This window comes from Leuciscus leuciscus (assembly GCF_965113295.1).
Source record: "Leuciscus leuciscus genome assembly, chromosome: 2".
NCBI classification, from domain to species: domain Eukaryota; kingdom Metazoa; phylum Chordata; class Actinopteri; order Cypriniformes; family Leuciscidae; genus Leuciscus; species Leuciscus leuciscus.
In genome coordinates, this window is record NC_138726.1 from 3506424 (window position 1) to 3578512 (window position 72089).

Sequence of the window (72089 nt, forward strand, 5' to 3'; positions counted from 1 at the left end):
AGTTCTCCCCCTTTATTCCTTATTTATCAACTATTTGATAAATCCAATATAATATAATATAAAAGCATAATAGATTGAGGTGCAAAATGCACACAATTCAACAGTAATCTTTGCTTTATATCATTCATAATGACATTTTATATTTTTATATATATATTTAAGAGGAATTGTTAGCCTACCATGTGCACAGCACTGACTGCTAACGTTTACTGTTACTGAGAAAGTATTAACCACCGTCACGTCAAAATAAACCATAAACTACTGCTCAATATCTAAAGAAAGAAAGTAACAGCTAGCTGGCGTCAGTTATTTGTAAAATAGGTAATGTTTAACAGTAAAATCTCAATTTAGCTTGCACCGAAGTTATAAGTTATAATAATAACATAGTTTGCTAACATTAACGTCAGCAAGTTCGAGGCGCATTACGATTAGCAGCAGCACATGCAGCACATTTCCCGTATTTAAGAATGATTAAACATGGACTTACCTGCAAGTGATGCACGGGCATCATCTCGCAGTTTCTTTTTCTTTCTTTTCTCAGATCCTGACTCCTGCTGTCTTTTCGGGGCCATTTCCAAAAAAGTTGCCTACTGTCTGTCTGTCAAACTTCGTCAGGCGCCCGCGCGAACAACCGGCACGGACCATCCAACGGGGGGCGAGGGGGCGGTACTTTCTAGACTAGAGCAATTAAATTATCTTGTTCCCCCTTTTTTGTTACGTGCGTTGCCAAAGTTTATGCCTAATAATATTTCTATACTGAAATAATATCGGCATTATAATTATTTATTTTTTTTATTAATTTTTGGTGCCCCCTCAGCACTTGGTGCCCTACGCACTGCGCGTGATGCGCGTGGTGGGAGCGGCGGCGCTGTTTACTAGTAAGAATTCAATTAGAGAGCTCTACAATTCAATTCTTACTAGTAGCAATTACAATTAGAGAGCTCTACAATTCAATTATTACTAGTAGCAATTACAATTAGAGAGCTCTACAATTCAATTATTACTAGTAAGAATTACAATTACAGAGCTCTCTAATTCAGTTCTTACTAGTAACAATTCCAATTAGAGAGCTCAACAAATGAATTTTTACAAGTCATATGTCTCCATTGACTTCCATTCATTTTTAATTACGGAGCTCTACAATTGAATTGTTACTTGTAAGAATGTAATTGCAGAGCTCTTTAATTCAATTACAGAGCTCTGCAATTATACATATCTTTAATTCATATTTTTACTAGTAAAAATTCAATTAGAGAGCTCTGTAATTGCATTCTTACTAGTAAGAATTTAATTAGAGAGCTCTCTAATTGTAATTGTTAATAGTAATAATTGAATTAGAGAGCTCTCTAATTGTAATTCTTACTAGTAACAATTCAATTGTAGAGCTCCGTAATTAAAAATGAATGGAAGTCAATGGAGACATACGACTAGTAAAAATTCATTTGTAGAGCTCTCTAATTGTAATTGTTACTAGTAATAATTGAATTAGAGAGCTCTGTAATTGTAATTCTTACTAGTAATAATTGAATTAGAGAGCTCTATAATTGTAATTCTTACTAGTAATAATTGAATTGGAGAGCTCTCTAATTGTAATTGCTACTAGTAAGAATTGAATTGTAGAGCTCTCTAATTGAATTCTTACTAGTAAAAATGCAATTACGACGAGTAACGCTGGGTACAATTTAAGCTAAAACGGCTTGCCATAGTGAGCCTTCAGTGACAAGTTTTTAAATGTTGTTGCCCAGGGCACATGAAATTGTTAATCTGGCCCTGGATCGGAGGTGTAAGCGCTCACTCCACAGACCAAGTAGGAGAAAATATCAGGGAAACTGAGGCTTGGTAAGCTTTCATAATTATTACTCCATACTTTGTTCATAGGGATTGATTCCGCCTATAATCACAAAAAATGTAAGTAGCGTTGTTTGGCTTCCTTAAGTTTGTCAGTATACGGTAGGGCTGGGACGGTTACCGCAATACCGCGGTCACGTGACGCCTACCGCGGGTCTGAGCTCATCACCGCAAAAAAATAAATAAAAATAAACACTGGCCTTCACATGTGTTCACGTTGTGTCTAATGACATGGATTCATTGATTATAATGACATGGATTGTGTCTAATAACATTGTGTCTTACGTCTCTCCGCGCCGCTTCGCTAAATATAGGTGCCTATAGTCTAGGGGGTTGAGGTTTAAAGCGGTTTACTGCTATACCGCGGTAATTTCTTGCTTTTCAACCGCGGTAAGAAAAAATCCATACCATCCCAGCCCTAGTATACTTTTTTTTGTCACGGTCCATAACTCTTTCTTTCTCGGTGCCGGTGGAGACCGGCCGGCTATGCTATTACCTTATTCCAAACCGGCTTTTGCGTTGCCTCTAAAATGGCCGCTGTTACCCACAATGCACCTTTCCATAACATCTACGCCCGAACTCTATCTGACGAACTGACGACAAACTACAAACAAACTTAAAGGAACACTCCACTGTTTTTTCATATTAAACTGTTATTCCCTTAACTAAGACGAGTTGATACATACCTCTCTCGTCTCAGTGTGAGCACTCAATCGCTCTGGCGCACGGCGACACTTTGATAGCACTTAGCTTAGCCCAGTTCATTCATTAGGGACCAAACAGAGATGAAGTTAGAAGCGACCAAAACACCTCCACGTTTTCCCTATTTAAATACAGTTACACGAGTAGTTACACGACCAAGTATGGTGACACAAAATAAAACGAGTCCCAAGTGCTATTCCGCCATACATTATAGTTATCCTTTTTACCCGCTTAGAAAGGCGCCACGTTTTATTTTGTGTAGCGGCTTGTCAATAGAGGGCGCTGGGGCGCCGCCCCCCTCAAAAGTCCAGAAATATACATGTATACAAAAATGATATAAAAATGAAATAAAAATAAAAAATAAAATAGTTTACTCATACAATGTAAGTAGTAAGAGCCTCAGCATTTAATAAAAACTGGCTTTAATCGGTCAAATATTTTCTTTATGTTTTTCAATAAGTTTCATGCGGTTTCATGTGAGAGGGACGCCGGACAAATGGATGTCTATGGAGTCTTTAAATTTTCGGGCAGCATGTGACCTGAAGCTGGTCTCTAATTGGTTTCTTAAAGATTCTCCTCCGGACGCAGGTCGCTGCGTCCCTGGCGAATCAGAATTGGATACATGTTATTTTATCCAATCTGATTGGTTCTCGTCACCTGCCATTCAACTCAACGCTCTTTGCCACTACTGCGAGTGCAAGTGCGCGCGGGCGACACCGTCTCTCCGACTACGTCAAAACATCGCTAGGCTGATCATTTTCGTAGAGAGAATGGCAGAAGTTAAACCAAATTCTGTCATTGATTTACAAATAAAAACCTTTCACAAGTCCTTTAAGAAATAAAGGATGTCCGACCGGACCAACCCGATTTACAGGCCAGTGACAGGACGAAGCTAACGCTACACCCGGAGCTTCACCCGCGCTTGTTATGAGAAACGGAGGTGGCTTTATTTGCTTATTTGTTAACTTATGCTGTTCAATTCATTGCATTTTAATGTTCATGTCATGTATTTGTACTCAATATATAATCTAACTGTACATATCTGTTCTGTTACAGTTAGTAACTGAAGTGTAGATCACATTTGTACTAATTATATGAAAAAAAGATGATTGAAATAAATGATAAACTCTAAAATTTCTACTTTTATCCTTTTCAGGTTTGATTCTAATCATAATGTAACATTATTTGAAAAAAACTAAATTTCAGTACAAAAAAACAAACATTTTTATTGTTAGAATTGTGATTTCATAATATTTAGATATGAATCCAACTGGAAAATCTTGTGAAAAGATATCTTTCAGTTAGTCAAATAGCATATTGTGGAGCTCTATAGCCATCTAGTAGCTAAAATGATAATTTTTTACTTTTAAAACTACATTTTACAAAATATGGGCAAGAAGTTTACACTAAACCATGTAAAATTATCCATGTTATCCCCATGAATGAAAGTTAGAAATATGGGTCTTTTATAAAGTGAATTTTACATAAAATGCTGTTTTTTGTAAAAAGCCTATTTAAATAAATATTTATTTATTTAAAGAAATTTTAAATATATCATAAATCTTCCAAAAACTGCACAAATGTTGAGTAAAAACATTAATAAACAGTGTAAAATTACATAAAAAAAAAAATAAAAAAAATAAAAACTACTATTCTGTTACAAAATTAAATGTTATTGTCTGGGGACCCCAAAGATAACTAGTGTCGTCCCAAATGAAGATAATCAGAGGGTTAAATATGAAATGTGTCGTTATCTTTTAGTGTTGAGTGACGTAATATCCCTTTCAAGTGGACGCGTGGAAGCAACGTGAGATTGAATGCATTGAAAAGCCTTTTCAACCTCATAGTACCATTATTTCTGTGACACAATAGTTCAAATGATCATAGTACTGGGATAAAAGTGCAAAGTTCAAATATAAACACTGATGTCTACGATAGCGATCAAAATAGAGTAAATCAGCATATCAGCATATAGAGTAACGCATTTATCGATTACATTGTTTCGCCACTAAGGGGCTGTTTACACCTTACCCGAAAGTGTTTGTAGTTAGTTACTTTCCACCTCTGTTAAATTATTATGAATATTAAAAATGAAGTTCCTAAATGTAATTTATGGAAGCATTAAGCCATGGAAGGTCATGTGTACTAGTGACTTAACCCTTTGTTTTAATACTGTTTATTTACAGTGTATTTTATTCTGCTTACCTGACTCGTACAGAACTCCTGTCCATTTTGGCTGTGGTGCCTCCATCAGCGACTGGTCTTTGTATGGAGCCACCGTGAGAGGCCATCATTTTGCTATAGATCTTGTCTCTCATCTCACAAACTTCACTATCAGGTACTTTATTATTTTTTTAATCTACAGATTAAAGAATCTTGCAGTTCAAAAACGCTTCTGCTACGTCATACATGGATGTGCTTTTGTTGGTTTCAACCATGTAAGCATTAAGGTGATAATTTAATTATGATCCAACACTAGCCTTGAGTACCTTACTGCTTTTATAAAACAGTTACTACACAATACATTTATTAAAGCCGAAAAATATGTATCTGTGCAACTTTCATGAAGTAAAATCACTAAAAGCCTTCCTTCTGCTGGAAATAATAGTCCCTGACCACAAACAGCAACAGAAGTTACATACATTATTTCAGCAAAAAACTATCTTTTATGAGTGAGTCAGTCAGTAAAGAAAACTTAAACATTGAAATAGGGCTGGGCGATATGGCTGAAAACTGTATCACAATATAAGGGTTTCATATCGGTCGATATCGATAATTATTGATATTTTTTTATGATCTATTTAAAATAAGGACCAGGAGACAAATATATTACATTGAAACATTTTTTTATTTTAAACTTAACCTTCCTCTGATTATAATCCCCTCAGTTATAAAGGCAGAAATGTCAACACAACCATGGAAAACACTCAAATAATTAATGTAAACATAAGTTTAAAATCACAATGAACACTTAACAATTATCTCTTAACATTAAGGTGCAAAATTAAAGAATGCGTAAGAAATGCTTAAAGTGTAATAAAATAGTGCAAAGTGTTAAATATAAACATAGAGAAACCGACAACGGTCTTGCATAATTTGCAGACGACATTGGTCTGACTACTATGGAAGCTTGTTTCCGCCACAGAATAAAACATTTTAAAAGATAATTGCGACTTTTTATCTCACAATTGCGAGTTTACATCTCGCAATTCTGACTTTATTTCTCAGAATTGCGAGATATAAAGTCAGAATTGCGTGAAATAAAGTCGCAATTGCGTGTTATAAAGTCAGAATTGCGAGATATAAAGTCAGAATTGTGTGAAATAAAGTCGCAGTTGCGTATTATAAAGTCAGAATTGCGAGATATAAAGTCAGAATTGCGAGATATAAAGTCGCAATTGCGTCTTAAGTCAGAATTCTGACTTTTTTTCTCGCAATTGCGACTTTATATCACGCAATTGCGACTTTATATCACGCAATTCTGACTTTATAATACGCAATTGGGAGATATAAAGTCAGAATTGCGTGATATAAAGTCAGAATTGCGAGATATAAAGTCGCAATTGCGTGTTATAAAGTCAGACTTGTGAGATATAAACTATTCTGAGGTAAAAAAAAAAAAAAAAATCCATCTTTTTTTCCCCCTTAGAATTGGACTTTATATTTTCACAATTAGAAAAAAAGTCAGAATTCTGACTTAAGACGCAATTGCGACTTTATATCTCGCAATTCTGACTTTATAACACGCAATTGTGACTTTATTTCACACAATTCTGACTTTATATCTCGCAATTCTGACTTTATAACACGCAATTGCGACTTTATTTCACGCAATTCTGACTTTATATCTCGCAATTCTGACTTTATATCTCGCAATTCTGAGAAATAAAGTCAGAATTGCGAGATGTAAACTCGCAATTGTGAGATAAAAAGTCGCAATTATCTTTTAAAATGTTTTATTCTGTGGCGGAAACAAGCTTCCATAGTAGTCAGACCAATGTCGTCTGCAAATTATGCAAGACCGTTGTCGGTTTCTCTATGTTTATATTTAACACTTTGCACTATTTTATTACACTTTAAGCATTTCTTACGTATTCTTTAATTTTGCACCTTAATGTTAAGAGATAATTGTTAAGTGTTCATTGTGATTTTAAACTTATGTTTACATTAATTATTTGAGTGTTTTCCATGGTTGTGTTGACATTTCTGCCTTTATAACTGAGGGGATTATAATCAGAGGAAGGTTAAGTTTAAAATAAAAAAATGTTTCAATGTAAAATTTTCTCACAAAAACGACTCTAGAAGCCTTAATAGCGTTTAAGTATATATTTATATTTAAATCTAGTTCCTACATTATTTTTCTATACCTTGACTCACTGGGTAGTCTAACCTGCAAGATGCCCTTTAAGAGGAAATCATTTGTGACTCGATTGGTCGTGGCGGAGGTGTTGCAACCATTTATAGAGATATTCTAAATGTTACTCAGAAAACGGGTTATAAGTTTATTTCATTTGAAGTACTTGTACTAAATGTTACGCTCTTAGATGTTAGAAAAACATCCCTATTATCTCTAGCTTTGGCTACCGTATATAGACCGCCAGGGCCTTACGCTGATTTCCTAAAAGAGTTTGCAGATTTTCTCTCAGACCTATTAGTCAATGTCGATAAAGCATTAATTGTTGGAGATTTTAACATACACGTAGATAATCCAAATGATGCGTTAGGAGCTGCGTTTACAGATTTATTAAATTCATTTGGGGTCAAGCAAAACGTCACCCGACCAACACATCGTCTTAATCATACACTCGATTTAATTATATCACATGGAACCGATCCAACCGATATAGATATCATTCCACAAAGTGATGAAGTCACTGATCACTACATGGTAACTTGCATATTACGTACTGCTGTAATATGTCATGCGGCGTCGCGTTATCAACCAGGCAGAACAATCCTCCCATCCACCATAGATAATTTCTCAAATTGCTTATCTAATCTGTCTCAGCTGCCGCCTGAACACAAACAAACAGATGAACTAGAAGAACTAACTAGCACTATGAGCACCATTCTCTCTAGAACATTGGATGTGGTTGCACCTATTAAATTAAAAAAGGTCAGAGAGAAAAATAAAGCACCATGGTACAACAATACTACGCATGTTCTAAAGAGAGAAACCCGTATTTTAGAGCGTAAATGGAAACAAACTAATTTAGAGGTCTTTAGAATCGCGTGGAAAGACAGTATGTCACGTTATAAAAAGGCCCTAAAAGCGGCCAGGGCTGAGAACCTCACCAACAATCCAAGGTTTTTATTTAACACCGTGGCTAAACTAACAAATAAACAGACGTCACCCGAACAAAATATCCCGTTACAGTTCAGTAGTAATGATTTCATGAACTTCTTCACTGAGAAAATAGAAAGCATCAGAACCACAATTGTAAACGTTCAATCTTCAATCGCGCCTTATAATTCAGCTTCAACTATCACCCCGCAAGAACAATTACAGTGCTTTACAACTATAGAACAAAAAGAGTTAAATAAACGTATCACTTCATCTAAAACAACAACATGTTTATTAGATCCTATACCAACTAAACTACTGAAAGAAGTGTTACCTGTAGTGGAAGAGCCTCTCCTCAATATTATTAACTCGTCTTTATCTCTAGGTCATGTTCCAAGAACATTTAAACTGGCAGTTATAAAACCTCTCATTAAGAAACCACAATTAGATCATAATAATCTAGCAAATTATAGACCCATTTCAAATCTTCCATTTATGTCTAAAATATTAGAAAAAGTGGTGTCCGCACAACTGGGCTCTTTCTTGCAACAAAATGATATCTATGAAAAGTTTCAGTCTGGATTCAGACCGCATCATAGCACTGAAACTGCGCTCGTTAAAATCACAAATGATTTACTTTTAGCTTCTGACCAAGGCTGTATCTCAATACTAGTTTTACTTGATCTTAGTGCTGCGTTCAATACTATAGATCATACATTACTCTTAGATCGACTACAAAATTATACTGGTGTTCAAGGACAAGCACTAGGCTGGTTCAAATCATACCTATCTGACCGCTACCATTTTGTCTATTTAAATGGAGAAAAATCGATCATAACTCCAGTAAACTATGGAGTGCCGCTGGGATCTGTATTAGGCCCTCTGTTATTTTCAATATATATGATGCCACTTGGAAATATTATAAGGAAACATGGAATTAGTTTCCATTGTTATGCTGATGACACTCAAATATATATTTCATCAAGGCCGGATGAAAACGCAAAATTTTCCAAATTGACAGAGTGTGTTAAAGATATAAAAGATTGGATGAGGCGTAATTTTCTTTTATTAAATCCAGACAAGACAGAGGTAATACTTATCGGTTCAAAAAAACCGCCCACAAAACCTCGCACAATACAACTTTAACATCATAGGATGTCCTGTTACTTTATCCTCTACAGTAAAAGACCTGGGTGTTATACTCGATTGCAACCTGTCTTTTGAAAATCATATTTCATATGTTACAAAAACAGCCTTTTTCCACCTTAGAAACATTGCTAAGCTACGTAATATGCTATCAGTTTCTGATGCAGAAAAGTTAGTTCATGCATTCATGACCTCGAGACTGGATTACTGTAATACTTTATTAGCTGGTTGTCCTGCATCCTCAATAAACAAGCTATAGCAGGGAACGGCAACTGGCGGCCCGCGGGCCAAAACTGGCCCGCCAGCAATATTTTCTGGCCCGCCGGATTATTTTGGTAGTCCTAAATGCTGCACAAAACTCTTCCACTACTTGAGAAAAGCCGTAGTCGCGCGGCGATTTCACCGCCGCATACTGTGTGAAACGCCCATAGGGAATCATGCGGCGCGGGATTACAATTTAAAGTATAACTGTGCGTTCACACCGGACGCGAATAGCGCGTCAAATTCGCGCCTGCCGCGTCTAGTTATACGCTTGACCACTTTGTGTCCATTCGCGCGTCAAAAGACGTTAGCGGTCAGAACTCTGGTGTACTTTGGACGGAGCGGGCGGTCTGACTGACAATAGCCCACTCGCACTCCCGACATCTTTTGACAGCGCGTATCCGCACTTAATTCTGACCACCTGTACATCTAGCTCTGAGGAGCTGTTTGGTACTGAAACCATTGTCAGTCAACAACATTCTTTTTTTGCAAGGATGTTTGAAATAGTTCGGCAGAAAATAGCCTACTTCATTTCGTCAGTAGGGCAATATGATTTTCGTTTATGTTGCTTAGAAATTTGAGTGATAGGCTTTGTCCTATTTAATTTATGTTATTTATATTTCTTTTTTTTTTTTTTTGTGGCATTTTTTTTCTCTGCTGACAGTACAATGTTAAAATAGCCTACTATTTATATTGACACGAACACAATTTTTGTATAGCATTTATAATTATTATAGGCTACTTCATCTCCTTCTTTCCGTTAGAGACATTTGAATGTGAGATTATGGAAACGAGATCTAAATTTTGTGGACCCGTCAGGTCGGGAAATAAAGCGGGTGAACACCGAGTATATTTTAAGCGGTTGCTGAATAGAACCTTGTGGGAGCGGGATGAAAAAAAAAAAACAGTCCCGCGCAGACCTCCTTAAACCTTAGGTGTGTATGTGTGTGTCCCCGAATAAATAATAATAAAAAAAAAGGAATAAAGTTCAAAAGTCGGACTGTACGGAATGAGGCATGATTGCTATTCACACCTTTATTAAAATGGCTGTAATCTGTTACCACAATAGTACTTGATCTGTTTAAAATGATTTCCTTGATATATGCATAAGGTGTTAAATTAAAATTTAAAAATCAAAATTAAAATTAGTCTAATCCAGTAATTCATTTTTTCTATTTTTGATCTGAGCACAATCAGAAAACCCATCCTTATTCGTTTTTTTCATTTCAGTTCAGGAAATAAATAATGGAAAAACAAGTCGTTTTTCATCTTTTTATTTTTGGTTTTAATTTGAAAAAAAAAAAAAAAGATTGAATGAATGATCCACGGATGGTGATGGACACATCATATTCCACAATTATAGGCCTATATAAGAGTATTTAATTTGTATCCATAGGCCTACTCCGTGTAGCTGGCCCGCCATCTACTGGCTAAAAACAATATTGGCCCGCGGCCAAAGTTACTTGCCGACCCCTGAGCTATAGTTAGTCCAAAATGCCGCCGCTAGAGTTCTTACGAGATCAAGAAAATATGATCATATAACACCGATTTTATCATCACTGCATTGGTTACCTATAAAGTTCCGTATTAATTACAAGGTATTGCTACTGACTTATAAAGCCCTAAACGGCTTAGCTCCAGTCTATTTAACGGATCTTCTATCGCCCTATAATCCATCGCGCTCTTTAAGATCACTAAATTCAAGGCTTTTGGTCATACCTAGGATATCCAGAACCACCAGAGGAGGGAGAGCATTTTCACATTTGGCTCCAAAACTCTGGAATAGTCTTCCTGATACTGTTCGTTGCTCAGACTCGCTCTCCCAGTTTAAAACTAGATTAAAGTCGCATCTCTTCGGCCAGGCATTCATATAATCCTACAGTTCAAACTACAATCCGGCCTCTAGCTCATAAATGCCAGAGGAGAACTGGCCCCCGACTGAGCCTGGGTTCTCCCAAGGTTTTTTTTTCTCCATTAGGTCACCTGATGGAGTTTTAGGACACCATTAGGTCACTTGATGGAGTTTTTCGGTTCCTTGCCACTGTTGCCTTTGGCTTGCTCAGTTGGGGATATTTTGGGGATATTTTATTTTATTTTATCAATCAATAAATTCCTCTTGAAACAAACTTTGTTGTATTATTTTAATTTAATACTGTGAAGCTGCTTTGATACAATCTGTATTGTGAAAAGCGCTATACAAATAAACTTGACTTGACTTGACTTGACTTGAAGTATATATTTATATTTAAATCTAGTTCCTACATTATTTTTCTATACCTTGACTCACTGGGTAGTCTAACCTGCAAGATGCCCTTTAAAGGAGAACTTGGTAATTTTTTTAACTTAATAAAACTGTCTAGAATTCATTTGGATGGTTAAACAACCTGTTCTGGTGATATTGGTGACTTTCCCCGCTCCCCCCAGCGTTCCCAGGCGGAAAACCAACCTTGCAACTTGGGGACTACCGTCCCGGCAAGATAGAAATTGGAAGTCTCGTGAGAAGCGAGAACGAGAACGAGAACGAGCGCGAAACACGAATTGCTTTACGGCAATTCGACATAAACACACACGCATGTATGATGTATTACCAGATTACTCACCTCGGTAGACATAGTTCCACACGATACAGTTGGCTTGCTCCGATCAAAACAAACGCACATGAGCAGCGGTAGAGAGGGGGAGGAGGCCGCCGCAAGTGAGTTTTTTACGACCGTGTTGTGAAATATACGCCCCCCCACAGCTGTAGGGGGAGCTCGTGGGGAAAACATGCGACAACAAAAGGAAAAATCAGCGAAGAAGTGACTAGAGTTCGCTAGAGTTGCCGAGTTCTCCTTTAAGAGCAAATCATTTGTGACTCTAATGAGAGCTGTCTCAGTACTATGGTACGGTCTAAATCCTGACTGAAAATCCTCGCAGATATCATTTCTTTCTAAAAAGGAACATAGTTGTGAAGATACTGCCTTTTCTAGTATCTTTGACAGAAAAGGTAGATTCGAGATCAGCCTGTAATTGACTAATTTTGTAGGATCAAGTTGTGTTTTTTTTAACAAGCGGTTTAATCATAGCCAGCTTAAAGGTTTTTGGTACGTATCCTAGAGACAAAGATTAATTAATGATAGTAAGAAGAGAATCTATGACCTCTGGAAGCATCTCTTTCATTAGCTTAGTCGGTATAGGGTCTAACATACATGTCGGTTTAGATGATTTAATGAGTTTAGCGAATTCTTCCTCTCCTATAGCAATAAATGAATCAAATTTTTCCTTAGGGAGACTAAAATGCACTCCCTGATGCGATACTGTAGTCGACGGTTGCATAATTATAATTTTGTCCCTGATATTATCAATCTTATAAGTGAAGAAGTACATGAAGTCATTACTGCTGTGTTACTTGGACATTTCTGGGCTTGAAGCTTTCTTTTTCGTTAGTTTAGCCACTGTATAAAAAAAAATACCTATGGTTTTGTTTATTTTCTTCTAATAGGATTGAAAAATAAGCAGATCTAGCAGCTTTTAAGGCCTCTCTGTATGCAATCGTGCTCTCTTTCCATGAAATGCTGAAATTTTCTTCCAGTTGCACTCCATTTTTCTGGCTGCTCTCTTAAGGGCTGTAGGGGTCAAATCTTTGCGCGGCAGGGGGAGCTGCCACTCGACCAGTCACGAATATATGCGCCGGCCACTCGACCAGTCACGGATATATGCGCCGGCCACTCGACCAGTCACGGATATATGCGCCGGCCACTCGAACTTACACAATATGTAAGGTTTAAAAAAACAAACAAATGCAGCGCGCGTCTCGTGGCTCTATTAGCATCGCGCCGGCCACTACCAGCCACACAATCTCTCACTGTTTACATCTATCAGACACTCCTATTGATACACAAAAGCACACAGACAGTGCAATACAGATCTTATTTACCTATTTCTCATCTTATCTGTTTTTTTATTCGCTCTTTTTACCCGTATATGGGAGTGCGCGCTCGTGGTTCTATTAGCATCGCGCCGGCCACTACCAGTCACACAATCTCTCACTGTTTACATCTTTCAGACACTCCTAATGATACACGAGAGCACACAGACACGTAGTTGGAACTACGGTGGTAGTCTGTAAGGTGCTATATAAATAAATAAACGAACGAACGAACGAACGATTATGTTTTCAGCTGTGACCCAGAGGTGCCGGTGGAAGGCTGGTGCCAATCCGGTGAAAATTAACAAGGCAAAAAATGTTGTTAACAGTGTTATCGCTACATTTGTTCGTAGCTTAAATGGTGCCATGATTGAGCACCCTCACATTAGACATGACAGTCCTGGGCTATTTTTGAAAGATGGAGTTCATTTCACACCTAGGGGAAATGATATGTTTTTAAATACAATAGCTAACTGCCTTAAAGGCCACATCCAAATGCAGTGAACTGCTTACAGTGGGCAGTGTTACTGCTTTTGAATTTTGCCTTTAGGGCCATTTTGTTAGGCCTAAATATAGCCCTGACCATCATGGCTAATGTTGAGTTTTTTATGTTAATTTAGAAACACCTGTAGCCATAACACTGTTACCTCTGCTCTTCCTCATCCCTACATTACCCCCCCCCCCCCCCCCCCCCCCTTCCCCCCCCCTTCCCCACCACCACCATCCCATGGTCTCTGCAGCGACTCTGCTTAATCCTGACTGAAGAATTAAATAAATTCAATTCAATCTTTCACAGTTGTATGAGCAGTTTTTATGGAATGCATTGACTTTTCATTTCATTGCTTTATGAAGTAAATTTAGAATGATGTTTTGATTATTGTTTTAGTGTTTATCAAAAGTGAGTTGCCACAAACACTAACAGCTGAACTGCAACTTCAGATATGGGGTATTTTAATCAGTAGTAGACTACAAGTTAAACAAAAAGTTAAGCAAAGCAAAATGGTGCAGGCAATGACAGAGAAGGTATAGAGCCATGATGGAAGCTGGAATCAGAACGCTCCACATCTGGAGGACGGATACTGCAATCAGCTCCTCTGGCACATCAACAGACAACATGAGTATGGTTACTGACACACAAAAATCAGGGGACGTCACACACCCTACATGAGAGAAAGATGACAAGGTTAAAAAATACTGGTACAATACATTCAGTATGGCCTGTCTTGGTTAAAAGCCCACTCACCACGCCAAGGTGCAGGCCATGAGTGAGAACATATAACACGGGACAAACATACGAGACACTACAAAACGACAGGTACAAGACATGGAAAAAATAGAAAACATACAACACTGGAAAAGCAATATACAATGGTGAAAACTAAGGGATAGGAACAACCTTAAATATTAACATTTTGCCCAGCTGTAATGAAAACAGCAATCAGGCCCAAAAAAAATCACATGAGAATCAATATAAATAAAAATGAGATTTAAAGCTATTTTTTTATAACATAACTTAAAATACTGTATTAATGTATTACTGTAGCACTTCAATAACGCAATATATATGATATAAAACAAAACTAACCATGGATGTTAACTTTTTGAAGCTGGCAACTTAACATGAGAGAATACTTTTTTTTAAATATATACATTTTTTGTAAATATGTCATGAACTGATCCTTGAATTCCAGAAACTATCTACATAAATATTGACCAGGGAGGTTGCATATGTATTTCACATAATAAATGGCAAACAGATCAATATTCATGCGAACTCTAAGAGATATTGAACAGTCCTTAATGTGACATGGGAAAGCCCACACAAACTATAAGTTTAATCAGCGGTATATGTGTTGGTTAAGGAAGGCACTATGTATAAAGGCTCTATGTATAACTTACAACTGTGTCAATATTGCATGTTACTGTAGCATCGCAGCATGTGATTTGTAAGAGTTGGGCCCCTTTCATGCAGACTCCAACTGAAAATCATCCTGGTATTGGTGGGGTTCGCAGTAAGGTACATCTGACATTGAGGTTAATTTGAGACAACACATGTATGTACGTACTTCTTTTAAAGCAGACATTGAATGTTACTTAGTTCATGCAGGCTCCAAGTAACATTTACAATGTTTTGGAGACTCTGAAATATAGTAGCAGTGATCACTCAAAGAACCAAAGTGTGATTGTTTTCCACTCCGATTTGTGTGTTGAACGCTGCTACCCAAACCATAATCCTCACACACATTCACTGTCAGAGCAATGTCATCATGCACAACATCTTGAGCAACAAAGGCCTGTTCAGATGTGTCTTCCATCATCATGACATTGCTCTGATTGACAGCATAGCTGTTGGCACTACTCATATTGTCTACATATGCAACCTCCTCATTACTATTTACAGATGAAATAGGGATGCCACTTACCACCTCATCAATACTTACCAAGCGTGTTATTTTTGGCTGTTGTTCTTTGCCCTTGGAGAAAGAGAAAATGGTTGGCACAGCAGTGTCCTTCAGACATGTCCTTCCCTAATAAAAATTACAGGAAGCATACAAAATATAACATTATTGGTCATATTGGCTGTAAATGGCTGTTATTCATAACAGAGATGTATGCGTTTATGTTTCATTATTCGGTCTAACACTAGTATGAATGTACAGATTACATTTAAAAATTATTATTGCTATTAAACAAATATGTAACTGTTCGCAATAACTGTCACAACGGAATCATTCTGTGTTCCGCTGTCTCGCTTGGAGAATCATTTTTCAAACACGAATTTCACAGAGATAATTTTTTTTTTAATCGTATTTGCATAAATGGTAAGGCTGCACAATATATCGAAATTATCGAAATATCGCAAATGTATATTTTGCGATATGCATACCACCACAGCTTGCAATAACTGGGGTCATGAAAAAAAGACAAAGAGAAAATAACTCGCAAAAAAACTTTTTGTAGCTTTAACAAGAATCAGTGTATATCTAATTCATACAGTGAAAACTAAGCAGTGTTTTATTTTTACATTTGATTATTCCATTTCTGTTGATAAATAAACCTAATGTAGGATAACCTAAAACTCTAAACCCAGTGGTTTACACTGATGTTAAAATAACACTTCTTAAGGCCTCATTATACTTCTGCGTCGGACCTACGCCGGAGCCTATACGCCGTAGGGAACGTGTTGGTTTTAATTTATACTTCTGCGTTGTTGTCCGCGTTGACGCGCACCTAGGGAGCATGTGAAACCCCGAGGGAGGGGTTCTGGCAGACCAATCACAGCGCTTGCGTCCGCGTAGAATTGACGCGTTGTTACATTTTTGGAGAGGTGCACGTCAGGGTACGCCGAAGGGTACGCGCGCTACACACAGCCTACGACGTAGCTACGGCGGCAGTTCGACGCAGAAGTATAAATAGGCCTTTATGCTACAGTAAAACACTGATGTTCACTTTCAGAAGTTTTAGGGATGTTTTCTTGTCAAAAAAAAGAATGTGAAACGCATGTAGGTTATATAATTTTAAATATATTTTAAAGATAATTTAAATGTATTTTACACACTTTAAGCATTATCGTATCGCATATAGAATATCACATTATGTAATGAGTTATCGCATTTTTCTTCAATATCGTGCAGCCCTAAAAGCACTGAAATGTAAAGGTTGGCAAAAAGTGGTCATGTTGCTTGATTTTTGCATCGAAAATCCTAAATTGAACTGGTGTGTCACTAATTTCACCTTAACAGTGACCTAATCAAATATTTAGTAATGTAATGTAAATGAATGTATGATGGTCAATTTTTCGCCAATTTCAACCAATATGTTGCTTGACTCTTTGTAAGGTATGAAACGAGGTGTCTGTACCCTGGAGTCAGTAGTGAAGTGATGACTCTCGAAATGTTCACTGCACAGACGAGAATACTTGTTAGGAGTCCAATTCTGTCGTTTCACGTTGAGCATCCACTGGTCCAGATGTTCTGGATCACCTAGAGGAAAACTTTACACAAACAAATAGATAGTTACCTCCTTCACAGACTACTGTCAAGTAATAGAACTTAAATTACTACAGTGTCCAAAAGGTTGTAACGTTAATAAATGTATTTTAGCTTAAGAATTTGTGGCGGACATCACCGCTAGTGCTAGTCCTCATTCTGTTTCGTTGTACTGTCTATTGAGTAATTACAGGCTAATTTCCTACACATATCTTTGAGGATATGTCAAAAAATACTTCCAATATAGTCAGTGTTAGTAATGTTACGCTAAATTATGAAATGCAGGCGTAACATTATATGACAACGTCTAATCACAGTCTGTTGGATCTTGGAGTGTAATAAAGTTTTAAATGCAATTATAAATAATAAATAAATTATTTGAAATAAAATTAATAAATGAAATTATATTAGAATTTCACTCACCGGAAAAAATGTAGTCCAGGCTTCTTCTGGGACGATCTGTTAATACAATTAACCCCACAGCAAGTCATTATGACAGTGAAATAATCTCGACACGGCAAACACGGCAGAAATGCTAAGATTAGTAGCTGGAATTTATTTATTTTTAAGATAAATTACCTGAGGTAACGTGACGGCTAACAGACAGCAGACAAATGGCTAATGACCACAGCAGCGGGAATCCACCTGTCACTCAAATGTGGACACACCCTTAATTATGCAGAACTTTAAGGATTAATCAACTAAACGGATGAGTTATAAAAAAATTCACCCCCCTCACAGTTGTCATGAAGGGCAAACTTAGCTGTATAGACCAAAACCACATACTGACACCAGGCTGTAAAAAGGTTTTTTTCTGCTGTAAAATTTGGCATTTTAACATGGGGGAGATACAGATTTGACTCACTTTTGGCACCAGCCTCAAGCGGCCAGTCAACGAATTGCAGTTTAACTCACTTCCGTGTTGGTTTCAAGAGAGAGACGGGGAGGTTGCCGCTTGGTCTCAACGTCAACCAATAGTGCATGTAAGCTGTGCTTTGACCTGTAATTGCATCTATGGATATATAGACATACTTCCTTTCCTTACCTTTTTTCTTTTAGGCATATAAGGTTTTTCTTTGCCTACTCTCTGGGTTTCTTCTGTTTCTTGTTCTGGTTCTCATGACGGTATCTTATTTCCAAACATTTTTAGGTGAGGATCGATACCTGGAACCAGTCGTGAAGGAGGATCTTAATAGACTTAGAAGTTAGAGATGCACCGATTGATCGGCTGGTGACCGGAATTGGCCGATTTTCACGTGATCGGCCGTGTCTGACAAATGTCGATTTTATGCCGGTCAAATGCACTCGGGCGCCGCATGATTAACATCGCGCAACATCAGCATCACACGTGCACACGCAACACACATATAAGGAAACCTCGTGAATTACGTCCGTACAGACCGCAAGCGCGTATTTTTTTTCGGTGTGCATTCACAACGGGGCTGCGTTCCAGTCCAAAATTGTCATGCCCTTCACTTGCTAACTTCCCTCCGTCTCGTTCACTCGGATGTACGTCATTGCGAGTGCCCACTACTGGCGGAAACTGCAATGGGCTGAACTGGAACGTCCTAAGCCCTTGATCACTTGTGCTGCGTTCCAGTCCACTTTTAGACACGCACTTGCGAACTTCCCTAAGCACTTCCCCTCGGGGGAATCCCTGCCGCCATTTTGAAGTGCGTTCCACTTCGTGAAGTGGACGAGGGAAGTTTAGATGGACAGACCCTCGTTCCCTCGATTTTGACCGAGGGAGCGAGTCTACTTCATATGTACACTTCAGGCACCTATATGTCCCACAATGCAGTACGATTGTGACGTCACCACAGATCTCGTTTTATCACCACCACAACAGACAACTCTATGATATATTATATATATATATATTTATTTAAAACAACCCAAACACACATATAAACATTTGGATGCTGCATTAAACAAATTCTTAAAGGGAAAAAAATGTAAATAATAAATCAACTACAGCTGATTCCAAGTGATCAAGGGCTTAGGACGTGCCAGTTCAGCCCATTGCAGTTTCCGCCAGTAGTGGGCACTCGCAATGACGTACATCCGAGTGAACGAGACGGAGGGAAGTTAGCAAGTGAAGGGCATGACAACTTTGGACTGGAACGCAGCCTTGGAATCAGCTGTGTAGTTGATTTATTATTTACATTTGTTTTCCCTTTAAGAATTTGTTTAATGCAGCATCCAAATGTATATATGGTGTTTGGGTTGTTTTCAATAAAAACAAATTTAAATAATATATCATAGAGTTGTTTGTTGTGGTGGTGATTAGACAAGGTCTGTGGTGATGTCACAATCGTACTGCATTGTGGGACATATAGGTGCCTGAAGTGTACATTTGAAGTAGACTCGCTCCCTCTGTCAAAATCGAGGGAACGAGGGTCTGTCCATATAAACTTCCCTCGTCCACTTCACGAAGTGGAACACACTTCAAAATGGCGGCGGGGATTCCCTCAAGGGGAAGTGCTTAGGGAAGTTCGCAAGTGCGTGTCTAAAAGTGGACTGGAACGCAGCACAAGTGATCAAGGGCTTAGGACGTTCCAGTTCAGCCCATTGCAGTTTCCGCCAGTAGTGGGCACTCGCAATGACGTACATCCGAGTGAACGAGACGGAGGGAAGTTAGCAAGTGAAGGGCATGACAACTTTGGACTGGAACGCAGCCTTGGAATCAGCTGTGTAGTTGATTTATTATTTAAATTTGTTTTCCCTTTAAGAATTTGTTTAATGCAGCATCCAAATGTATATATGGTGTTTGGGTTGTTTTCAATAAAAAAAAATAGTTCTATTTTATAGCGTTTATCTGTTCAAAAAAAATATGTACTATGCAAATTGTAAAATGTTCTATTACAGAAAAGATATAAAATAAATATTTGTGTGTGCTGTAAAGTGGTTAGAAAAAATTTAATCGGAATCGGCTAAAATCGGTATCGGCAGGTCAAACTTAATGAAAAATCGGAAATCGGAATCGGCCCAGAAAATTGTAATCGGTGCATCTCTATTAGAAGTCTATTAATTTGACCTGCAAGGTGTTTTGGTTGATGAGCAGGTTTTCCAGCTTGATGTCGCTGTGGTGGACGCCCCTCTCACTGCATATTCTTGCAGCTGTATATATATATATATATATATATATAATTCGTTACATTTATATAGCGCTTTTTCTGAGACCTCAAAGCGCTTACATATACTTCCTTTCCTTACCTTTTTTCTTTTGGGCACATAAGGTTTTTTCTTTACCTACTCTCTGGGTTTCTTTTGTTTCTCGTTCTTCCTCTCATGACGGTATCTTATTTCCAAACATTTTTAGGTGAGGATCGATACCTGGAACCAGTCGTGGAGGAGGATCTTTTCCATATCAATCCGCTTGGCTGGATCACTTTCCATGCATGAATAGATCAGATCCCTGCATTCTGTGAAGAGGGGAGAGATGTCCGGTTATTATTGTAAGTGTTATACTTTGTGTAACTGATCACATTATTTTAAGCAGTAATAAAAGTTCCTGTATGACCCGTCCACATGCTCTCACCTTTGGAAATGTCTTCTGTGTAGGAGGGCTCACCAAACATCTGAGGGATGTACTCGCCAGGATACTTCCCAGACAGCATCTTATACATCAGTACGCCTAAAGAATACACTGTTGCAGGCTTGCCATGATACTTTCCATGCCTGACCCACTCAGGGGGAGCATAAACTCTTGTGCCTGGAAGAAAGAACAAGATTTGGTCCATTGCAATGAATTTGTATTTCCATAGCTTTTTGTCGATTTATTCACCATAGATTTGTGGAATAATACGTACCACTGAATCTGGAATAAGAAGACTTCTTCAAGCGTTTGCTACAACCGAAGTCTATTAATTTGACCTGCAAGGTGTTTGGGTTGATGAGCAGGTTTTCCAGCTTGATGTCGCTGTGGTGGACGCCCCTCTCACTGCATATTCTTGCAGCAGTGACAACCTGACGCATCACAGCTCGTGCCGTCGATTCCCTGAGTATGTCACCATTTTGCAGTAAAAACAGCCTCATATCTACACATGGCGTGGGCCGCTCTAAGACCAGTAGATATTCCTCTGGTGTCTCGTACCAGTCCAGCAGCTTTATTATTTGAGGAACACTGGGATTTTTGTTCACAAGAGCCATCATAGCGACCTCACTTGGAAGGGATTTGCCGAATAGACCCTACAGGAGAGATAATAGTTATACAAAAGTGAGATAATTAGGGGACATGGTTTAATTTAAATGAATTACTACAGAATTATGTCCTGCATTTGGGTAAGTATAGGTTTGAAGAGTTAAGTAATTGAAATACTGGAAATAGTTACTAAAGTTTCGGTCACTTTTACTGTCGACCGGCAAAAATTTTCAGGGCAAAATTGTGTCATTTTAATGGGAATTTTTGCGTGAGGGTAAAGTCACGCGAATGAACTGTGCTGACTAACAGAAGCTGCTTGGTACGAAAGTTCATACGCTATTGACAATGGTCCTTTTGTGACTGCAAAATTTGGTTAAAATGTCCTATTATTAATGTGACTGTGTACTCTGAGAGTAATAAAACCAAGAGAGGAATTGCCTACTTACAATACGGACATTTTCCATGGCTTCTGTCTTCAGCACATGTTTGAGTGCCACCTGTTCTCCAAGGGAAAGAAAAAAGAAGATTTTTTTTTGTAAGAATGTTTTACAATGAATTAACTATATGTGCAGAGGTCACATGATTCCAGTAATTAACCTTGATGTAACTTTTAATGAATTTAAATTCCAACTTCCAAGAGTGCAAAAAAACTACCTTTCGTGAATCAGACAAACGGATCCCGTCGTAGACGCATCCATATGATCCTCTACCCAGCATTTTCATAGTTTCATAGTCCTGCGAGACTTCCCCTGTTAAAAAAAAGAGAGACATACAAAATTTACAGTATAAACATTCAGATTAAAAATAGCTGTAGAATGGACACATTATTGTGGTGCCTCACACAACCAAAATCCATCCTCAGTTCACATTTTCATTTGGATAATAAAGACAATGTCCAGAAAAACATGTTAAAATGTAGGTACTTTTTGCACATTTTATGAGTCATGTTGGGGCTTGTTATATAAACTGACCTGTCTTTCCCTTTGAACTTATATGGATAATTTCATCCTCATTCTTCCAAGAAATGTCATCCGATGTCGAAGCGGAGTTGTTGCTCTCCTCAGTCATAGATGGCACAGGCAGAGAAGGATTGCTGTTGTGTGAGCTGATGTCCCTTTGCTCTTGCCTGGTAATGTCTTTATCATCATCCGGCACACTGGTGGGAGAAGACACACTGGTGGGAGAAGACACACTGGTGGGAGAAGACACACTGGTGGGAGAAGACACACAGCTGTGCTTGCTGTACACTGAGTTGTGTTCAGCTTCCCCATCAGAGCATCTCTCAGGCTGTTGGCTGCTCTGACTCTGTTGCGCTTTGGTGGAAGTTTTCTTGGATTTCCGAGATAAAACCCATCTAAGGAACTTCCCTTTCTGCTTCTTCTCTACTTTCTCTGGGACAGGCCTTGGTGACACAGATGCAGCAGCATCTTCCTTTACAATGTAACTGTGAGATTTGCACTGACCCATTGCTCCAGATGTCTCTCTGATGTTCTGTCACTAACTTATCACAAGTTCACTGAACGTAAATTGCACAGATCGAAATAGAAATACTAAAAATCATGAGATATAACACAGATCGATAGATATAAAACAATTAGAGCAATTTTTCACCACAGATGTAACAGAAATACTAGTCAGATCGCTTGTAGAAATCAACTGAACTGCTTGAAAACCAGAGAAGAGTTCTATGGGCGACTCTGCCTGTGACGTCACGAGTAGTGACGCGCGTCGGCCGGTTGCCAAGGGATTTTTTCGAATGTTTTTTTTCGAATGAAACTTGCAAAAATAACTGCTATTGTTTTGACAGAAAATGTATATCTTTATAAACTTATATGTAAGGGATAATCCACGGCTTGCTGTGCATTAATTTCCCCCCCAAAATTAATCAAATGTGCCCATCTCAAACAAATATCAGTGATAATATTGTGATCAATAAAACAAAATCAATTTGATTATAATTAACATGATAACGTACGTTCAAAACTAAAGTAGCCTAAATTCACCTTTATTTTTATGTATCTGTCAGTCTGAGACTTCGTTGCCATAACGCAATATGTCACTTGCGTGTGTCTTGCTTCGGACTTGACTGACGGGTCTAAATAGTCTAACGGCAGGCTTAACCGTAGCTAAATGTATGCGTTTTAAAACGAAAATGCACTACTAGTGTAAACGTAGATGTTCCACAGTCTGCTCGGGAACCGATGCTCTCGATACAAATATGGTTCTTTCATTGAGTAGTCGACGGCAGGAAGAAATCAAACCAAACAATTTCTAAACTTTTTTTTTTCAATGATCAAAGGTAGTGTGTCGATTCAATTAAAAATACACATATCACATATTTTAAAATATATCATACCGTAATTCATTGTTCATCATGTTTGTTCGACTTTCAGGAGATCTCTCCTGCCAGGCTGTTGTCGAAAATAAGATATTGTTCTTAAGTGACTTGCCTGGATACATAAAGGTTAATTAATTAATTGCAATTTATATGCTACAGTTTTTTGAGTCCAGGAACACATAAAGACTAAAAACTGAGCTAAAAACAGCGCGCGCTGTCAAAGCACGTTAAGACGCTGCTCCGCCAATCTCCAGCAGGGGGCGCTCAGTATTAGCGGCGATAGAAAACACCAGTCCGCATGGAGTGAGTGAGTGTAGCAAACAGACTCATGCATGCTTTCCTCACGTTTGATGTGTGCGTATAGTACCAACTTGATTTATGTACTTCAGCTCATGTTAACTGTTTGATGAAGTCAATTTATTATGTTGGTTGATATTCCTTGTTTAAGGAAGCTTTACATAGAAGTAGTGATTGATTTGTGTTCATGTATTCAAACGATGTTGCTTATTGTTCATGAAAGTGTTTCTGCTACATCTCATTGTATGCATCTGTTTAGTTAGCCTATTGAATTGTGTTTCTGTTATGTTATATATTGATTTATATTATTATATGCGTTGCTTTAGACCACACACCCATGAAAACACATGTAGGCCTACTCATTTGTGCTTATGTGCTGAACCTTTATTGAAGCTGTGTGGAATTAATGAGGAGAAAATAAAGAATCAAAGAACTTTCATGCTGCACTGTAAACAATTATGCACTGTTAACTTAGTTAAAATAAGTTCATATACTTAGGCTAATTGTTTGTGCTCTGTTGACATTACTAATTTAGCCAACTCCAAATGTTTTATTTGAATCCAATTTGTGTGTGAATAAAATCTGTTAAATAAACTTATTTCAAACTAACCGCTGTACCTGAAAATATAAAACGATCTGTAATCATTACTTCTGTAATCCAAAAGGATGGGAAAATTGATAACACAATAGATGCACTACTTATTTGGGACACAAGCTGCAAGATTGTCACACTATCTCACAAACATAAAAACAAACATTTAACTTTAATATAAAGAACATTTTTCCTTGCCCTCCATCTATCCTTTCAATCCCATCTCTCCATGTATCCTAACTATCCACCCTCCTATACTGTCCTGTCTCGTCTTCTCACACGAAAGAACAAAACACTTGCTTCCTGTACTTATTCACCAGGATAAACTCCTGGCAAATGTTTTCCTTTCTGACTTTATCCAGTATTTCTTTGTGAATGTGACAGACTGATACACTGTTAACATTGTGCTTCTCAGCCAGGTCTTCATCCTCCTCGGAGCACCGAAGCTCCTCTCCTCTTCAGCAGAGGCAGGAACAACCACAAGAAGTCGTACAAGTGCTTCTACTTGGTTGAAAAGGCCACGAAGTTCAGGCAACTGATTCCTCAGAATAGTTGCGGCCTCTGAACTGGTTGGGTATGTGTTTTGGAGCTTAAACATGTTCAGCTGCACCTTCAGTGACCTTTGGTTTAAATTCAGGATACTGGTCCACCACAGCAGTGTTTTCAGACCAACCTGATCAAACCTCTCCTTCAGTATCCAGCACCTTGAAGCTGATGACGGTCCAGTGCTAATGTAAGTGCTTTTAAGTAGTGTTACACAGTTATAACGTTAGTCTATCTGTGTGGTAAAAAAAAGAAAATGTTGTCAGTTCTGTGATCGTGCTTTTGAATCGTTGTCAGAATTTTGCTAGCACAAGAAAATCCATGTTCCTAATGTTGTTTTTAAATGTAGGCTAGTATTCCTGATTGCCATGCCATGGTCCTACAACTACTCCCACCATTCAAAGAGAAGTTAGACGGTGTTATCCTTAAATCAGATAAGTAGAGATTATTCAACAAATCTCATTAATCTGTAATGTTTTATGTTTTGGTCCTTTTTAAAAATTGTTTCAGGAATTTGCAACGCTGATGTCCTGCAATCTACATTTACCAGTGGAGTCCACACTTTATATTGCTTGGTATGTAAACATTGGGTAGTTTTAACCTAAAATGAAAAGCCATCATTTACTCACCCCACTGCAAAATATGTTTTTCTTAATTAGTGTTTTTTTCTTGTTTCCAGTCCAGAAATCTAAAATTCTTACATGAAGAAGCATTTAATAGACAAGTAAAAATTGGCTTGTTTTCTGAAAGAATAAGTCAAAATTAAGTGAGTTTATGCTTAAAACAAGCAAAATAATATGCCAGTGCGTTTTAACGTTCTAACCCTAATCAATTTTAATGTTTAGGTGAAAAATGTTATTCATACAACTATGAATAGACAACTACATCGAACCACAGTGAAACCCACAATAGTTATTTTAATTATTAATATTATTATTTTTTATTACAGGTCAATCTCTAAGCGACCAGTGCTGGACATTACGTTTGGAAGGTCAAGGTGTGTGTGAAAGGATCACAGCCTAACTTCATCACTGGCCTGGCAGCGCTGTTTGCCTCCTCCTATGAGTTCAGCTTGCAGTACCAGGAAGAGGCAGTACCAGGAAGAGGCAGCACCAGGAAGAGGCAGTACCAGGAAGAGGCAGCACCAGGAAGAGGCAGCACCAGGAAGAGGCAGCACCAGGAAGAGGCAGCACCAGGAAGAGGCAGCACCAGGAAGAGGCAGTACCAGGAAGAGGCAGCACCAGGAAGAGGCAGCACCAGGAAGAGGCAGTACCAGGAAGAGGCAGCACCAGGAAGAGGCAGTACCAGGAAGAGGCAGCACCTTGAGTTTGTTCAGAGGTTAGTCATTGGCATATTTGCCATTCATATAAATATTAGACTGAATTGTGACTTGTCTTGACAGTATTTATTAAGCTGACTACTGGTATAAACAATATGGCCATGGTTTCCATACTGGGCTTACCTTAAGCCGGGTCTAGGCCTTAATAAAATTAGGGTATTTAAGCTGCTTTTATAAAAATGTCTAATAAAAAAATAAAAAAAACATTACTGGTGTGCATCTCGAGACAAAACAGTGGCAGTCACATATTTTAAGATATGCCAGTGCAAGTTGTTTTCAGTTAAATGATTAGTGAAAATTCTGTCATTAATTACTCTCCCTCATGTCGTTCCAAACCTGTAAGACCTTTGTTCATCTTCAGAACACAAATTAAGATATTTTTTATGAAATCTGAGAGGTTTCTGAACCACCCATAGACATCAACGTCTTTGCAACTTTCAAGGTAGTCAAAACATCGTTTATATAATCCATGTAACTACAGTGGTGCAAATCTTAATATTATGAAGCGATGAGAATTCCTTTTGTGCACAAAAACAAAATAACGACATTATTCAACAATCTCTACTCTTTCACGTCATTCTCCTACGCTGTTGACGTAGTGTAAACAGTGTCAAGTCACCTTCATTTATATAGCGCTTTTAACAATATAGATTGTTTCAAAGCAGCTTTACAGTGATAATAGGAAAGTACAGTAACATAGATTGTTTAGGCTTTACAGCAGCTCTAGAATCAATTTATTAGATCCACTATTTTTGACCGTCAAAATGCCGGCGGACACAGCTTCAGTGAGTTGTTCAAAATCTTTCTTTTTAGTAAACTCTGTGTACACAAACAATGTTCTCCATGCTGGAGTTCATGTGTAGAGCCCCTGGTGATACTGAGAGCACAGTTTCATGTTGTGTCGAGCCTTCTTAGTGTTTTAAATATAGCGATTTTTGATGCTATCATAGTCGTGCCCCAAACACTCCCATTCAAAAGGCAATTTGACCGAAAACGAAAATACGGTCAAACTTAAAAGTGACGTTTCCATCCTAATGATGCTTTTAAACGAAAGTTTGCCTCGGGTAGATTAACAAAAAGAGGTTGCATTTTGGCAAGAGTTATCCTTTAACGCTCTCCGGCCCACTCATCTGCACAAAACAGTGCCTGGTGGCTCGAGAACGCAAACCCTGTTATAGATTTCAAGGTGCAAGCCTTGAAAAAAAGCCAGTGCAGCGCTTCTGGGTTCTACGTCAGAACGTAGGCTTATTATTGGCCGACTCTGGTCGTGTGTGATGACCCAGGAGCTAGCCAATAGTGAGCCTGTGTTCTGATGTAGAACCCATAAGCGCTGCACTGTTTACACTACGTCAACAGTGTAGGAGAATGACATGGAAAAGAAGAGATTATTCAACAATGTCGTTATTTTGGGGTTATTTTGCGCACAAAAAGTAATCTCGTCACTTCATAATATTAAGGTTGAACCAACGTAGTTATATGTACTATTTACTGATGTTTTTACCACCTTTCTGGGCTTTGACAGTTGCAATGACATTGATGTCAATGGAGGGACAGAAACCTCTCAGATTTCATTAAAAATAGCTTCATTTGTGTCCCGAAGATGAACGAAAGTCTTGAGGGTGAGTAATAATGACAGAATTTTCATTTATTGGTGCAAACATGCATTTTAGTCTGGTGGTAAATGTCATGTTTAACATTATCATGTAGTCATGTATGCAATTCACATTGCAAGGCTTGCAATTAAGTTAAATTATTTCTGTCACAAAGGTTTGGGCTGGATTCTGGCAATGTGTGCTCTATATAAACTGAGTCTATGACTGCCTTTCCACTGATACTCTGATGGGACCTGGGGCCTGTTTCAGAAAGGAGGTTAAGTGAAAACTCTGAGTATGTTAACCCTGAAATGAGGGAAACTCTGAGTTTTCTGTTTCAGAATGGGAGGTATGTTAAACCTGAGAAAGCAGAGTAAGTCAAGCCTGTTTCTGAAAGAGAGGTAACTTATACTCAGAGTCAGTTACCATGGTGTAACTAAGTCCACTGAAGCAAGCGTATGTAGAACCCAAATGCAGTTTAATGATAATCAGACATAGAAACAAAAACCATGGCAAGGCATGGCGAAAACAATCTCAGGAACATGAACTTACTACGTGGTTACATCAGCAATACAAGACCCAGACACATGGCAAACATGAGGGCTTAAATACACACAAGACTAATGACTAGACAAGGGACACCTGTGAACAATGATCAAACAATCAGACAATAAATTCATGACAAGACACATGGCAGGATCACATGACTACAAGGGATCACAAGACTACAAGGAAGCAAACATGACAAGAACAAAACCATACCAAAACCGTGACACATGGTAACTTACTCTGTGAACCTAACCTGGTCGGGAGCAGGTTTTCTTCTGTAAACCCAGCGTTTCTATCGGTCTCCTCCCCTTTTTTAAAGGGGAAGCGGTGTTTAAACACCTCATTCATTCTTTCAGTAAATTTTTATTAATAAAATTAATATTTTATTAATAAATAAAATATTGCTATTTTTACTGCAGTTTTTTTCAATTTTTTTTTAATAAGATGAAGTCTATATAACTCCTTTACAACTGAAAATACAGTAGTAGATTAGAGTTACATAATGTAGTTCTGAACAAATTCTACAGAATTAAACTGTGGCATTTACTGGAAATCACTGAACTGTGGTAATCTTTGCACCAGAAGTGGATGGACCGTCCTCCTGCTGTTCTTCCACACTCTGGGGGCGGAGGGAGAGATAAGAATACCCGTTTATACTTAGATTTAAACTTAGATTATCCACATAAAAATTTGAAACAATCTGAATGGGTAGATTGTTTGATGTGTAGACACATAATATTAACATTACCTCTGTAGGCCTCTCTGTGGCAGCAGAAACTATTTATCCCCATCGTCCTGTGAAGATGAGCATTTGTTTGAGGACACTTTATAACACTATTTAATTTCTGGTGTATTGAGTAGCGACTTACAACTGCCTGGGGTTCTGTTGGGACAGGAGGCTCCAAAAGACAGATATAACCATCAGAATCTGTTGGGACCAACAAAAAACCCAACCTCAAAGTAAAATAAATGGAAATATCAAAAAATAGCCTAAAAAATAACACATATGTAAACCTCTTACATTTTATGAAGGCCCTTGGATCTTTGGGAGTGACTGGCTCTGAAGTCCCTCCTGGAATTCCCTCAGCCAAAAATACTGCTGCACTGCTAGACACTGGATGCTATTAGTCATTTAATTTGTCAAATGTATAGTCAGGTAGCCTACACCCATGATATGCTCAAGCCTTACCTGATTGAATTATGTTTTTATATTTAATTTTCAGCTGCTGCCATGGTCTTTTAATGCCTGCAGGATTGCTCCACATGAAAATTAAAATTAGGTTGAATAACTTAGGCCTACTGTTCTTCCAGTTTCACCTCTGATATTATAACAGTTGGGTAAGTTACTCTAAAATAGTTATCAATGTTATCTTGAACAGTGTAATTAGATTCATGTAATAATTACTATCTTTAGAAAGTTTTGGTCTACTTATTACTAATTACTAAATCCCATGTCAACCTCAACCACTTGAACAATACAAGGAGAGACAAGAAACTGCACTTTTAATGCTTTCAAATAAACAATATACAATTGCATGAACTATTCTTGATTTGACCAAAGTGTGTAGAGGGAGAAGGTTACATAAAAAATATACCTTTTAAAAATGTATGTTAAATCCACTATTGTTTTATACAGAATTGTTCTCTATAGTCTATGCAGTAGCCTATTTAATGTAATTACATCAGATTTTATTTTAAATTACAGAAGAATTAAGAGTTATCCCTTTAATTAAATCACAATATTTAGATTACTTGGTAATTAATTACACCCATCACTGTATAACAGTAATTCCTCTTTTTGTTTGGCGCTGTTGCCATGGTGACTCGTAATATCTGCGCTCCATTGATAATGGCTTTTTATAGTTGTGGTGCACGCGCTAAACTCAGAGTTGATTGAACTAACTTATTTCAGCTGTTCTGTAACCGAAAACTCAGAGTTTCCCATCTCAGGGTAAGTCAACTCAGAGTTCAAGTTTTGAACAGAGTTCATACCTTTCCTTTATAAGCAGAGTTCAACTCAGAGTTGGTTGAACCTCCTTATTGAAACAGGCCCCTGATGAGGGGATGATATTGTTAATGAGCTGGGTGATGACAAAAGTTGTAGAATAAAACTTTAAATCTGGCAACCCCACTTCCAAAAGTTTAGTTAGTTGACAGTGCGCTTGTAAACAGACACATTGAGTTGATGTATTTTAACCAGGGCAGAAGAAATATCAGTTATTGATCACAACATCAGTAGTGTTTTATCCATTAGTGTTTATAGTGGATAATTAGTTTTATCCAAACAAATTAGTCGTTAAAACCGATATCTGGTTTTTATTTACACATCTTTTGTGCTGTCTCTCTCTGTCAAAATATATAAACTCAGTCCATAATATTTCATTGTTTTTTTTCTCTTTTAGACGCTTTCTTGACATCAATCCTGAACGTGGATCAAAAACAAAGAAAGGACAAGTAACTTCAAAGAAACTGGCCAAGTTGTGCAAAACAAGAACACCACTGTAAGCCTACAGGTTTCCTCACTTCTGCGAAAACTTGCAGACTTTGAATGGGATTTCGTTTGCACTTTTATGGACTTCAGAACAGAAACAGCACTTCACTGCCATTATAAAGCTTGGAAGAGCCAGGACATTTATTAAAATAACTCCGATTGTATTCGTCTGAAAGAAGAATGTCATATAGACCTAGGATGACTTGAGGGAGAGTAAATCATGTGCTAATTAAAATTTTTTGGGTGAACTATCACTTTAATTAAGCGCTTAGTGTTACCTGTTTGTTGTTAAAGTGTTAAAATTGCATTTTATGTTTTAAAAAATTCAGCCAACATGTTCACAGAAGGCAATTTTCTGATCTTTGCTTTTAACCAAATGTTGTTTTCTTTTTCCTAGTGTGACTACTCTTATGAAACCTTAACATATAATATTTTAATTATGTAATTATAAAAGCAGCATTCCCTGTAAAATACAATTTATTGCTGTAGACAAGTTTAATATTGTAAAAGTATGTGGTATATACTGTATTTGGTAATTACAGTGGAGTACTGTAAATGCTTTTTACTGTACTAGTGCTGTAAAAATACAGTATGTGAGGAAACTACACACTAGAAGCCTATTAGGCCATGGCATTGTTTCTTTTGTTGCTAAAAAAAAAAGACATGTTCAATAAAAATATAATTGGATCAGTGTAATGTTGCAGTTGTATGTGTGTATTTTACATGGCTCTATTGATTGAAAGATATTTTGAGTTTCAGGAACTAAAAGTTAAGTTGGGCCCGTTAGAATATATAATTTAGTTGAATTGGTAATGGAGTAATGCTTACTTAACAAGCTGAGTTAAATAAATGGGTGGGGAATGATTGTTTAAACTAAGTATCTTCAGTTACTGTAACTCGGTTATAAGTACATTCAACTTAAATGTTCTATTCCATTCCATTATGGGCTTAAGTACATTGAACGTAGTCCACTTGTCTTATTCAACTAATGCTTCATTACTTAAAAAATTTAAGACAACGAGTTACCTTGGTTTTTTTAAGTAGATTCTACTTATCCGGGTTTACAGTGTATAGTACCTTGTGTGTAAGCAAGTAAGGTGAGAAATAATGTGGTATAGTTAAAATCTATATGACTTGAGCTTTATTGTCCCTTGCATAATTTGAATAGTTTATTTCTTCTATTTTTGAGTTCCAAAGAGTTGCTGCTAAAAATGTACAGCAGGAGATTTTTGTCTCTGGACATCCATAATTCGTGTTTCATGGAAATCTTCAAATCCATAAAGGGATAGCCTGGCCAAAGACAAAGTTTTCTTGCAACAGGTTAATAAATACATGGAAATGCATTTAAAATACAAATACAAAATACTGTGTGAACATTTTTATTTAAATACAAATACAGTATTTTATATTTTGAAAATACACAGAATACATGTGAAATTGGCCATCCAGTGCAGGTATAGGTCACAGTGAATGAAGAAACTACATAGGCCTACTGACTTTTCATTCCTAACCACATCTCTGCCCTTTCTTTCTTTCCATTTTTTTCATTGATCACATCCATCCATCATCCCAGAAAATTGTCAATACTGATGGCCATTCGGGTGAAATACTTAATAGCTGTTAACATAAACTGCCAACATAAAGTTGGCTAAATCTCAAAAACCCGTCAAGAACACCAGGGGCCCGTTCTTCGTACGTTGCTTAAAACATCCGAGATCAAATGAGACATCCAAGATGATATCATCGTGCTAATCATGATCCGGATAAGTGGGTTCTTCGAACACACCTGTTGTTTATGATTAGTATCGCTGGATTGAGTTATCTCAGAGCCCGTCTACGGAGAGCCTTGGCACTTCCTATTAGCCCCATTGTATCGATCTTGGTTGCAGTTCCATTACAATTCCACTGGAGGTGATCGCGGGCGAGTGCAGACTGAATGGGAGTCTATGGGGCTAGACGGCTAAATTTGTCTCTTTCACCCGATTGCCGTTGAGAAATCTCAGATTTTATTGTAGGTTTTGCAAGTTCAACATGGGTTATAGGTCGAAAATTGAATGAACGAGTACTTATGTCCTTTCGATTTCTTACAGGTTGAGTTGTTGTTGCCCATAACACGTTAGCATTCTGCTAATGAACGATGCCGCTTGATGGCATCGTGGCATCCGAAGCGGGACCAGAAACAAACAAAACAAAAACTCTTCTAGCACGTGTATTTACCTGTGTCAGCTGTGTTGTGTGTTTACCTGTGTCAGCTGTGTTGTGTAGTTACCTGTGTCAGCTGTATTGTGTAGTTACCTGTGTCAGCTGTGTTGTGTAGTTACCTGTGTCAGCTGTGTTGTGTGTTTACCTGTGTCAGCTGTATTGTGTAGTTACCTGTGTCAGCTGTATTGTGTAGTTACCTGTGTCAGCTGTGTTGTGTGTTTACCTGTGTCAGCTGTGTTGTGTAGTTACCTGTGTCAGCTGTATTGTGTAGTTACCTGTGCCAGCTGTGTTGTGTAGTTACCTGTGTCAGCTGTGTTGTGTGTTTACCTGTGTCAGCTGTATTGTGTAGTTACCTGTGTCAGCTGTGTTGTGTGTTTACCTGTGTCAGCTGTATTGTGTAGTTACCTGTGTCAGCTGTGTTGTGTATTTACCCGTGTCAGCTGTGTTGTGTGTTTACCCGTGTCAGCTGTGTTGTGTGTTTACCTGTGTCAGCTGTGTTGTGTGTTTACCTGTGTCAGCTGTGTTGTGTAGTTACCCGTGTCAGCTGTGTTGTGTAGTTACCCGTGTCAGCTGTGTTGTGTGTTTACCTGTGTCAGCTGTTTTGTGTGTTTACCTGTGTCAGCTGTGTTGTGTAGTTACCCGTGTCAGCTGTGTTGTGTATTTCCCTGTGTCAGCTGTGTTGTGTGTTTCCCTGTGTCAGCTGTGTTGTGTGTTTCCCTGTGTCAGCTGTGTTGTGTAGTTACCTGTGTCAGCTGTATTGTGTAGTTACCTGTGTCAGCTGTATTGTGTAGTTACCTGTGTCAGCTGTGTTGTGTGTTTACCTGTGTCAGCTGTGTTGTGTAGTTACCTGTGTCAGCTGTATTGTGTAGTTACCTGTGTCAGCTGTGTTGTGTAGTTACCTGTGTCAGCTGTGTTGTGTGTTTACCTGTGTCAGCTGTATTGTGTAGTTACCTGTGTCAGCTGTATTGTGTAGTTACCTGTGTCAGCTGTGTTGTGTGTTTACCTGTGTCAGCTGTATTGTGTAGTTACCTGTGTCAGCTGTGTTGTGTATTTACCCGTGTCAGCTGTGTTGTGTGTTTACCCGTGTCAGCTGTGTTGTGTGTTTACCTGTGTCAGCTGTGTTGTGTGTTTACCTGTGTCAGCTGTGTTGTGTAGTTACCCGTGTCAGCTGTGTTGTGTAGTTACCCGTGTCAGCTGTGTTGTGTGTTTACCTGTGTCAGCTGTTTTGTGTGTTTACCTGTGTCAGCTGTGTTGTGTAGTTACCCGTGTCAGCTGTGTTGTGTATTTCCCTGTGTCAGCTGTGTTGTGTGTTTCCCTGTGTCAGCTGTGTTGTGTGTTTCCCTGTGTCAGCTGTGTTGTGTAGTTACCCGTGTCAGCTGTGTTGTGTATTTACCTGTGTCAGCTGTGTTGTGTGTTTACCTGTGTCAGCTGTGTTGTGTGTTTACCTGTGTCAGCTGTGTTGTGTAGTTACCCGTGTCAGCTGTGTTGTGTATTTACCTGTGTCAGCTGTGTTGTGTGTTTACCTGTGTCAGCTGTGTTGTGTGTTTACCTGTGTCAGCTGTGTTGTGTGTTTACCTGTGTCAGCTGTGTTGTGTAGTTACCTGTGTCAGCTGTGTTGTGTGTTTACCTGTGTCAGCTGTGTTGTGTAGTTACCCGTGTCAGCTGTGTTGTGTGTTTACCTGTGTCAGCTGTGTTGTGTAGTTACCCGTGTCAGCTGTGTTGTGTATTTACCTGTGTCAGCTGTGTTGTGTGTTTACCTGTGTCAGCTGTGTTGTGTGTTTACCTGTGTCAGCTGTGTTGTGTGTTTACCTGTGTCAGCTGTGTTGTGTGTTTACCTGTGTCAGCTGTGTTGTCGATGCCTTGAGAGAAAAGAAAGTGCAGAGCGCGAAAGCACCAAAGTGACTGAAGGATTGCCGTAAAGCACTATCACTGTGTATGACGTCATTGACATTTTAAAAGACTTTTTAAAGCAAATAAGTGACTGTAAAAAATCTAACACCCAGCAATGTGTAATTTCTTTGCATCTCCTTTCGGATACAACATTCAAATTACTAGACAAAAAATTATATCCTGAGAAAAGTGGAATTTGATTGGTATAGCGCCATAGACCTCCATTCATTCTGCACTCGTCTGTGAGCGCCCCCGCATGGACAGAGACGTGTTACTGCAGCCAGTCCAGAAACCGGAAGTAACCAGAGAGTGCCAATTCTCTTCCTATTAGATATTCTCTGGTTATCTGAGATAATTGCGCGTTCTTGTGTTGGTTTAAAAGGGGATATGTATCAATAGTAGAAACAATGATCAGCAACGCTGCTATTGGCTGTTCAGCATGGCCAAAGAATGTGCCCAGTTTTTCTCCCAAGCAGAACAAGAGCTTTTAATGGAAGGTGGGACGGCACGAGTGGTGGCCGCACAAGAGCGGTAATGTAGTTGTAACCACACACACACACACACGAATAATCTTTATTTAAACTTATTTTGTTATTCACATTCATTTCAGTATAATAATGGATCATAACCACACCAAACAAACAATATTAATCGCTTCTTTATTGGGTTTTCATGTTTACATTTACAGCACATTTTTATATACATAGTTACTGATTTGAAGTGCACACAAATTAGTTACGTTATATGTATATGTTACTTATATTTGTTTCTACTTTGAGTTTAAGTTTACTGTCCGTGATGAACTTCAGGCATGGTCCGCTGCAGCCGCATCCTGGCGTGACAAGGATTAGAGTCCGGGCAGGAACAGAATTGAAGTATTATTGGTTACGCCCGGACCTACCATTTGCTGGGAATTGCCCGGGGGAGGAAGAAACGCTACTGTCTTCATAAGTTGATTTATTTAGTTGTATATTTACGATATTTGATTACATTTTTGCTTTATTTAAGGTTATATGTTGAATGTAAAGTTAAATTGTTTCCCCTCTTAATTTGTAATGGGCCCATCCTTTCCTTTATAAGCTGTTGCTTTGTTCATTTGAGCAGGTCAGTTTTAGTTTGTTTTGTTGGTTTTTGTCTAACTGTTTTTGAGCTCATTTTCTGTCTGTTTGTTTTATTTTTTATTGTAAGAAATGTATGAGTTTGTAAAATTAAATTTTTTTCTTGGGTTCAAATAAAGACCCTTTTTTTTTTTTTTTTTTTAAAGCTTGTGTTCCTTGTTCTTGTCTTCTCGGTCCCTCACAGAAGGTTATGCCGAATTTGAGTCTTTAATTAAAACGACAGGGAACACCTCAAAGTCTGCAAAAGCCAGGAGAGAGGGCTGGCAAAAAGTAGCAGACAAATGAAATGCGTAAGTGCTGTCCATGGTCCATGTTTCTATCACTTTCTACAGTATGTAGTTTTGCATTTGAATAATTACTTTGTTCTTTTATGTCAGAGCCACCACGGGACCCACTAGAACATGGGGACAAGTAAAAGTGAAGTACAAGAATATTCTACAAAATCTTAGCCTTTAATTCTTATACTGTCTTTATTTTAAAAAGCCACTTTTTCCCCCTCTTTTTAAAAGCCACTGTTAAATAATGTGTTTGTCTGTTTATAACAACCACCAAGAAAAAGGCTGAAAAAATCAATAAAACAGGTGGTGGTCCTGCACCACCACAATATACCCCAGCAGAGGAGCTGGCCCTTGGGTTGAATGAAAACCGAACCATTGTGGAGATGGGCATCCCCGGGGGCAGCTCTTCCTCAGACCCAAAGCCAGGGACCAGTAGCAGCAACACCTTCATTACTGGTAGGCTAAATGAGCTTTCAATTCTCTTAGTACACTGTCAAATGATTTGTTGCTGCATTAAATGAAGTATAATCCAAATGGCTGGTACAGTCATTTCAACCGTTTGTGAAAGTGAAAACTTCTAAACTTTTAGTTAATATAAAATATGTTGCCATGAGTTCTTGATCACATTATATTTTTTACAGTGTAGTTAATTGTAATGACATTTTTTTCCCCCTCTTTTGTGCAGTTTTACATAATACACCAACACTTTTACCTGTTCCCAAGCAAGTGGTGGCTGAAGCATATGCAGTAAGTTGTGTACTTTTTCTAACTTGCATAAAGGGAAGAAAGTGCAACACTTTGTAATGCCCATTTATTTCCATTGCACAGGACAGTGAAGAAACCCTCTCAGATGACTGTCCTTTGGAGGAAGAACCTGTAAGTGCATAAATAACTTTACACTAATTTGTATATACTTGTGTACCTATTCTTTCAGTCTGCAATATGAGTTGCAGGAGTCCACACCTAGAGAAAGGCTTGCAGAAGAGTCTGCACAAAAGAACTGATACAGAGGTGGACAGTGTTGTACTTTTACTTTTTACTTTTGTTGCATGAGGCATGTTTTGGCCCCTTTTTTTTTTTTTTTTACAAAATGACACAGGGTGACATCCATTCCCTATATAAACGGCATCTTCAACAAAAAATCAAGCATTTTGACCTGAAAAAACACAAATTAAGAGGAGAAATTGAACTCGACAACTTGAAAAAGAGAAAAATTGCACTAGAGATTGAGTTGCTTCAAAAGGACCTTCAGAATAAGTGCTAATACACCATTTGACACATAGTAGTATCGCTGACTTTACATAACTATCTCTTATTACAGGCAAAAGATGACTTGCTGGCTTTTCTTTATAAAGAATTGTTTAAATAAAACTCCAGGAACTAAGCATATTTGTCTTGTCTTTTATTACACATTCAAAAATGGTGTTCCACAATTCTGTCCCGTGCAGCTCTGCCACTAGGCTGGTCCAAGTGCACTGGCTGGAGGTCGTCATCATCAGGCTGCACCCCCACCACAGGGCTCCTCTCCTTTCTGATAGTGGCAATGTTATGCAATATGGCACATGGAACAATTATGTCACAGTCAGGTGATACCCTCAGACTTTTCAGACACTGTGAAATCTTTCCTTTAGTTGCCCAAAGGTCATTTCAATGCGTGCCCTTGTCCTGGCTAGAGCTGCATTGTAACGGGTTTGTAGTCCAGGGTTTGGGTCAGGGAAGGCCGTCATAAAATACTGCCTGCAGGCATAGCCCCTGTCTCCAAGCAGGATCCCGTCAAAATCCCCTGTATAATGGAAAAATGCAGTTTTGTTAGGCTCAGCATAAGTGTGTGTAATACTGTGAGCTTGACATTTATATGTTCCCTTACCACGTTCAAATAATGTGCATAAATGTGACTCTCTGAAAATTCTTGAGTCATGCACTGATCCTGGCCATTTTGCTTCCACATTTGTGATATGGAACATAGTCACACACCATCTAAGAGATTTTAGTCAGTCAACTGCATTCCTTTTTTTTTAATGTCATATATATATTACTAATCTGGAATATTATAAATTGTAATAGTAACTTACCTGCACATTTACACTGTGAACCCCCTTTCGGTTCACAAAATCCCCTTCATTGGGGCCTGGTGGGGCCTTGATGGGGATGTGTGTGCAGTCTATGGCACCAATCACGTTAGGGAAGCCTGAAGGACACATACTGTTAGTCATACTTTTTGGCATGGTCATGATTGCATGTCATTAACAATTATAAATGTACCTGCAATAGCAAAAAAAATTCTGCTTTACAACCTGGGGTCTTAAGTGGCTTGGAAATACCACAAAAAACCCTAAAAACTGCTTGAGTGCCAGGTAAACTTTGCGAACGGCACGACAGACAGCACTTTTCACCAAGTTCTCTGCATCTCCAATAGTGTAAAGGAAAGTGCCACTCGCAAAGAATCTCAGGGCAATGCACACAGTCTGTGCAGTTGTCAAAGCCCGACTCCTCCGTGTTGAACACTTAATGTGTGGTTCCAACAAATTAATGATGTAAATAACACCCTCACGAGAAAAACGATATCTCTCAATAATTACACTGTCGCGCTGCGCTAAAGAATCCTGTCTATCCTGCAATACGCGATTAATTCGAAAAGCTCTGCGAATTATTCTTGCACCTTCGGTATCGAAATCTGGAACCGACCAACGTCATTTTTCGATACTCGATAGTATCGAGGCAATTCGGTCGGTACCCTAAAAAGTATCGAACTCGGTAACCAGCCCTACCAATCAGAGCAGCTTTTCTTACCCGCTCCGTGTTGTCGTCACTCACAGCTGTTTTGTGAGGAAAGGAAAAAACGCACATTAATCTTTTCTGGTTTCTTTTAGTATGTTGTTTGTATTTGTGGTTTGTGTCTGTGTGTTATATTAATGTATAATAATTCTTTATAATAAACTTCAAGATACCAAAAACTTAATTCATACTTAACAACAATAGAGTTCGGGATCGTCACGTCGCATTGTGGGAATCACGGTACGGAAGTAGATGTACTGTATAGTAGCGTATAGTAGGCAGTAACGTTGGTCATTTGGTCATTAATTTAGGTTATTTTTTGGAAAATGGTTCAGTATTGCTTTATTGTGAACTGCTGTAATCGGTCTCGTTATCGACAGGGCAAACGCCTCATAAATCATATTAGTTTTCCCCATTTTCCTACTTGGAAAAAACACAAGGAGACTTGGTGTCTGAAATCCCAAAGAGGCGTCGGATGGCTTGGGTCGCCGCTGGTCGTCAATATTATAGCCTACTACCGGACGAAAACAGTGGATTATTGCACGTATGATAAATTACTCCTGAAGTGTAACAAACCCGCATAGACAAGCTTCATAGCTCACAGAATCTGACAAGTGTGTGTGTGTGTGTGTGTGTGTGTGTGTGTGTGTGTGTGTGTGTGTGTGTGTGTGTGTCACCACTGATGCTTGTTAACGGTACCTTAGTGCGAACGATTGTTTTCTCCGCGTTTACTTTGTAGATCTGCAGATCTTGCACTCATCCATTTGTGAACTGCAGGTGAGTATGGCAAGCCGTTTTAGCTTAAATTGTACCCAGCGTTACTCGTCGTAATTGCATTTTTACTAGCAGTGCCGCTGCTAGCCATTTTGGTGCCCTAAGCATAATTCCTTTATGATGCCCCCCACCCCGACCCTGAAAAAAAAAAAAGTTTGTTTTTGCCAGTTTAACTTTTTATTACCAAACATAGAACTCAATACCAATAATAACACAATAGCAGCATCACAGTAGAAAACTTAAGAACACTAAACAGAGAAAGTAAAATCTTCACAGCTTTGCTGACTTTGTAAACATATGTAGAATAGCCAACACACACACATTTGAAAGTGCAAACTTTTCTTCAGTAAACAGAATAGCAAAATAAAAAAAAATTCAAAATAATCCAGACATGTTTTTCCCAAATGCAATGTCACTTTGAATAAATTACATTTATTAGACAAAATATTCAAACAAAGAATCTTATACCGGAAAAAAATTATAAACATTTAAAACTGAAAGCATGGCAGCCAAGGAGTTCTCCCCCTTTATTCCTTATTTATCAACTATTTGATAAATCCAATATAATATAATATAAAAGCATAATAGATTGAGGTGCAAAATGCACACAATTCAACAGTAATCTTTGCTGTATATCATTCATAATGACATTTTATATTTTTATATATATATTTAAGAGGAATTGTTAGCCTACCATGTGCACAGCACTGACTGCTAACGTTTACTGTTACTGAGAAAGTATTAACCACCGTCACGTCAAAATAAACCATAAACTACTGCTCAATATCTAAAGAAAGAAAGTAACAGCTAGCTGGCGTCAGTTATTTGTAAAATAGGTAATGTTTAACAGTAAAATCTCAATTTAGCTTGCACCGAAGTTATAAGTTATAATAATAACATAGTTTGCTAACATTAACGTCAGCAAGTTCGAGGCGCATTACGATTAGCAGCAGCACATGCAGCACATTTCCCGTATTTAAGAATGATTAAACATGGACTTACCTGCAAGTGATGCACGGGCATCATCTCGCAGTTTCTTTTTCTTTCTTTTCTCAGATCCTGACTCCTGCTGTCTTTTCGGGGCCATTTCCAAAAAAGTTGCCTACTGTCTGTCTGTCAAACTTCGTCAGGCGCCCGCGCGAACAACCGGCACGGACCATCCAACGGGGGGCGAGGGGGCGGTACTTTCTAGACTAGAGCAATTAAATTATCTTGTTCCCCCTTTTTTGTTACGTGCGTTGCCAAAGTTTATGCCTAATAATATTTCTATACTGAAATAATATCGGCATTATAATTATTTATTTTTTTTATTAATTTTTGGTGCCCCCTCAGCACTTGGTGCCCTACGCACTGCGCGTGATGCGCGTGGTGGGAGCGGCGGCGCTGTTTACTAGTAAGAATTCAATTAGAGAGCTCTACAATTCAATTCTTACTAGTAGCAATTACAATTAGAGAGCTCTACAATTCAATTATTACTAGTAGCAATTACAATTAGAGAGCTCTACAATTCAATTATTACTAGTAAGAATTACAATTACAGAGCTCTCTAATTCAGTTCTTACTAGTAACAATTCCAATTAGAGAGCTCAACAAATGAATTTTTACAAGTCATATGTCTCCATTGACTTCCATTCATTTTTAATTACGGAGCTCTACAATTGAATTGTTACTTGTAAGAATGTAATTGCAGAGCTCTTTAATTCAATTACAGAGCTCTGCAATTATACATATCTTTAATTCATATTTTTACTAGTAAAAATTCAATTGTAGAGCTCCGTAATTAAAAATGAATGGAAGTCAATGGAGACATACGACTAGTAAAAATTCATTTGTAGAGCTCTCTAATTCAATTCTTACTAGTAGCAATTACAATTAGAGAGCTCTCCAATTCAATTATTACTAGTAAGAATTGAATTAGAGAGCTCTGTAATTGTAATTCTTACTAGTAATAATTGAATTAGAGAGCTCTATAATTGTAATTCTTACTAGTAATAATTGAATTGGAGAGCTCTCTAATTGTAATTGCTACTAGTAAGAATTGAATTGTAGAGCTCTCTAATTGAATTCTTACTAGTAAAAATGCAATTACGACGAGTAACGCTGGGTACAATTTAAGCTAAAACGGCTTGCCATAGTGAGCCTTCAGTGACAAGTTTTTAAATGTTGTTGCCCAGGGCACATGAAATTGTTAATCTGGCCCTGGATCGGAGGTGTAAGCGCTCACTCCACAGACCAAGTAGGAGAAAATATCAGGGAAACTGAGGCTTGGTAAGCTTTCATAATTATTACTCCATGCTTTGTTCATAGGGATTGATTCCGCCTATAATCACAAAAAATGTAAGTAGCGTTGTTTGGCTTCCTTAAGTTTGTCAGTATACAGTAGGGCGGGACGGTTACCGCAATACCACGGTCACGTGACGCCTACCGCGGGTCTGAGCTCATCACCGCAAAAAAATAAATACAAATAAACACTGGCCTTCACATGTGTTCACGTTGTGTCTAATGACATGGATTCATTGATTATAATGACATGGATTGTGTCTAATAACATTGTGTCTTACGTCTCTCCGCGCCGCTTCGCTAAATATAGGTGCCTATAGTCTAGGGGGTTGAGGTTTAAAGCGGTTTACTGCTATACCGCGGTAATTTCTTGCTTTTCAACCGCGGTAAGAAAAAATCCATACCATCCCAGCCCTAGTATACTTTTTTTTGTCACGGTCCATAACTCTTTCTTTCTCGGTGCCGGTGGAGACCGGCCGGCTATGCTATTACCTTATTCCAAACCGGCTTTTGCGTTGCCTCTAAAATGGCCGCTGTTACCCACAATGCACCTTTCCATAACATCTACGCCCGAACTCTATCTGACGAACTGACGACAAACTACAAACAAACTTAAAGGAACACTCCACTGTTTTTTCATATTAAACTGTTATTCCCTTAACTAAGACGAGTTGATACATACCTCTCTCGTCTCAGTGTGAGCACTCAATCGCTCTGGCGCACGGCGACACTTTGATAGCACTTAGCTTAGCCCAGTTCATTCATTAGGGACCAAACAGAGATGAAGTTAGAAGCGACCAAAACACCTCCACGTTTTCCCTATTTAAATACAGTTACACGAGTAGTTACACGACCAAGTATGGTGACACAAAATAAAACGAGTCCCAAGTGCTATTCCGCCATACATTATAGTTATCCTTTTTACCCGCTTAGAAAGGCGCCACGTTTTATTTTGTGTAGCGGCTTGTCAATAGAGGGCGCTGGGGCACCGCCCCCATCAAAAGTCCAGAAATATACATGTATACAAAAATGATATAAAAATGAAATAAAAATAAAAAATAAAATAGTTTACTCATACAATGTAAGTAGTAAGAGCCTCAGCATTTAATAAAAACTGGCTTTAATCGATCAAATATTTTCTTTATGTTTTTCAATAAGTTTCATGCAGTTTCATGTGAGAGGGACGCCGGACAAATGGATGTCTATGGAGTCTTTAAATTCTCGGGCAGAATGTGACCTGAAGCTGGTCTCTGATTGGTTTCTTAAAGATTCTCCTCCGGACGCAGGTCGCTGCGTCCCTGGCGAATCAGAATTGGATACATGTTATTTTATCCAATCTGATTGGTTCTCGTCACCTGCCATTCAACTCAACGCTCTTTGCCACTACTGCGTCTGCGAGTGCGCGGGCGACACCGTCAGTCCGACTACGTCAAAACATCGCTAGGCTGATCATTTTCGTAGAGAGAATGGCAGAAGTTAAACCAAATTCTGTCATTGATTTACAAATAAAAACCTTTCACAAGTCCTTTAAGAAATAAAGGATGTCCGACCGGACCAACCCGATTTACAGGCCAGTGACAGGACGAAGCTAACGCTAACGCTACACCCGGAGCTTCACCCGCGCTTGTTATGAGAAACGGAGGTGGCTTTATTTGCTTATTTGTTAACTTATGCTGTTCAATTCATTGCATTTTAATGTTCATGTCATGTATTTGTACTCAATATATAATCTAACTGTACATATCTGTTCTGTTACAGTTAGTAACTGAAGTGTAGATCACATTTGTACTAATTATATGAAAAAAAGATGATTGAAATAAATGATAAACTCTAAAATTTCAACTTTTATCCTTTTCAGGTTTGATTCTAATCATAATGTAACATTATTTGAAAAAAACTAAATTTCAGTACAAAAAAACAAACATTTTTATTGTTAGAATTGTGATTTCATAATATTTAGATATGAATCCAACTGGAAAATCTTGTGAAAAGATATCTTTCAGTTAGTCAAATAGCATATAGTGGAGCTCTATAGCCATCTAGTAGCTAAAATGATATTTTTTTACTTTTAAAACTACATTTTACAAAATATGGGCAAAAAGTTTACACTAAACCATGTAAAATTATCCATGTTATGCCCATGAATGAAAGTTAGAAATATGGGTCTTTTATAAAGTGAATTTTACATAAAATGCTGTTTTTTGTAAAAAGCCTATTTAAATAAATATTTATTTATTTAAAGAAATTTAAAATATATCATAAATCTTCCAAAAACTGCACAAATGTTGAGTAAAAACATTAATAAACAGTGTAAAATTACATAAAAAAAAAAAACTACTATTCTGTTACAAAATTAAATGTTATTGTCTGGGGACCCCAAAGATAACTAGTGTCGTCCCAAATGAAGATAATCAGAGGGTTAAATATGAAATGTGTCGTTATGTTTTAGTGTTGAGTGACGTAATATCCCTTTCAAGTGGACGCGTGGAAGCAACGTGAGATTGAATGCATTGAAAAGCCTTTTCAACCTCATAGTACCATTATTTCTGTGACACAATAGTTCAAATGATCGTAGTACTGGGATAAAAGTGCAAAGTTCAAATATAAACACTGATGTCTACGATAGCAATCAAAATAGAGTAAATCAGCATATCAGCATATAGAGTAACGCATTTATCGATTACATTGTTTCGCCACTAAGGGGCTGTTTACACCTTACCCGAAAGTGTTTGTAGTTAGTTACTTTCCACCTCTGTTAAATTATGAATATTAAAAATGAAGTTCCTAAATGTAATTTATGGAAGCATTAAGCCATGGAAGGTCATGTGTACTAGTGACTTAACCCTTTGTTTTAATACTGTTTATTTACAGTGTATTTTATTCTGCTTACCTGACTCGTGCAGAACTCCTGTCCATTTTGGCTGTGGTGCCTCCATCAGCGACTGGTCTTTGTATGGAGCCACCGTGAGAGGCCATCATTTTGCTATAGATCTTGTCTCTCATCCCACAAACTTCACTATCAGGTACTTTATTATTTTTTTAATCTACAGATTAAAGAATCTTGCAGTTCAAAAACGCTTCTGCTACGTCATACATGGATGTGCTTTTGTTGGTTTCAACCATGTAAGCATTAAGGTGATAATTTAATTATGATCCAACACTAGCCTTGAGTACCTTACTGCTTTTATAAAACAGTTACTACACAATACATTTATTAAAGCCGAAAAATATGTATCTGTGCAACTTTCATGAAGTAAAATCACTAAAAGCCTTCCTTCCGCTGGAAATAATAGTCCCTGACCACAAACAGCAACAGAAGTTACATACATTATTTCAGCAAAAAACTATCTTTTATGAGTGAGTCAGTCAGTAAAGAAAACTTAAACATTGAAATAGGGCTGGGCGATATGGCTGAAAACTGTATCACAATATAAGGGTTTCATATCGGTCGATATCGATAATTATTGATATTTTTTTATGACCTATTTAAAATAAGGACCAGGAGACAAATATATTACATTGAAATATTTTTTTATTTTAAACTTAACCTTCCTCTGATTATAATCCCCTCAGTTATAAAGGCAGAAATGTCAACACAACCATGGAAAACACTCAAATAATTAATGTAAACATAAGTTTAAAATCACAATGAACACTTCAATTATCTCTTAACATTAAGGTGCAAAATTAAAGAATACGTAAGAAATGCTTAAAGTGTAATAAAATAGTGCAAAGTGTTAAATATAAACATAGAGAAACCGACAACGGTCTTGCATAATTTGCAGACGACATTGGTCTGACTACTATGGAAGCTTGTTTCCGCCACAGAATAAAACATTTTAAAAGATAATTGCGACTTTTTATCTCACAATTGCGAGATATAAAGTCAGAATTGCGTGAAATAAAGTCGCAATTGCGTGTTATAAAGTCAGAATTGCGAGATATAAAGTCAGAATTGTGTGAAATAAAGTCGCAGTTGCGTGTTATAATGTTAGAATTGCGTGATATAAAGTCAGAATTGCGAGATATAAAGTCGCAATTGCGTCTTAAGTCAGAATTCGGACTTTTTTTCTCGCAATTGCGACTTTATATCACGCAATTGCGACTTTATATCACGCAATTCTGACTTTGTAATACGCAATTGGGAGATATAAAGTCAGAATTGCATGATATAAAGTCGCAATTGCGTGTTATAAAGTCAGACTTGTGAGATATAAACTATTCTGAGGTAAAATAGTTGAGGCTATTGAGGCTATTCTTTTTTTCCCCCTTAGAATTGGACTTTATATTTTCACAATTAGAAAAAAATTCAGAATTCTGACTTAAGACGCAATTGCGACTTTATATCTCGCAATTCTGACTTTATAACACGCAATTGCGACTTTATTTCACGCAATTCTGACTTTATATCTCGCAATTCTGACTTTATATCTCGCAATTCTGAGAAATAAAGTCAGAATTGCGAGATGTAAACTCGCAATTGTGAGATAAAAAGTCGCAATTATCTTTTAAAATGTTTTATTCTGTGGCGGAAACAAGCTTCCATAGTAGTCAGACCAATGTCGTCTGCAAATTATGCAAGACCGTTGTCGGTTTCTCTATGTTTATATTTAACACTTTGCACTATTTTATTACACTTTAAGCATTTCTTACGTATTCTTTAATTTTGCACCTTAATGTTAAGAGATAATTGTTAAGTGTTCATTGTGATTTTAAACTTATGTTTACATTAATTATTTGAGTGTTTTCCATGGTTGTGTTGACATTTCTGCCTTTATAACTGAGGGGATTATAATCAGAGGAAGGTTAAGTTTAAAATAAAAAAATGTTTCAATGTAAAATTTTCTCACAAAAACGACTCTAGAAGCCTTAATAGCGTTTAAGTATATATTTATATTTAAATCTAGTTCCTACATTATTTTTCTATACCTTGACTCACTGGGTAGTCTAACCTGCAAGATGCCCTTTAAGAGGAAATCATTTGTGACTCGATTGGTCGTGGCGGAGGTGTTGCAACCATTTATAGAGATATTCTAAATGTTACTCAGAAAACGGGTTATAAGTTTATTTCATTTGAAGTACTTGTACTAAATGTTACGCTCTTAGATGTTAGAAAAACATCCCTATTATCTCTAGCTTTGGCTACCGTATATAGACCGCCAGGGCCTTACGCTGATTTCCTAAAAGAGTTTGCAGATTTTCTCTCAGACCTATTAGTCAATGTCGATAAAGCATTAATTGTTGGAGATTTTAACATACACGTAGATAATCCAAATGATGCGTTAGGAGCTGCGTTTACAGATTTATTAAATTCATTTGGGGTCAAGCAAAACGTCACCCGACCAACACATCGTCTTAATCATACACTCGATTTAATTATATCACATGGAACCGATCCAACCGATATAGATATCATTCCACAAAGTGATGAAGTCACTGATCACTACATGGTAACTTGCATATTACGTACTGCTGTAATATGTCATGCGGCGTCGCGTTATCAACCAGGCAGAACAATCCTCCCATCCACCATAGATAATTTCTCAAATTGCTTATCTAATCTGTCTCAGCTGCCGCCTGAACACAAACAAACAGATGAACTAGAAGAACTAACTAGCACTATGAGCACCATTCTCTCTAGAACATTGGATGTGGTTGCACCTATTAAATTAAAAAAGGTCAGAGAGAAAAATAAAGCACCATGGTACAACAATACTACGCATGTTCTAAAGAGAGAAACCCGTATTTTAGAGCGTAAATGGAAACAAACTAATTTAGAGGTCTTTAGAATCGCGTGGAAAGACAGTATGTCACGTTATAAAAAGGCCCTAAAAGCGGCCAGGGCTGAGCACCTCACCAACAATCCAAGGTTTTTATTTAACACCGTGGCTAAACTAACAAATAAACAGACGTCACCCGAACAAAATATCCCGTTACAGTTCAGTAGTAATGATTTCATGAACTTCTTCACTGAGAAAATAGAAAGCATCAGAACCACAATTGTAAACGTTCAATCTTCAATCGCGCCTTATAATTCAGCTTCAACTATCACCCCGCAAGAACAATTACAGTGCTTTACAACTATAGAACAAAAAGAGTTAAATAAACGTATCACTTCATCTAAAACAACAACATGTTTATTAGATCCTATACCAACTAAACTACTGAAAGAAGTGTTACCTGTAGTGGAAGAGCCTCTCCTCAATATTATTAACTCGTCTTTATCTCTAGGTCATGTTCCAAGAACATTTAAACTGGCAGTTATAAAACCTCTCATTAAGAAACCACAATTAGATCATAATAATCTAGCAAATTATAGACCCATTTCAAATCTTCCATTTATGTCTAAAATATTAGAAAAAGTGGTGTCCGCACAACTGGGCTCTTTCTTGCAACAAAATGATATCTATGAAAAGTTTCAGTCTGGATTCAGACCGCATCATAGCACTGAAACTGCGCTCGTTAAAATCACAAATGATTTACTTTTAGCTTCTGACCAAGGCTGTATCTCAATACTAGTTTTACTTGATCTTAGTGCTGCGTTCAATACTATAGATCATACATTACTCTTAGATCGACTACAAAATTATACTGGTGTTCAAGGACAAGCACTAGGCTGGTTCAAATCATACCTATCTGACCGCTACCATTTTGTCTATTTAAATGGAGAAAAATCGATCATAACTCCAGTAAACTATGGAGTGCCGCTGGGATCTGTATTAGGCCCTCTGTTATTTTCAATATATATGATGCCACTTGGAAATATTATAAGGAAACATGGAATTAGTTTCCATTGTTATGCTGATGACACTCAAATATATATTTCATCAAGGCCGGATGAAAACGCAAAATTTTCCAAATTGACAGAGTGTGTTAAAGATATAAAAGATTGGATGAGGCGTAATTTTCTTTTATTAAATCCAGACAAGACAGAGGTAATACTTATCGGTTCAAAAAAACCGCCCACAAAACCTCGCACAATACAACTTTAACATCATAGGATGTCCTGTTACTTTATCCTCTACAGTAAAAGACCTGGGTGTTATACTCGATTGCAACCTGTCTTTTGAAAATCATATTTCATATGTTACAAAAACAGCCTTTTTCCACCTTAGAAACATTGCTAAGCTACGTAATATGCTATCAGTTTCTGATGCAGAAAAGTTAGTTCATGCATTCATGACCTCGAGACTGGATTACTGTAATACTTTATTAGCTGGTTGTCCTGCATCCTCAATAAACAAGCTATAGCAGGGAACGGCAACTGGCGGCCCGCGGGCCAAAACTGGCCCGCCAGCAATATTTTCTGGCCCGCCGGATTATTTTGGTAGTCCTAAATGCTGCACAAAACTCTTCCACTACTTGAGAAAAGCCGTAGTCGCGCGGCGATTTCACCGCCGCATACTGTGTGAAACGCCCATAGGGAATCATGCGGCGCGGGATTACAATTTAAAGTATAACTGTGCGTTCACACCGGACGCGAATAGCGCGTCAAATTCGCGCCTGCCGCGTCTAGTTATACGCTTGACCACTTTGTGTCCATTCGCGCGTCAAAAGACGTTAGCGGTCAGAACTCTGGTGTACTTTGGACGGAGCGGGCGGTCTGACTGACAATAGCCCACTCGCACTCCCGACATCTTTTGACAGCGCGTATCCGCACTTAATTCTGACCACCTGTACATCTAGCTCTGAGGAGCTGTTTGGTACTGAAACCATTGTCAGTCAACAACATTCTTTTTTTGCAAGGATGTTTGAAATAGTTCGGCAGAAAATAGCCTACTTCATTTCGTCAGTAGGGCAATATGATTTTCGTTTATGTTGCTTAGAAATTTGAGTGATAGGCTTTGTCCTATTTAATTTATGTTATTTATATTTCTTTTTTTTTTTTTTTGTGGCATTTTTTTTCTCTGCTGACAGTACAATGTTAAAATAGCCTACTATTTATATTGACACGAACACAATTTTTGTATAGCATTTATAATTATTATAGGCTACTTCATCTCCTTCTTTCCGTTAGAGACATTTGAATGTGAGATTATGGAAACGAGATCTAAATTTTGTGGACCCGTCAGGTCGGGAAATAAAGCGGGTGAACACCGAGTATATTTTAAGCGGTTGCTGAATAGAACCTTGTGGGAGCGGGATGAAAAAAAAAAAACAGTCCCGCGCAGACCTCCTTAAACCTTAGGTGTGTATGTGTGTGTCCCCGAATAAATAATAATAAAAAAAAAGGAATAAAGTTCAAAAGTCGGACTGTACGGAATGAGGCATGATTGCTATTCACACCTTTATTAAAATGGCTGTAATCTGTTACCACAATAGTACTTGATCTGTTTAAAATGATTTCCTTGATATATGCATAAGGTGTTAAATTAAAATTTAAAAATCAAAATTAAAATTAGTCTAATCCAGTAATTCATTTTTTCTATTTTTGATCTGAGCACAATCAGAAAACCCATCCTTATTCGTTTTTTTCATTTCAGTTCAGGAAATAAATAATGGAAAAACAAGTCGTTTTTCATCTTTTTATTTTTGGTTTTAATTTGAAAAAAAAAAAAAAAGATTGAATGAATGATCCACGGATGGTGATGGACACATCATATTCCACAATTATAGGCCTATATAAGAGTATTTAATTTGTATCCATAGGCCTACTCCGTGTAGCTGGCCCGCCATCTACTGGCTAAAAACAATATTGGCCCGCGGCCAAAGTTACTTGCCGACCCCTGAGCTATAGTTAGTCCAAAATGCCGCCGCTAGAGTTCTTACGAGATCAAGAAAATATGATCATATAACACCGATTTTATCATCACTGCATTGGTTACCTATAAAGTTCCGTATTAATTACAAGGTATTGCTACTGACTTATAAAGCCCTAAACGGCTTAGCTCCAGTCTATTTAACGGATCTTCTATCGCCCTATAATCCATCGCGCTCTTTAAGATCACTAAATTCAAGGCTTTTGGTCATACCTAGGATATCCAGAACCACCAGAGGAGGGAGAGCATTTTCACATTTGGCTCCAAAACTCTGGAATAGTCTTCCTGATACTGTTCGTTGCTCAGACTCGCTCTCCCAGTTTAAAACTAGATTAAAGTCGCATCTCTTCGGCCAGGCATTCATATAATCCTACAGTTCAAACTACAATCCGGCCTCTAGCTCATAAATGCCAGAGGAGAACTGGCCCCCGACTGAGCCTGGGTTCTCCCAAGGTTTTTTTTTCTCCATTAGGTCACCTGATGGAGTTTTAGGACACCATTAGGTCACTTGATGAAGTTTTTCGGTTCCTTGCCACTATTGCCTTTGGCTTGCTCAGTTGGGGATATTTTGGGGATATTTAATTTAATTTTATCAATCAATAAATTCCTCTTGAAACAAACTTTGTTGTATTATTTTAATTTAATACTGTGAAGCTGCTTTGATACAATCTGTATTGTGAAAAGCGCTATACAAATAAACTTGACTTGACTTGACTTGAAGTATATATTTATATTTAAATCTAGTTCCTACATTATTTTTCTATACCTTGACTCACTGGGTAGTCTAACCTGCAAGATGCCCTTTAAAGGAGAACTTGGTAACTTTTTTAACTTAATAAAACTGTCTAGAATTCATTTGGATGGTTAAACAACCTGTTCTGGTGATATTGGTGACTTTCCCCGCTCCCCCCAGCGTTCCCAGGCGGAAAACCAACCTTGCAACTTGGGGACTACCGTCCCGGCAAGATAGAAATTGGAAGTCTCGTGAGAAGCGAGAACGAGAACGAGCGCGAAACACGAATTGCTTTACGGCAATTCGACATAAACACACACGCATGTATGATGTATTACCAGATGACCCACCTCGGTAGACATAGCTCCACACGATACAGTTGGCTTGCTCCGATCAAAACAAACGCACATGAGCAGCGGTAGAGAGGGGGAGGAGGCCGCCGCAAGTGAGTTTTTTACGACCGTGTTGTGAAATATACGCCCCCCCACAGCTGTAGGGGGAGCTCGTGGGGAAAACATGCGACAACAAAAGGAAAAATCAGCGAAGAAGTGACTAGAGTTCGCTAGAGTTGCCGAGTTCTCCTTTAAGAGCAAATCATTTGTGACTCTAATGAGAGCTGTCTCAGTACTATGGTACGGTCTAAATCCTGACTGAAAATCCTCGCAGATATCATTTCTTTCTAAAAAGGAACATAGTTGTGAAGATACTGCCTTTTCTAGTATCTTTGACAGAAAAGGTAGATTCGAGATCAGCCTGTAATTGACTAATTTTGTAGGATCAAGTTGTGTTTTTTTTAACAAGCGGTTTAATCATAGCCAGCTTAAAGGTTTTTGGTACGTATCCTAGAGACAAAGATTAATTAATGATAGTAAGAAGAGAATCTATGACCTCTGGAAGCATCTCTTTCATTAGCTTAGTCGGTATAGGGTCTAACATACATGTCGGTTTAGATGATTTAATGAGTTTAGCGAATTCTTCCTCTCCTATAGCAATAAATGAATCAAATTTTTCCTTAGGGAGACTAAAATGCACTCCCTGATGCGATACTGTAGTCGACGGTTGCATAATTATAATTTTGTCCCTGATATTATCAATCTTATAAGTGAAGAAGTACATGAAGTCATTACTGCTGTGTTACTTGGACATTTCTGGGCTTGAAGCTTTCTTTTTCGTTAGTTTAGCCACTGTTTAAAAAAAATACCTATGGTTTTGTTTATTTTCTTCTAATAGGATTGAAAAATAAGCAGATCTAGCAGCTTTTAAGGCCTCTCTGTATGCAATCGTGCTCTCTTTCCATGAAATGCTGAAATTTTCTTCCAGTTGCACTCCATTTTTCTGGCTGCTCTCTTAAGGGCTGTAGGGGTAAAATCTTTGCGCGGCAGGGGGAGCTGCCACTCGACCAGTCACGAATATATGCGCCGGCCACTCGACCAGTCACGGATATATGCGCCGGCCACTCGACCAGTCACGGATATATGCGCCGGCCACTCGACCAGTCACGGATATATGCGCCGGCCACTCGAACTTACACAATATGTAAGGTTTAAAAAAACAAACAAATGCAGCGCGCGTCTCGTGGCTCTATTAGCATCGCGCCGGCCACTACCAGCCACACGATCTCTCACTGTTTACATCTATCAGACACTCCTATTGATACACAAAAGCACACATACAGTGCAATACAGATCTTATTTACCTATTTCTCATCTTATCTGTTTTTTTATTCGCTCTTTTTACCCGTATATGGGAGTGCGCGCTCGTGGTTCTATTAGCATCGCGCCGGCCACTACCAGTCACACAATCTCTCACTGTTTTCATCTTTCAGACACTCCTAATGATACACGAGAGCACACAGACACGTAGTTGGAACTACGGTGGTAGTCTGTAAGGTGCTATATAAATAAATAAACGAACGAACGAACGAACGATTATGTTTTCAGCTGTGACCCAGAGGTGCCGGTGGAAGGCTGGTGCCAATCCGGTGAAAATTAACAAGGCAAAAAATGTTGTTAACAGTGTTATGGCTACATTTGTTCGTAGCTTAAATGGTGCCATGATTGAGCACCCTCACATTAGACATGACAGTCCTGGGCTATTTTTGAAAGATGGAGTTCATTTCACACCTAGGGGAAATGATATGTTTTTAAATACAATAGCTAACTGCCTTAAAGGCCACATCCAAATGCAGTGAACTGCTTACAGTGGGCAGTGTTACTGCTTTTGAATTTTGCCTTTAGGGCCATTTTGTTAGGCCTAAATATAGCCCTGACCATCATGGCTAATGTTGAGTTTTTTATGTTAATTTAGAAACACCTGTAGCCATAACACTGTTACCTCTGCTCTTCCTCATCCCTACATTACCCCCCCCCCCCCCCCCCCCTTCCCCACCACCACCATCCCATGGTCTCTGCAGCGACTCTGCTTAATCCTGACTGAAGAATTAAATAAATTCAATTCAATCTTTCACAGTTGTATGAGCAGTTTTTATGGAATGCATTGACTTTTCATTTCATTGCTTTATGAAGTAAATTTAGAATGATGTTTTGATTATTGTTTTAGTGTTTATCAAAAGTGAGTTGCCACAAACACTAACAGCTGAACTGCAACTTCAGATATGGGGTATTTTAATCAGTAGTAGACTACAAGTTAAACAAAAAGTTAAGCAAAGCAAAATGGTGCAGGCAATGACAGAGAAGGTATAGAGCCATGATGGAAGCTGGAATCAGAACGCTCCACATCTGGAGGACGGATACTGCAATCAGCTCCTCTGGCACATCAACAGACAACATGAGTATGGTTACTGACACACAAAAATCAGGGGACGTCACACACCCTACATGAGAGAAAGATGACAAGGTTAAAAAATACTGGTACAATACATTCAGTATGGCCTGTCTTGGTTAAAAGCCCACTCACCACGCCAAGGTGCAGGCCATGAGTGAGAACATATAACACGGGACAAACATACGAGACACTACAAAACGACAGGTACAAGACATGGAAAAAATAGAAAACATACAACACTGGAAAAGCAATATACAATGGTGAAAACTAAGGGATAGGAACAACCTTAAATATTAACATTTTGCCCAGCTGTAATGAAAACAGCAATCAGGCCAAAAAAAAATCACATGACAATCAGTATAAATAAAAATGAGATTTAAAGCTATTTTTTTATAACATAACTTAAAATACTGTATTAATGTATTACTGTAACACTTCAATAACGCAATATATATGATATAAAACCAAACTAACCATGGATGTTAACTTTTTGAAGCTGGCAACTTAACATGAGAGAATACTTTTTTTTAAATATATACATTTTTTGTAAATATGTCATGAACTGATCCTTGAATTCCAGAAACTATCTACATAAATATTGACCAGGGAGGTTGCATATGTATTTCACATAATAAATGGCAAACAGATCAATATTCATGCGAACTCTTAAGAGATATTGAACAGTCCTTAATGTGACATGGGAAAGCCCACACAAACTATAAGTTTAATCAGCGGTATGTGTTGGTTAAGGAAGGCACTATGTATAAAGGCTCTATGTATAACTTACAACTGTGTCAATATTGCATGTTACTGTAGCATCGCAGCATGTGATTTGTAAGAGTTGGGCCCCGTTCATGCAGACTCCAACTGAAAATCATCCTGGTATTGGTGGGGTTCGCAGTAAGGTACATCTGACATTGAGGTTAATTTGAGACAACACATGTATGTACGTACTTCTTTTAAAGCAGACATTGAATGTTACTTAGTTCATGCAGGCTCCAAGTAACATTTACAATGTTTTGGAGACTCTGAAATATAGTAGCAGTGATCACTCAAAGAACCAAAGTGTGATTGTTTTCCACTCTGATTTGTGTGTTGAACGCTGCTACCCAAACCATAATCCTCACACACATTCACTGTCAGAGCAATGTCATCATGCACAACATCTTGAGCAACAAAGGCCTGTTCAGATGTGTCTTCCATCATCATGACATTGCTCTGATTGACAGCATAGCTGTTGGCACTACTCATATTGTCTACATATGCAACCTCCTCATTACTATTTACAGATGAAATAGGGATGCCACTTACCACCTCATCAATACTTACCAAGCGTGTTATTTTTGGCTGTTGTTCTTTGCCCTTGGAGAAAGAGAAAATGGTTGGCACAGCAGTGTCCTTCAGACATGTACTTCCCTAATAAAAATTACAGGAAGCATACAAAATATAACATTATTGGTCATATTGGCTGTAAATGGCTGTTATTCATAACAGAGATGTATGCGTTTATGTTTCATTATTCGGTCTAACACTAGTATGAATGTACAGATTACATTTAAAAATTATTATTGCTATTAAACAAATATGTAACTGTTCGCAATAAGTGTCACAACGGAATCATTCTGTGTTCCGCTGTCTCGCTTGGAGAATCATTTTTCAAACACGAATTTCACAGAGATAATTTTTTATTTTATCGTATTTGCATAAAAGGTAAGGCTGCACAATATATCGAAATATCGCAAATGTATATTTCGCGATATGCATACCACCACAGCTTGCAATAACTGGGGTCATGAAAAAAAGACAAAGAGAAAATAACTCGCAAAAAAAACATTTTGTTGCTTTAACAAGAATCAGTGTATATCTAATTCATACAGTGAAAACTAAGCAGTGTTTTATTTTTACATTTGATTATTCCATTTCTGTTGATAAATAAACCTAATGTAGGATAACCTAAAACTCTAAACCCAGTGGTTTACACTGATGTTAAAATAACACTTCTTAAGGCCTCATTATACTTCTGCGTCGGACCTACGCCGGAGCCTATACGCCGTAGGGAACGTGTTGGTTTTAATTTATACTTCTGCGTTGTTGTCCGCGTTGACGCGCACCTAGGGAGCATGTGAAACCCCGAGGGAGGGGTTCTGGCAGACCAATCACAGCGCTTGCGTCCGCGTAGAATTGACGCGTTGTTACATTTTTGGAGAGGTGCACGTCAGGGTACGCCGAAGGGTACGCGCGCTACACACAGCCTACGACGTAGCTACGGCGGCAGTTCGACGCAGAAGTATAAATAGGCCTTTATGCTACAGTAAAACACTGATGTTCACTTTCAGAAGTTGTAGGGATGTTTTCTTGTCAAAAAAAAGAATGTGAAACGCATGTAGGTTATATAATTTTAAAGATATTTTAAAGATCATTTAAATGTATTTTACACACTTTAAGCATTATCGTATCGCATATAGAATATCACATTATGTAATGAGTTATCGCATTTTTCTTCAATATCGTGCAGCCCTAAAAGCACTGAAATGTAAAGGTTGGCAAAAAGTGGTCATGTTGCTTGATTTTTGCATGGAAAATCCTAAATTGAACTGGTGTGTCACTAATTTCACCTTAACAGTGACCTAATCAAATATTTAGTAATGTAATGTAAATGAATGTATGATGGTCAATTTTTCGCCAATTTCAACCAATATGTTGCTTGACTCTTTGTAAGGTATGAAACGAGGTGTCTGTACCCTGGAGTCAGTAGTGAAGTGATGACTCTCGAAATGTTCACTGCACAGACGAGAATACTTGTTAGGAGTCCAATTCTGTCGTTTCACGTTGAGCATCCACTGGTCCAGATGTTCTGGATCACCTAGAGGAAAACTTTACACAAACAAATAGATAGTTACCTCCTTCACAGACTACTGTCAAGTAATAGAACTTAAATTACTACAGTGTCCAAAAGGTTGTAACGTTAATAAATGTATTTTAGCTTAAGAATTTGTGGCGGACATCACCGCTAGTGCTAGTCCTCATTCTGTTTCGTTGTACTGTCTATTGAGTAATTACAGGCTAATTTCCTACACATATCTTTGAGGATATGTCAAAAAATACTTCCAATATAGTCAGTGTTAGTAATGTTACGCTAAATTATGAAATGCAGGCGTAACATTATATGACAACGTCTAATCACAGTCTGTTGGATCTTGGAGTGTAATAAAGTTTTAAATGCAATTATAAATAATAAATAAATTATTCGAAATAAAATTAATAAATGAAATTATATTAGAATTTCACTCACCGGAAAAAATGTAGTCCAGGCTTCTTCTGGGACGATCTGTTAATACAATTAACCCCACAGCAAGTCATTATGACAGTGAAATAATCTCGACACGGCAAACACGGCAGAAATGCTAAGATTAGTAGCTGGAATTTATTTATTTTTACGATAAATTACCTGAGGTAACGTGACGGCTAACAGACAGCAGACAAATGGCTAATGACCACAGCAGCGGGAATCCACCTGTCACTCAAATGTGGACACACCCTTAATTATGCAGAACTTTAAGGATTAATCAACTAAACGGATGAGTTATAAAAAAATTCACCCCCCTCACAGTTGTCATGAAGGGCAAACTTAGCTGTATAGACCAAAACCACATACTGACACCAGGCTGTAAAAAGGTCTTTTTCTGCTGTAAAATTTGGCATTTTAACATGGGGGAGATACAGATTTGACTCACTTTTGGCACCAGCCTCAAGCGGCCAGTCAACGAATTGCAGTTTAACTCACTTCCGTGTTGGTTTCAAGAGAGAGACGGGGAGGTTGCCGCTTGGTCTCAACGTCAACCAATAGTGCATGTAAGCTGTGCTTTGACCTGTAATTGCATCTATGGATATATAGACATACTTCCTTTCCTTACCTTTTTTCTTTTAGGCATATAAGGTTTTTCTTTGCCTACTCTCTGGGTTTCTTCTGTTTCTTGTTCTGGTTCTCATGACGGTATCTTATTTCCAAACATTTTTAGGTGAGGATCGATACCTGGAACCAATCGTGAAGGAGGATCTTAATAGACTTAGAAGTTAGAGATGCACCGATTGATCGGCTGGTGACCGGAATTGGCCGATTTTCACGTGATCGGCCGTGTCTGACAAATGTCGATTTTATGCCGGTCAAATGCACTCGGGCGCCGCATGATTAACATCGCGCAACATCAGCATCACACATGCACACGCAACACACATATAAGGAAACCTCGTGAATTACGTCCGTACAGACCGCAAGCGCGTATTTTTTTTCGGTGTGCATTCACAACGGGGCTGCGTTCCAGTCCAAAATTGTCATGCCCTTCACTTGCTAACTTCCCTCCGTCTCGTTCACTCGGATGTACGTCATTGCGAGTGCCCACTACTGGCGGAAACTGCAATGGGCTGAACTGGAACGTCCTAAGCCCTTGATCACTTGTGCTGCGTTCCAGTCCACTTTTAGACATGTACTTGCGAACTTCCCTAAGCACTTCCCCTCGGGGGAATCCCTGCCGCCATTTTGAAGTGCGTTCCACTTCGTGAAGTGGACGAGGGAAGTTTAGATGGACAGACCCTCGTTCCCTCAATTTTGACCGAGGGAGCGAGTCTACTTCATATGTACACTTCAGGCACCTATATGTGGGTGGTGGTGGCGCAGTGGATAAGACACATGCCTTTGGTGTGAGAGACCCGGGTTCGAATCCACTGTGAGACACCAATGTGTCCCTGAGCAAGACACTTAACCCCTAGTTGCTCCAGAGGCGTGCGACCTCTGACATATATAGCAATTGTAAGTCGCTCTGGATAAAAGCGTCAGCTAAATGAATAAATGTAAATGTAAATATGTCCCACAATGCAGTACGATTGTGACGTCACCACAGATCTCGTTTTATCACCACCACAACAGACAACTCTATGATATATTATACATATATATATTTATTTAAAACAACCCAAACACACATATAAACATTTGGATGCTGCATTAAACAAATTCTTAAAGGGAAAAAAATGTAAATAATAAATCAACTACAGCTGATTCCAAGTGATCAAGGGCTTAGGACGTTCCAATTCAGCCCATTGCAGTTTCCGCCAGTAGTGGGCACTCGCAATGACGTACATCCGAGTGAACGAGACGGAGGGAAGTTAGCAAGTGAAGGGCATGACAACTTTGGACTGGAACGCAGCCTTGGAATCAGCTGTGTAGTTGATTTATTATTTAAATTTGTTTTCCCTTTAAGAATTTGTTTAATGCAGCATCCAAATGTATATATGGTGTTTGGGTTGTTTTCAATAAAAAAAAATAGTTCTATTTTATAGCGTTTATCTGTTCAAAAAAAATATGTACTATGCAAATTGTAAAATGTTCTATTACAGAAAAGATATAAAATAAATATTTGTGTGTGCTGTAAAGTGGTTAGAAAAAATTTAATCGGAATCGGCTAAAATCGGTATCGGCAGGTCAAACTTAATGAAAAATCGGAAATCGGAATCGGCCCAGAAAATTGTAATCGGTGCATCTCTATTAGAAGTCTATTAATTTGACCTGCAAGGTGTTTTGGTTGATGAGCAGGTTTTCCAGCTTGATGTCGCTGTGGTGGACGCCCCTCTCACTGCATATTCTTGCAGCTGTATATATATATATATATATATATATATAATTCGTTACATTTATATAGCGCTTTTTCTGAGACCTCAAAGCGCTTACATATACTTCCTTTCCTTACCTTTTTTCTTTTGGGCACATAAGGTTTTTTCTTTACCTACTCTCTGGGTTTCTTTTGTTTCTCGTTCTTCCTCTCATGACGGTATCTTATTTCCAAACATTTTTAGGTGAGGATCGATACCTGGAACCAGTCGTGGAGGAGGATCTTTTCCATATCAATCCGCTTGGCTGGATCACTTTCCATGCATGAATAGATCAGATCCCTGCATTCTGTGAAGAGGGGAGAGATGTCCGGTTATTATTGTAAGTGTTATACTTTGTGTAACTGATCACATTATTTTAAGCAGTAATAAAAGTTCCTGTATGACCCGTCCACATGCTCTCACCTTTGGAAATGTCTTCTGTGTAGGAGGGCTCACCAAACATCTGAGGGATGTACTCGCCAGGATACTTCCCAGACAGCATCTTATACATCAGTACGCCTAAAGAATACACTGTTGCAGGCTTGCCATGATACTTTCCATGCCTGACCCACTCAGGGGGAGCATAAACTCTTGTGCCTGGAAGAAAGAACAAGATTTGGTCCATTGCAATGAATTTGTATTTCCATAGCTTTTTGTCGATTTATTCACCATAGATTTGTGGAATAATACGTACCACTGAATCTGGAATAAGAAGACTTCTTCAAGCGTTTGCTACAACCGAAGTCTATTAATTTGACCTGCAAGGTGTTTGGGTTGATGAGCAGGTTTTCCAGCTTGATGTCGCTGTGGTGGACGCCCCTCTCACTGCATATTCTTGCAGCAGTGACAACCTGACGCATCACAGCTCGTGCCGTCGATTCCTTGAGGATGTCACCATTTTGCAGTAAAAACAGCCTCATATCTACACATGGCGTGGGCCGCTCTAAGACCAGTAGATATTCCTCTGGTGTCTCGTACCAGTCCAGCAGCTTTATTATTTGAGGAACACTGGGATTTTTGTTCACAAGAGCCATCATAGCGACCTCACTTGGAAGGGATTTGCCGAATAGACCCTACAGGAGAGATAATAGTTATACAAAAGTGAGATAATTAGGGGACATGGTTTAATTTAAATGAATTACTACAGAATTATGTCCTGCATTTGGGTAAGTATAGGTTTGAAGAGTTAAGTAATTGAAATACTGGAAATAGTTACTAAAGTTTCGGTCACTTTTACTGTCGACCGGCAAAAATTTTCAGGGCAAAATTGTGTCATTTTAATGGGAATTTTTGCGTGAGGGTAAAGTCACGCGAATGAACTGTGCTGACTAACAGAAGCTGCTTGGTACGGAAGTTCATACGCCATTGACAATGGTCCTTTTGTGACTGCAAAATTTGGTTAAAATGTCCTATTATTAATGTGACTGTGTACTCTGAGAGTAATAAAACCAAGAGAGGAATTGCCTACTTACAATACGGACATTTTCCATGGCTTCTGTCTTCAGCACATGTTTGAGTGCCACCTGTTCTCCAAGGGAAAGAAAAAAGAAGATTTTTTTTTGTAAGAATGTTTTACAATGAATTAACTATATGTGCAGAGGTCACATGATTCCAGTAATTAACCTTGATGTAACTTTTAATGAATTTAAATTCCAACTTCCAAGAGTGCAAAAAAACTACCTTTCGTGAATCAGACAAACGGATCCCGTCGTAGACGCATCCATATGATCCTCTACCCAGCATTTTCATAGTTTCATAGTCCTGCGAGACTTCCCCTGTTAAAAAAAAGAGGGACATACAAAATTTACAGTATAAACATTCAGATTAAAAATAGCTGTAGAATGGACACATTATTGTGGTGCCTCACACAACCAAAATCCATCCTCAGTTCACATTTTCATTTGGATAATAAAGACAATGTCCAGAAAAACATGTTAAAATGTAGGTACTTTTTGCACATTTTATGAGTCATGTTGGGGCTTGTTATATAAACTGACCTGTCTTTCCCTTTGAACTTATATGGATAATTTCATCCTCATTCTTCCAAGAAATGTCATCCGATGTCGAAGCGGAGTTGTTGCTCTCCTCAGTCATAGATGGCACAGGCAGAGAAGGATTGCTGTTGTGTGAGCTGATGTCCCTTTGCTCTTGCCTGGTAATGTCTTTATCATCATCCGGCACACTGGTGGGAGAAGACACACTGGTGGGAGAAGACACACTGGTGGGAGAAGACACACTGGTGGGAGAAGACACACTGGTGGGAGAAGACACACAGCTGTGCTTGCTGTACACTGAGTTGTGTTCAGCTTCCCCATCAGAGCATCTCTCAGGCTGTTGGCTGCTCTGACTCTGTTGGGCTTTGGTGGAAGTTTTCTTGAATTTCCGAGACAAAACCCATCTAAGGAACTTCCCTTTCTGCTTCTTCTCTACTTTCTCTGGGACAGGCCTTGGTGACACAGATGCAGCAGCATCTTCCTTTACAATGTAACTGTGAGATTTGCACTGACCCATTGCTCCAGATGTCTCTCTGATGTTCTGTCACTAACTTATCACAAGTTCACTGAACGTAAATTGCACAGATCGAAATAGAAATACTAAAAATCATGAGATATAACACAGATCGATAGATATAAAACAATTAGAGCAATTTTTCACCACAGATGTAACAGAAATACTAGTCAGATCGCTTGTAGAAATCAACTGAACTGCTTGAAAACCAGAGAAGAGTTCTATGGGCGACTCTGCCTGTGACGTCACGAGTAGTGACGCGCGTCGGCCGGTTGCCAAGGGATTTTTTCGAATGTTTTTTTTCGAATGAAACTTGCAAAAATAACTGCTATTGTTTTGACAGAAAATGTATATCTTTATAAACTTATATGTAAGGGATAATCCACGGCTTGCTGTGCATTAATTCCCCCCCCCCCCAAAATTAATCAAATGTGCCCATCTCAAACAAATATCAGTGATAATATTGTGGTCAATAAAACAAAATCAATTTGATTATAATTAACATGATAACGTACGTTCAAAACTAAAGTAGCCTAAATTCACCTTTATTTTTATGTATCTGTCAGTCTGAGACTTGTTGCCATAACGCAATATGTCACTTGCGTGTGTCTTGCTTCGGACTTGACTGACGGGTCTAAATAGTCTAACGGCAGGCTTAACCGTAGCTAAATGTATGCGTTTTAAAACGAACATGCACTACTAGTGTAAACGTAGATGTTCCACAGTCTGCTCGGAACCGATGCTCTCGATACAAATATGGTTCTTTCATTGAGTAGTCGACGGCAGGAAGAAATCAAACCAAACAATTTCTAAACTTTTTTTTTCAATGATCAAAGGTAGTGTGTCGATTCAATTAAAAATACACATATCACATATTTTAAAATATATCATACCGTAATTCATTGTTCATCATGTTTGTTCGACTTTCAGGAGATCTCTCCTGCCAGGCTGTTGTCGAAAATAAGATATTGTTCTTAAGTGACTTGCCTGGATACATAAAGGTTAATTAATTAATTGCAATTTATATGCTACAGTTTTTTGAGTCCAGGAACACATAAAGACTAAAAACTGAGCTAAAAACAGAGCGCGCTGTCAAAGCACGTTAAGACGCTGCTCCGCCAATCTCCAGCAGGGGGCGCTCAGTATTAGCGGCGATAGAAAACACCAGTCCGCATGGAGTGAGTGAGTGTAGCAAACAGACTCATGCATGCTTTCCTCACGTTTGATGTGTGCGTATAGTACCAACTTGATTTATGTACTTCAGCTCATGTTAACTGTTTGATGAAGTCAATTTATTATGTTGGTTGATATTCCGTGTTTAAGGAAGCTTTACATAGAAGTAGTGATTGATTTGTGTTCATGTATTCAAACGATGTTATTGTTCATGAAAGTGTTTCTGCTACATCTCATTGTATGCATCTGTTTAGTTAGCCTATTGAATTGTGTTTCTGTTATGTTATATATTGATTTATATTATTATATGCGTTGCTTTAGACCACACACCCATGAAAACACATGTAGGCCTACTCATTTGTGCTTATGTGCTGAACCTTTATTGAAGCTGTGTGGAATTAATGAGGAGAAAATAAAGAATCAAAGAACTTTCATGCTGCACTGTAAACAATTATGCACTGTTAACTTAGTTAAAATAAGTTCATATACTTAGGCTAATTGTTTGTGCTCTGTTGACATTACTAATTTAGCCAACTCCAAATGTTTTATTTGAATCCAATTTGTGTGTGAATAAAATATGTTAAATAAACTTATTTCAAACTAACCGCTGTACCTGAAAATATAAAACGATCTGTAATCATTACTTCTGTAATCCAAAAGGATGGGAAAATTGATAACACAATAGATGCACTACTTATTTGGGACACAAGCTGCAAGATTGTCACACTATCTCACAAACATAAAAACAAACATTTAACTTTAATATAAAGAACATTTTTCCTTGCCCTCCATCTATCCTTTCAATCCCATCTCTCCATGTATCCTAACTATCCACCCTTCTATACTGTCCTGTCTCGTCTTCTCACACGAAAGAACAAAACACTTGCTTCCTGTACTTATTCACCAGGATAAACTCCTGGCAAATGTTTTCCTTTCTGACTTTATCCAGTATTTCTTTGTGAATGTGACAGACTGATACACTGTTAACATTGTGCTTCTCAGCCAGGTCTTCATCCTCCTCGGAGCACCGAAGCTCCTCTCCTCTTCAGCAGAGGCAGGAACAACCACAAGAAGTCGTACAAGTGCTTCTACTTGGTTGAAAAGGCCACGAAGTTCAGGCAACTGATTCCTCAGAATAGTTGCGGCCTCTGAACTGGTTGGGTATGTGTTTTGGAGCTTAAACATGTTCAGCTGCACCTTCAGTGACCTTTGGTTTAAATTCAGGATACTGGTCCACCACAGCAGTGTTTTCAGACCAACCTGATCAAACCTCTCCTTCAGTATCCAGCACCTTGAAGCTGATGACGGTCCAGTGCTAATGTAAGTGCTTTTAAGTAGTGTTACACAGTTATAACGTTAGTCTGTGTGGTAAAAAAAAAAGAAAATGTTGTCAGTTCTGTGATCGTGCTTTTGAATCGTTGTCAGAATTTTGCTAGCACAAGAAAATCCATGTTCCTAATGTTGTTTTTAAATGTAGGCTAGTATTCCTGATTGCCATGCCATGGTCCTACAACTACTCCCACCACTTTTATGGACTTCAGAACAGAAACAGCACTTCACTGCCATTATAAAGCTTGGAAGAGCCAGGACATTTATTAAAATAACTCCGATTGTATTCGTCTGAAAGAAGAATGTCATATAGACCTAGGATGACTTGAGGGAGAGTAAATCATGTGCTAATTAAAAAATTTTGGGTGAACTATCCCTTTAATTAAGCGCTTAGTGTTACCTGTTTGTTGTTAAAGTGTTAAAATTGCATTTTATGTTTTAAAAAATTCAGCCAACATGTTCACAGAAGGCAATTTTCTGATCTTTGCTTTTAACCAAAATAAATGTTTTAAAACCCAGAAAATGTTGTTTTCTTTTTCCTAGTGTGACTACTCTTATGAAACCTTAACATATAATATTTTAATTATGTAATTATAAAAGCAGCATTCCCTGTAAAATACAATTTATTGCTGTAGACAAGTTTAATATTGTAAAAGTATGTGGTATATACTGTATTTGGTAATTACAGTGGAGTACTGTAAATGCTTTTTACTGTACTAGTGCTGTAAAAATACAGTATGTGAGGAAACTACACACTAGAAGCCTATTAGGCCATGGCATTGTTTCTTTTGTTGCTAAAAAAAAAAAAAGACATGTTCAATAAAAATATAATTGGATCAGTGTAATGTTGCTGTTGTATGTGTGTATTTTACATGGCTCTATTGATTGAAAGATATTTTGAGTTTCAGGAACTAAAAGTTAAGTTGGGCCCATTAGAATATATAATTTAGTTGAATTGGTAATGGAGTAATGCTTACTTAACAAGCTGAGTTAAATAAATGGGTGGGGAATGATTGTTTAAACTAAGTATCTTCAGTTACTGTAACTCGGTTATAAGTACATTCAACTTAAATGTTCTATTCCATTCCATTATGGGCTTAAGTACATTGAACGTAGTCCACTTGTCTTATTCAACTAATGCTTCATTACTTAAAAAATTGAAGGCAACGAGTTACCTTGGTTTTTTAAGTAGATTCTACTTATCCGGGTTTACAGTGTAAAGAGTGGTTTAAATAAAATAATTGGAGAATCTCAAACTGGTTTTATGGCAAAGCGTCATATTAGTTCAAATATTAGGCTTATATTGGACCTATTAGATTATAACCAATTTGTTAATTCAGATGCACTCATTTTATTCCTTGACTTTTACAAGGCATTTGACACAATTGATCACCAATTTTTATTACAAAGTTTACATGCATTTGGTTTTGGAAATAAATTCATTCAGACTGTTAAAATGTTTTAAAGGCATTAAAAGTTCCGTTATATTACAGAACAATACTTCTAGAAGATTCTCTATCAACAGAGGAGTGAGGCAGGGTTGCCCAATTTCTACATTTTTGTTTTTAATTGTTGTGGAACTATTAGCGATTAGTATAATTAAAAATCCAAATTTACATGGTATAACATTATTTAATAGAGAAATAAAAATATCACAGTTGGCTGATGATACAACTTTATTTCTAAAAGATAAGACTCAAATTAAGAATGCAATCGAATTAGTTCAAACTTTTTCTGATGCTTCGGGTCTCCAGTTAAATATTACAAAGTGTGAAATTCTCCCAGTGCATGATTCTTCTGAACATTCAATGTGTAACATTCCAGTGAAAGAATATGTTAAATATTTAGGAATTTATATATCTAAAAATTTGACAGTTAGACAGCATCTCAATTTCAATAACAAGATTAAAAAACCAAAAATGATTTTTGTCAATTGGTTAAGAAGGGATTTATCTATTTTAGGCAGAATCTTATTATCGAAAGTAGAAGGTTTATCCAGTTTCACTTTTCCTGGGCTGTCTTTATTTGTTCAAGATTCTACTAGTAAAGAAATTAATAGATTATTAGGTGATTTTTGCTGCAATAAGCACCACCATCTTAAAAAAACTTTATTGGTTGGAAAGAAATCTGAAGGAGGTTTTGAAATGCTGGATTATGTAGACATGAACAATACTTTTAAGATTAATTGGATCAAAAGGTGTGTTATTGATACTGATTCAATTTGGTCTTTTATTCCACATAATATTTTTAAGAGGGTCGGTGGTCTTAAATTTCTTTTAACTTGCAATTTTGTACCATCTAAATTACCTATAAAACTGTCTAAATTCCATGAGCAAGCACTCTTGGCCTGGAAATTGTGCTTTGTGCATAATTTTTCTCCTCACAGAATGAAAATAAGGAACAATGAATTGATTACAGTTAAAGGCAAGAGTTTTTTTTTTTGAGAAATGGTTGGATCACGGGTTAATGTATTTAAGTGATTTATTTGATTCATCTTTGAAAATTCACTCTTATGATTCTTTTTTGTCCAAATTCAATTTTCCTATATAATTTAAAGAATTTTCTGTAGTAATTAAAGCTATTCCCTCTGGGCTTATTAATTTAATGTGCAGCCACCTGACTTATTATAAAGTTGAAAATAAAGATTACGATCTCCTTATAAATGGTAAATATATTTTTGATAAAAAATGTACTAACAAAGATATTGTTACGGTAGCCAGCCCTTCTGGATTATCCTTGCTCAAGTTTCTTTTGTATGTTTATGGACTCGCGTACTTGCTTCCTAGTATGCATTGTTGACTGCTGATTGACTATCACCTGTTCTGATTTAACTCTGATCAGTTAACCTATATCTGGCTTGTTAACCTGGTGTCCCTTTGCAAAGTATTGACTCACTGTTGTGTGCATGTCTGAGCGTTCCTGGTTTTCCTTGCCTACCTGTGTCTTGACTCTTGCCTTGCTGAATCTCACTGATTGTCTGCAGCCTGCCTAGTGACCCTCTGCCTGTTTCTGGAGTCCGTTTGCCTGCAGCCCGCCCTTGATCTCCAGCCTGGTTCTCGACATGCCTTTGTTTTACCCTGAATTAGTGATGGCCAAATGAAGCGTTTCGAAGCATTATTGCTTTCTGATACAATTGTGTCGAAAATGGTTCATTACTCGAAGCTTCATTCATATAGAAATTGCAGCACCATCTCCTGGTGAAGTAAATGTAATGCAACAAAGCTGACAACCATAAAATGCAAATAGGCTTATATGTTAACGCCCCGTTTATTACGTGTTTACCGAGGCGATCAAAGCTGAAACAGTGTTAGTGCTGTGAAACTCAGTTATGTAACTTAGGTGAATTTTACAGATACTGATGAATTTCATGTGTTCACCTTGATAATAAAACATTAAGCATGATGTGTGTATAATTATTTCTTTAGACAAGGACAGAAGATCAGACCAGCTTAAAAAAAAGTTGGAAACCATCACAGAAATACTAATGGTTTCTATTAAAAAAACAATAGGAACCATTGGCTTTTACCATTTAAACCACTACAGAATTCTTTTTTGTAGTGTTTTTGGGACATATTCCATTAGGATTTAATGCCCCCACCAATAGAACCAAACACATATCAGTAGAGACCCACAGAGACCACTATAATTCCCATTACAACCAATAAAATTCTCACGAAAACCATTAAATCCAATAGAATTTCGGTAATGGTTTCTATATATATATATATATTTATTTATTTTTATTTATTTTTTTAGCAGGGCAGTATCATGTGTGAAAGCTTTATCTTGTTTAGCTGTGGGAAGCAGAACTCTTAACTTGTTAACTGGTGGGACTGATATTTTTGTATGTTGAAAAGGATGTGTGTAACTGGTTGTACTTGTATAACGTAGCAGAGGGTTTTTGAAGTTTCTGTCTTTGATGCATATTTTTATGCAACAATGTTCATATGTTCTCTAATTAATAATAAAAAAATGTGGCAGAGGGTGTGCTTTGGGTACATGCAGAAGGCTTAGACAAAGTGTTCATTAAATGGTATGGTTTTTATTCAGAAATATAATTTTCTTTGTCTTTGGTGAAAGGTGAAATCTTTTTTTTTTTTAAACAATTTCACCAGCTTTAGAGACACCGACTACTGCAACCCACAGTGTTGCCATGGTTTGGCTTCACTTTTATAAGAAATACAGCCGCCAGGTTTCAAACCTGTCAACACTGGATTGGGCTGTCAAAGGTGGTTCACTACAGGAGTGAACCAGTGTGTTTGCTTCAGAAGTCATTTTCACGTGACTAGTGACGTAATGATACAAGCTCCGAAGCAGTGGTTCATTGCAAGGACCGTTCGAGTTTGAAGCAAGCTTCGGAGCGTCGGTGTCAGACGTAACATCACCACCCTGAATCTGTTGATGCTGAGTCCTTTATTTAATAAATGGTTGCATTTGGATCTGCCTCTGTCATCTCAATCATAACAGATATAAGACAAGTATTTAACGAACAAAAGAGAGTTACTCCAAGAGGGAAATTTTACTGGAATTCCATTTTAAGAGATGTTAATTGGAGAAAAGCATGGCTGCTCCCTTACAAATTTTGTATTTCTAACAAAGTAAGAAAAATTCACCTGAAGATCTTATACAAAATATATCCAACTAATATGTGGCTTTCTAATTTTATGGATATTGGGAAAGAATGTTCCTTTTGTAACAACTGTGAGGAGTCTTTAAATCATCTGTTTGTTGATTGCCAGAGTGTAAAGTCATTTTGGAAAGATTGTTTTTTTTCTTTTTCAGTTAAAATTAATCTAACGATAACACTGAATGTGAAAGAAATTATTTGCTACTTTGAGAATGATGATAAAAATATTCACAATTTTGTAAATTTTATCATCCTGAATGGCAAATTTTTCATTCATAAATGTAGATTGTCAAAATCTCCTCCTTTATACAAGGTTTCCTCTAACGAACTCACTCTGTTAATGAAGTCTCTTAAAATTGTAAAAAATTCAAAAGCTATGTCTATTGTAAGATATTATGAATCTGTATTTGGCGTCTTGTGAATGTCTCTTTTATTTTATTTTATTATTTTATTTTTATTTAATCATCTTTGGAGTTTGTTATCCATGCCTGTTTTTTTTTTGTAATGTTATTTACATGTTCTAAAAAAAAAAAAAAAAAAAAAAAGAAAAGAAAAAGAAAAGCTAAATTCGAATTTCTTTCTTAAATATTAGCAAAATTCGAATTATATTCGAATTCTCAAGGCAATACTTAACGTTAGTGGAAAAAAGTACTGCATTGTCTCCTATGTCCACAAGAGCGCGCAACTGAGCGCAACAGGCAAATATAAACCAAATAATGTTTGTAAATACCCTAAATAACGTCAGTATTCCACCACGTGTCAGTCATATAAGCAAATGCATAGCAGACCTATCCACCTAGGGGGAAAACTAAACAGTGAGCAATTTATTGATGCTAACATGTCAGCAACTAAAACTTACCAGTAACTTCTGAGGGCAGCATCTTCAACTCTTCGACTCCGCTTCCACTTCGACTTGAAAAGCTTGGCTCTGATTGGTCAAATTGAATGTAGCTGAACTGAAAAAGACGTGCTGACCCACTTTGTGTCAAAAATAGACTGGCACAGACAAGTAACATTAATGTAATACAAATCTTATCTAGAATCACAATATAACGAGGTTCCAAATGTCACACGCCATGCAAACTTGAAGAAGCTGAGTAAAAATAAAAACAACATTACGTTTTCTATTTTCTATTAAAGGTACAATATGTAAGAATTTTGCATTAAAATATCCCAAAATCTCAAGGCCAGTGTTATATATTTTGTTAAGTTGATTACTTACAATATCCCAAATGTTTCCAACTATTTTTAAATCGTGAGAAAATTGTGATTTTAACCAAGGAAACGGGGCGTTAGAACAGAGGGGAGCTGGGAGTCGCCAGTCAATTGCGTCATATCCGCGTTACCCTCGGTTTCCGCTCGTACTGCGTGGAGTCCTGGACAAATGCGGAAGTTGTAGTTGTAGCGTCTATCAAGCAACAAACGTTAGCTTGTTTCTTGCAGTCGTTATGGAACACAATTATTCTTTACCGATTGCAGCTGGTTCTGTCGACAAAGCATGCTTAATTTTATATTTTCCACATGTAGCATTCGGTAATAGTTATGTTTATTTAAGGAAAGTATTATTGCTTTAAGATTGTGTTTAACGTTAGCTTATTGACATTGTTTATCTGGTGTTTATGGCAATGTAAATAAATGTGTTATACAAAGATTAATCAGTATTTTGGCAAATGATGTGGGTATGTTCGAATGTACTTTTACAACAATTCGCTTTCTCTGCGTCTGCGTTCTTTTCTCTCCAGTCTTTCTCTCGTTCCAGCGCGGCTCATAAGCGGTCTCTCGACGCCAATAATACAGCAATAAGACACAGGTGTTCGTCATGTGCACTTGACCTTGCGTCCCGCTCGTCTCGTTTCTCTCTCTCCCGTTACAGACCGCGCTGAACCACGTCCCCCCTCGCCACAAAAAGCATGTCATTAAACGCAACATTTATAAAAATAGAACTTTACCTCATCCATGAACATGATTTTTCGATTCCCGTCTGACTGATTTACATCCAATGTGGAGTTTAAAACAACAGTTCCCATCATTCCACGCTCCTTCACATCGTCATCAAGCTACGCCGTTGTTGTTGTTTGGAATGTAGCGCCCTCTAGCGGCAAAAAATCTTGCATATTGTACCTTTAAATAAACCAATCACAGCTGTTCAACGGCTCTGACCCAGATAGCAATGAGTCGGCGGCCCACCGTC

General features: G+C 37.8%; 1 long non-coding RNA gene across 1 annotated transcript; it reads right to left on the reverse strand.

The window, feature by feature from the left end:
* Positions 1–9826: 9826 nt before the first annotated feature.
* On the reverse strand, positions 9827–51806 carry LOC309492222. The gene is made up of 2 exons (XR_014203477.1): positions 50260–51806; positions 9827–9925 (listed from the first exon to the last, which is right to left on the reverse strand). It is a non-coding gene; the product is annotated as an uncharacterized lncRNA (long non-coding RNA).
* Between the last annotated feature and the right edge of the window lie 20283 nt (positions 51807–72089).